The following is a 72089-nucleotide window of genomic DNA, read 5'->3' as shown; positions in this document are numbered from 1 at the left end:
TCTCGGTGGACAGCAGCGCATCTCGGTGGAGTTCATCGGTGGAGGGCAAAGGCCCATGGTGGTCTCGAGCCTCCACTAGTCCCCACGATGGAGGGCCGTCGCGGCAGCTCATCTCCTGGGCACCCTTCTCCTACCCCCATGACGACGATGACGACCTCTCCAGCTCGGACTCCTCCATCTCCTTCAACACCTCCTACCCCTACCCCTACCCCTACGGCAAGTCACCTGGCCCACCAAGCCTACCTCTTGTGGAGGCGCCCCGGGAAATCATCGGATCCTGGCGAGATCCAGCCATGGACTTCTTCTCGGGTGTGCAGTTTGGCCCCCGGTGGTGATGTAGTGCAGCTCCGGATCCGTCGGAGATCCATGGCGTCGCTCCGAGCACAGCTGAAGACCACCATGGAGGTTGGGGTAGCCACGGCCGTCACCCCACTGGATCCGGTCGGAGTGCACTTCAGTTGACGCCGCAGCTCTCTCTCATCACCCATGCAGTTTGCCAGCGACGCCCCCTCCACAACTCACGGTGTCCAAGCTAGGTCCACTAGCCGACGCCTCTCGCTCGCCTCTGCATCTTCATTCACGCGAGGGATCCTCCTTGATCCGTGTACGCGCCTCCATGGTTGTGCGTGTGCTTGCAGTACACTAACATGAGGAGGGCAACGACACGCATAGGTGATATGCAGTATGCCACCACACCGATTACTTGTAGTTTTCTCTCTGTATTAATCCCTAAACTAACATGCTTGAAGTTCAGTCCCTATTTTTTTGTGATTCAGCTTTGTTGTGGTTTTGGCAGGAGAGCATAAACACAGGGAAAAGGAGAAGGAAGAACTTCGTCAGTTTAGTTCTTTGCCCAGTGTAGTTTAGTTTTGTTGTTCGTTGATTTAGCTGGAGATTGTAAGCAGTTCTCTGCCCAGTGTCGTTCTGTTGGCTCATATATTTTGTTATGCACTTGATGGCGCATGGTTGTTTTTATTTTTGATATTTTTTCCACTAAGAAAGGGACTCCAATACATCACCCCTTGCGTGTGGTTAGATTTTTCATTGTGGAGTAAACTACTCGCTGCGCTGGAGGTTCCCACCACCTGATTGCTTTTTGTTTTTGTTTTTTGTGAGGGTTTTTCTGTACAAGGCAATTCCAGCTCCTGGATGTTTAACTGAGGGAAACTGCAGTGCGGCTACCGTAGTATTTTTGTTTGTTTGTTATTTCCTACAAAATGTTCAGTACATGATGCAACTCGCTGTAAAATGCTATGTGGTTCATTCTGTAAAGAACCCGATGAGCAGTTCACTTTTTCACGTGATAAACAAAGAAAACTAAAAAATGATTTTGAAAAATCAGTGCAGTCCGCTTCACCTCGTCTCATAAAAAAAGTCATGTACTTCAGTTCCCTCGATTGTGAATTACACACGTTTCCGATAGTTTCACGTGTTTTCAAAAAAATGTGTTACCAAAGAGGTTCACTACTCATCTTGAAGCAGCTCATAAGTTAGATTATGAAGCTCACTTTGTTCTGTGACGCATTTTGTTAGAAAAACAAAAATCAAAACATCTCAAATAAGCTCTCTTCTTATTAGATGTAGTTCACTCTCTCGGTCCCTACGGTCCACTCGCCCGGTCTACACACGTAAAAAGTAAGAAGTATGAAAAAAAGACAACAAAAGCTCATGAGGTTCACTTTTGGTAATGTTGCGGTTCACTTTGGGAACTGTTGCTGTCCACTCTCGTTCAAAAAAAGTTGGAAAAAGACAACAAAAACTTGTGCGAGAAAGCTACGTCCGACAAAAAAGAAATTATGAAGTTCACTTGACTGTCTGTTGCAGTGCGGTTTTTAGTCCGAAAGCAGAGCATTCTTCTATCCGATGCAGTACACACGACGATTTTGGTCTCGCGAAAAATAAAGTGTCCGCTTTTTGGTAAAATCAAAACTGCTCTTAAACCGTAAGGAATTAGAGAGAGTGTTCTACATGAAAAAGTTGCGTCTCATTGATATCTTTCCAATGGCGTATGGTTTGAATTATTCCGACCAGCGGTTCATAAAAAATTTGCGACAAAATGGCCACTGCCTCTCGTCGTCAGTCGCACGATTTTAAAAATTAACTAAAAACCGTAAGGAATCTCAGAAATATTTCAACATATGAAAGTTGCGCCTTGTCCGTAGCTTTCCAACGGCGTATCACATGACTCGTTTCGACAAACGTGTAGTGCATACTTGTTAGTTAAACCTATTGTTTAAATGTGACACTAAATATGACTAGTAAGTAGTACAATAGCAGTACTAGTATACGTCGGTCAAAATATTCATCATGTCCACACATTGAATTGACGTGACAACATGCTGCACGTGAGCTGAGACAAGTATCCCGGCGGCGTGTTCGGGTATTCTGGACTTCAGATTTGGAGTACCACTTATCTATCAAAATCTTTCATAATTCACTTAAAACAGTTGATTGATCATACATTGAGTACCATTTAACTGGAATTAACCGATGCAAGTCCAAGAAGGATTGGTCGGTGCTGCCGGCTGGCGTAAAGTTCGATCCCACGGATCAGGAGTTGATCGAGCACCTTGATGCCAAAGTGAGTGCTGACATCGCAAGATCTCACCCTCTCATCGATTTGTTCATACCAATCATCGACAGCGAGCACATCATATGCTACATCCATCCTGAGAAACTTACAGGTAAGACACCGATCGGCCATCTACTTACACAAACATATTCCTTTGTTCATAGCTCTATTTTTCTTTTTAGACGCGGACCTAGTGAAGTAATTACAATTTGACAATTAATAAAAAGTGAAACAAGTTATTGTAACATGCCAAAGATGTTATGAAAATGCCAACTACGTACACTAAAACCTGTATTCGATAATACTGCAGGTATCACACTGAGTGGCCTAAGCAAGCATTTCTTGCAGCGCAATTCCAGGGCGTTCAAAAGTGGCACGTGGACGCGTCGCAAGATATAGTCGGAGTGCGGCATGCACGCGATGTGGCACAAGACCGGCAATACCTTGCCGGTGATGGTCAACGGCCGGCAGACGGGCAGCAAAAAGGTACTGGTGCTGCACACCAACAAGAACTTTGACCAGCAGAGGACCAACTAGGTGATGCACCATTACCACCTCGGGGACCTGGAGGAAGAGAAGGAGTGGGAGTTGGTCCTCTGTAAGAGTTTCTACCAGACGAACACTAGGGCCAGGAGTAAAAAGATTATAAGTTAGTTTGGAATTGGTACTTGTACTACCTTGTCGTCCGCAAGTTAGTATTGTTGTTAACGATCTTTTGGTATGAACTTGGCATTTGCTTTCAACCATCATGCCGAGGGTCGACGTGGATATAAAGCTGAATCATTTGTTTCAAAATGAATTTTCAGGCACCTGATTTTTATTTCATGGGTAGCATAAGCACCTGTCGTTCGAATTCCCAGTTCTCCAAATTTTTTGAAACAAGTGCATGCACTTATTATCATGACGAAAAAACAGTATACATGTTGCATCCAAGTTATCAGTTTGTACTTGCAGAATTCTCTCGTTTATTGAGCGGGTATATTGTTTTTTCAGGTCGAGCAAGTTTCAACTGGGTTGTAGACTGCCCAGGCTTGGTTTTGTTTTTAACAGGCCCAGCCCATGACGACAACGGGGCATAAAGATCCAGCAGGTATCTACTGGCCTCTGGCCCGCCAGCGTTAATTATATTTCGTCTTACAACATCCGCAGGCAGTTTCTTTACTGGATCAGACACACCGCCCAGTTCTATTTTCCTCTTGAAATGCCATGTCCTACATCTGTTTTCTAATCTGTACCTATAGTTTTACTAGTTCATATACACGTATCATTATTATTGAAAATACATAAAGTTCCATTTTCATATTTACATCCTTATTATTGTTGTTGTTTTCCCTCCCAGTGCTGATTTTTTTACCACTAGTTTTCCCTTAAACCATCTCAATTGTCCCACGTATTATTTTCTTACAAAAACAAAACAATTTTTTTGGCAAATCAATAAGTTCTGAAAAAATGTTTATCATTTCGTGATTACAACAGTTCAGACTCCACCGAAATATGCAAAATAAGGTTGAACTTTTTCACCATGGTCCTAGGCAGAAAATGGGCTGTAATAAATTACTTAAGGATTAGCAAATGGGCTGCAAATTATTAAAATAATAGTAAATAGGCTCTATGTTGTCTGCCATAGATTTGGAGGCTGACTTGTGGGCCTACTAAGTTCATTTGTACACAAGGTTTCTCAATAAAAGAAACTTAGTCAACAATCGACTGTACCAGCGTCAGGTCGTTAGATGTCAATCTAACGACAATCGTGCTTCTTCAGTCTCTGATCTTCCTGCTCCTGCCGCACAAACCAGTGCCGGCGGAACCGCCTGCTCCTGCCTCCCGTGGCCGGCTGTGCTGCCGGGCAGGCCTCACGGCCCCACCATACTCGCATAACTGTCCTGTCTATCCCTCTACTCACCCACACCTCCTATTATTTTCCGGTGATGGCAGCCGAACTAGTCAACCGTCGTACTCCCCACCGCGTGGGCAGCCACTGTCGTGTCTTCCCCGGCTCCATGTCGTTCCCTTTGTATCCCTTGCCATTGTCCACCGCCCTAGTGCTCTCGGCGAGGTGTGGTCAACGAACGACATCCATCGGAAGTGGACTGTACGTGGAGAGGCTGACAGTTGGGTCCATGACCGCACACAAGAAAATGCCTCCTTATTACACGCAAAATAATGATTCCTCCACCTGACATCTAGGACCACCGGAAGGGCCTCTATATTTCGCGAAAAAAAGAACATTCCCCCGACTGACAGGTCGGACCCACCAGTTATATCTTCGCTCGCAAAGAAGTGCCTCCTTATTGCACACAAAAAAATGAATACCCCCCTGCCAGCTGGGACCCACCATAGTGGGAGGCTGAGGCCTACTAAGTTGAAGGGAACGGAGGGCTTTGTCAACTTAGTCAATATGAACGATTCTAGCTCCAGTGACCATACGATGTCCATCCAACGACCGTAGTGCTTCTTCAACCTCTGGTCTTTTTGCTCCAGCCGCCCAACCAGCGCCGGTCGTGCCGCGTGCTCCTGTTTCTCGTGGCCAGTTGTGATGCCGCGGAGGCCTCACCGCCCCCTACTACTCCCACCGCTGGCCAGGCCATCCCTCAACTCACCCACACCCCTACTATTTTGCGGCGACGACAGCCTCACACCACAGTCGAACTAGTGAACCCTCATACTCCTCTCCACGTGGGCTTCCACTGCCGTGTCTTCCCCGGCTCCGCGTCGTCACCTTCCTAGGCCTTGTCGTCGTCCACCGCCCTGGTGCTATCGGCATGGCGTGGTCAACGTGGTAAATGAACGACTTCCATCGGAAGAGTATTGTACGTGGAGAGGCTGACAGCTGGGTCCATGTTAGCCGCAAGGAAGTGCCTCCTTATTACGTGCAAAACAATTATTCCTCCACCTGACAGCAGGGACCCATGGATGGGCCACCGTATTTCGCAAAAAAAAGTTTCACCCCTGACTGCTGGGACCCACCATCTACATCTTTGCACGTAAGGAAGTGCATCCATATTACGGGCAAAAAACGATTCTCCCCCTGACTACTGGAACCCACCAGCTACATCTTCGCATGCAAGGAAGTGCCTGACAATCGGGACCCACCTGGTCGAAGCGTACGTAGCGTTGTTATTCTGGTCGCGAACGTGTACGTACATACTGGTCGACGTACAGGCGCACACGTGTCGTAGTAGAGGTGCGCACGTGTCCTTGTAGAGGCGCACACGTAGCATGTACACGTACGTACAACGGCCAGGGTGCAAGAAAGTAAATACAGCCACGAACGTACATGCGGGCGGGGTCTTGAATGCCTACTCGTGCATACGTACGGCCAGGGCTCGTGTACATGGCTGGGTCGGAACGGAGAAACTGTGTCATCGTCGTTCATTTGGAGGCAACAGAACGCGTCGTGTTCATGGGAAGGCAACATAATATGTCGTGTTCATCGGGAGCCAACCAGCTTGGATAGAACAACCGATGGAAACGAGGCCTGGCATATCGCAGAACGGAGGAAACGGCCTTGTGTTCGACTGGCCACGGTTGAAACGGGATCATGTTCATCAGGAGGGGTCTGGCGTACCGCAAAACGGAGGAAACAGACTTCTGTTGGACCTCCTACGGTCGAAACAGGGTCCTATTGATCGGGAGGGGTGTGGCATACCGCAAACGGAGGAAACGGACTTGTGTTAGAGTGCTACGGTCAAAATGGGGGTCTTGTTCATCGGGAGAGGTGTGGTGTACCGCAAAACGAGACTCCACGAGATACTGTTCATCACCACCGTCGATCTCCTCCAGCCTCCACGGGCTATTGTTCATCCATTGTCGACCTCCTCCAGCCTCCACCTGTGACTTTTCATCCACGGGCTCCTGTTCGTCTAGCCTCCACCGCTCCTCCACCGGCTACCGTTCAACCAGCCATCTCCATGGGGTCCTGTTCAACCACCCCTCCACGTGCTACTGTTCATCTAGCCCTCCACCGGCTACTGTTCATCCATCCCTCCATTGGCTACTATTCAACCTTCCCTCCACGGGCCCCTGTTCATCCAGCCCTCAACGGGGTCCTGTTCATCCACGCCCAACCGGCTCGATCGATAGGGGTCCTGTTCATCCAGCGGCAACACCACGGGGTCCTGTTTATCCAACCCCCCACAGGAAGCTGTTCATCCAAACCCGCCACCCCCCCAACAACGCTCACTGTTCATCAAGGGAAGAAGGCAACATGTTCAATCGACTTCAGTTAGCAGCAGTAGCGAATGAAGGAACCGCTCGAACGGGTTCAGTTAACAGCCATCGATCGATCACTCGGGTTCAGTAACGCGTAGCCTGCAGTGCAATCACTCGGGTTCAGTTAGGCGAATGCCTCGCTCTGGTTCAATTAGATCCCAATCCCTCGCACCCACGCGCATACGTGTACAAGAGAAACGCGCATCGCTCGGCCCCCGACCACCCACCATAACCGGGAACTCCTCGATATTTTCCTCGCCCTCGCTTCTACCATGGTTTTTTCTGTCATGGACGGCCAAAAGAATGTCATGCAGCTGCATCTCCGGCCCGCCTAGGATGAAAAGCCCATTTTCTGTCATGATTTTTTGTCATAGAAGTAGTAGCCCACCACATCTATGATGATACTGGGTTTTGTCACAATTATCGTCCCAGAAGTGACATAAGCATGACAAAAAAATTCGTTCGAACCTAAATATCACGGATGTGTCTTTTTTTGTATTGCTAGGCCTTTGTAGGATCGAAAGTATGTCTAGAGGGGGGTGATTAGACTACTTGACCAAATAAAAACTTATCCTTTTCCCAATTTTAGTCTTTGGCAGATTTTAGCTATCTTAGCACAAGTTAAGCAATCTTAACACAATTCAAGCAAGCATGCAAAGAGTATATGAGCAGCGGAAAGTAAAGCATGCAACTTGCAAGAATGTAAAGGGAATGGTTTGGAGAATTCAAACGCAATTTGGAGACACGGTGATTTTTGAGCCGTGGTTCGGATAGGTGGTGCTATCGTACATCCACGTTGATGGAGACTTCAACCCACGAAGGGTAACGGTTGCGCGAGTCCACGGAGGGCTCCACCCACGAAGGGTCCACGAAGAAGCAACCTTGTCTATCCCACCATGGCCGCCGCCCACAAAGGACTTGCCTCACTAGCGGTAGATCTTCACGAAGTAGGCGATCTCCTTGCCCTTACAAACTCATTGGTTCAACTCCACAATCTTGTCAGAGGCTCCCAAGTGACACCTAGCCAATCTAGGAGACGCCACTCTCCAAGAAGTAAGAAATGGTGTGTTGATCATGAACTCCTTGCTCTTGTGCTTCAAATGATAGTCTCCCCAACACTCAACTCTCTCTCACAGGATTTGGATTTGTTGGAAAGAAGATTTGAGTGGAAAGCAACTCGGGGAAGGCTAGAGATCAAGATTCATATGGTAGGAATGGAATATCTTGGCCTCAACACATGAGTAGGTGGTTCCTTCTCAGAAACAGCAAGTTGGAAGTGTAGGTTTGTTCTGGTGGCTCTCTCCACGAATGAAGAGGAGGTGGAGGGGTATATATAGCCTCAACACAAAATCTAACCGTTGCACACAACTCGTCAAACTCGGTGGGACCTAATTGGTAAACTCGGTTAGACCGATTCAGCAAATCTAGTGACCGTTAGGATTTTTGGTGGGACCGACATGCAACTCGGTGGGACTGATTCGCTCATTTCGGTGGGACCAAAATGTTACAAAAAGGAAACAGAGAGTTTACATTGCAATCTCGGTGGGACCGATCGCTCCTCTCGGTGGCGCCGAAACGTTACGAAGGGAAACAGAGAGATTACAACCCCATCTCGGTGAGACCGAGATCCCTATCGGTGAGGCCGATTTGCCTAGGGTTTGTGGCAGTGGCTATGACATCTGAACTCGGTGGCGTCGGGTAGAAAGAATCGTTGGGGCCGAGTTTGACTGTTGGTTTAGGTCATATGTGGATATGAGAAAGTAGTTGAGGTTTTTGGAGCATATCACTAAGCACTGTGGAGCAAGAAACTCATTAAGAAACACCTCATCCCTCCTTGATAGTATTGGCTTTTCCTATAGACTCAATGTGATCTTGGATCACTAAAATATAAGATGTAGAGTCTTGAGCTTTTGAGCTCGAGCCAATCCTTTTCTCCTTAGCATTTTGAGGGTTCCACTTTTCTCATCCATGCCATGCCATTCATTGAGCTTTTCCTGAAATATTCATCTAGGGATAGTTGCACTTTCAATCTCCCCCTTTTTGGTAATTGATGACAACATATAGATCAAAGCTTCGACAAATTATAATAAGAGTGAAAAACATTGTCGCTTTGAGAAGTATGTGATAAGAAAGAGCTCCCCCTAAATTTGTGCATAGTTTAATATTTGCTTTCGACTGCAAATGCACAAAGAGTTAGGCTCATGGGTTACTCTTCCATGTCACATACATCTTGGTGGAGTTCTCAAAATGATAATAATTGAATACATGCACTCATCACCAAGCAAAGTGAATGATCATATAGAGATAAACGAGATAATGTCATCCAACAAGCATAAATGTAGCATATGATCAAACACATGATCATCCAGGTATCATACAGACATAAAGTATCTCAAACAAGCAAATAAAGTTCAACCACCAAAGCAAGAGAGAACAAAAAGCAACACTCTCTCTCGAAGCCTATGATCTATACATTTTTCTCCCCCTTCGGCAACAAGTTACCAAAAAGTTCATAGAAAATGCATAGCACTAGATCGACTCTCATGCTTGATCTTCAGGTGGTGGTGTAGAGATGGCTCCTTGGACGAAGACTTCAATAGATGTGGATGGAGCTGGAGGTGTGGGTGCTGAAGCTGGTTGCACTGGAGCTATAGGAGCTATAGCTGGTGCAGATGAAGTGGCTCTGGTGTCTGTCACTGGCACTGCAGCTGATCTCTGAGCTCTAGGCACTCTGGCAAATGCATTAGTGGTTGTCTTGCCCTTCCTCTCCTCCATATCATCCTGAAGCTGCTCAACAACAGACTGGATCTCAGTTACCTTCACAATCAAGTTATAGAACTTCTGCTCCATGATCCTCTCCAGGCTCTCCTGGTTTTGAGTCAAGGTGGCCAGCCCTTTCTCAATCCTCAGAGTGGATGCAATCAAGTAGCCTAGTTGATCCTGTTTGCTCTTCAGAAAGTACTGAGATGCCTCTTCCATTGTTGGCATCTTGGTAGCCTTCTCTGTCCTTGCCTTCTCCTTCTTGGCTTGAGCATGCACAGAAGATGGGTCATCTTCATTCATAACCACTTGGTTATCCTCAAAGTCTGGATAGATAGCAAAATGTTCATTGTCCAGCAAGTATGTGCCTGTGCCCATCTTGGAGTTTATCAGCTCCTGGATCTGTGGGGCATACCCACAACTCCTTTTCTGGTCAGCTGTTGTCCTCTTGATAGTCTCAACAATGAGGCTCATGACCTCGAATTTATGTGGCACATCAAATAGGTGTAGCAAGTTTATTGCATGGCCTCTGATCATGTTATGGTCACCTGACTTGGGCAGGAGAATGTGCCTGAGGATCCAGTTGATGGTTGGCAGTCCTGACAGAAGATAGTGTACATATCCAAACTTATGTGTCTCAACTGCAGCATCTGGGATCTCTTTGTACATATGTGCCATAGTGTTGTGATCCATCTTCTTCTTGGCATAGACATCCAAGTCATATTCCTTCTCCTTAGGTGCATTGATCAGATTTGCCCATTCCTCAATAGTTGATTGGTACCTTGTACCTTCAGACATCCACACTATCCTGCCATCTGGATAGAAATGTGTTGTGGAGTAGAATTGCATAATGAGCTCATCATTCCACTTTGTGAGCTTCTGCCCAACAAAGTCTGCAACTCCACAAGCACTGAAACTGTCATACACTCCAGGATAGTGTTCCTCATTTTCCTTCATGTAGGTCCAGTCCACCCACCTCATGTCACAAACTATAGGCTTCTTGTCCAACAATAGTGTCTCATAGAAATCCTGTTGTTCCTTAGTATGGAACCTGTAGTCAACAGCAGTCCTTCTCCTGATAGCATAGGGATCAGACAACCTCCACTGTCTGAGTCCTGCATCCTTCCTCAGCTTCATGTTCTCAGCCACAGGATGAGCATCATTGTGGTCTGGAATCTTTGGCTTCAACTTTCTCAGAACATGCTCTTCATCTTCTTCTTCTTCAGCAGCAGTTTCAGGCACTGGGGCCTTGTTCTTCTAAGCAGCAGATATGTTTCTGGTATTCCTCTTTGGTGCAGTCTTTGGTTTGGAGGAAGCTTTGGGTGCTTCTTTGGGCTTTGATGATGCAGCCCCTGACCTAATAGCATCACCCATAAGCTTCTGAGCCTTGGGTGCTGGTGCAGCAACCTCTTCTTCCTCTTCCTCAGAGTCTCTCCTCATAGAGGGATTGCCAAGAACTTTGGCAGTAGTGGTTCTGACTCTCTACTTCTTTTTGTCTTGACCAGCAGCTTCATCTTGTGACTCAATAGTAGACTTCATGGTTTCTCCAGTGGCAACCTTCCTGGGTTTTGAAGTGGGTATCCTTCTTGCAGGTTCCTTTTTCTGCACTACTGGCTTAGTGGCTGCACCTGATCCATATTCTTTCTTGACCACCTTCTTCTTCGAAGTGGCCTCGTCCTCTACTGCCACATAGTCTTCATCCTCAGATTCTGAGGTTTTCTTCTTTCTGGTTCTGGTGGCAGCCTTAGGTAAGTTGCTTGGGGTGCTCCTGCTGCCCTCATCAGAGGTACTAGAGGGACTAGTGTGCTCACTCATCTGAATCTGCTCCTCTTCCCTGTTCTGGCTGTCACTTTGATCAGACATGTTGCAAACGCTGACTGCTGACCCTGTGAATAGATGTAGATTAGATAGAGTGGATGAGCATCACAAAATACAGAGGTTTTTGCAAAAGAATGATTCAAAAACTTAGTTTTAGTTTTCCACAGAAAGCATTTCGGATCAACCGATTTGCAAACTCGGTGATACCGAAGCAGCTTTTGGAACCTAAACTAGTGAACTCAGTCAGACCGAGTCACAGTTCGGTGGCACCGAGACTGCTAGGGTTTCACAAAGTCCTGAACTCGGTCACACCGATTTGCAATTCTCGGTCAGACCGAGAATCACTTGTGCAATGGCCTTAGCCGAATCGGTGGAACCGAGTTATGCAACTCGGTGGGTCCGAGATGGTTTCGGTGGAAACCTAACCCTAAATTTTCAACTCATTACTAAACTATGGATTGTTTTGACTGGATAGAGTAGTTTCAATCGTGGCAAGAATCATGATGAACACAATGTGCTAGGAATCAGACGGGGATAGCACTATGATCGAGTCCATACCCTAGCTTGACGATGAACTCGCTACGGCGGCAACGGCGGGGGTGAATTCCGTTGACGGCGGCGGAGACCAGCGACTGGAGGCGGCTGGCGACGAGGAGGACGATCCGGAGACCCTGGAGGCAGAGCGAGCTATGCGCGGGCGAAGGGGTTTGGAGAAAGTTTCCAAATTTTTGCCCGTGAGTATATATAGCCCGACCCTGTCGGTGTGACCGAGTGGAACAACTCGGTGGCACCGAGATGCATAACTGTATACAGTTACAGCAACTCGGTGTGACCGAAAAGTTCAAATCGGTTGCACCGAGATTGAAAACCTAGATCGACTTAGTGATCTCGGTATGACCGAAATGGAGGAATCGGTCAGACCGAAACGCACAAAGAAGTTTTGGAAGTTTAAGTCTATGACGAATCGGGGACTCCGAGTGCTCCTCACACAGAGTGGTTCGAATCTGACTTGATCAAATTTTGTGATGTAGCATGAATAGAGTTTGAGACGAGAAAAGCATAGATAGCTAGAGAAGGTTCTTAGGCATTCTTGTTCATCCACTTGGCAAAAGAAAAGGAAACCAATCAATCAAAGCAACAAGTGCATGTCCTCGAATGAGTAAAATATGCAACCAACATGCTCACACAATAAAATGGCAAATGAAATATGTGGCAAAGCATGCACAACCAATTCTAGCATCTATCAAACAATTGGCGATGACTAGATCATCTATATATGAGTATATTGACTTAGGAGTCAAATGAGAACATTTGATCATAGGTCATACTCACCGTTTAAGCTCAAGTGGGGTTACCACTTTTACATAATGCATTGATGTGTTCACACCGTTAGAGTTGCTTTGACTCAATTCTTAGAGTTAAGCTCCCCTAGATGTGAGATCCCCCCTTAGAGGGATAAACTAACCTTGGGTTTTGTCGATGATGACTTCATGTAGGTGTTGAAGATGTGGATGCTCAATGTTGATGTAGATCATTTGGAGCAATCCCTTGGAGTGAGTTGCACTTTCAATACCTACACGGGTTAGTCCCACAAGGAACAAACAAGGATACCCATAGACATAGAGTGATGCTCACACAAGATAATGTCTATAAGAGCATTAGGTTACCTTGTCCCTTGTCTTACCAACAAGAGGGTTTGTGACTCCTTGAACTAGTGCAAGATGTGGAAGTTGATTGCACTTGTAGTTGCCAAAATCATATGAGTGAAATATGTTGGCGGAGTCACCCTCAAGAACTCTCTAGTTCTTCTTCTTCGGCATCCACATCATCTTGATGGGAATCCTTGGAGTTGTAGTCGTACTTGATGAAGTAGAACTTGACATAGTCTTGGGAACCCACTTGACCAAGGCCTTAGGAGCTTCTTCAAATGCATCAACCTCCTCTTGAAGCTTGTCCTTGCCTTTTTGCTTATGGTCTTGTGGTGGAAGATCATCTTGAGCTTGTGTCCCCTTGAAGGAAGTGGGATCATACTTCTCTTGTTGAGGAACAAACTTCGTCTTGGGGTATTGATCTTCTTCCCACTCAACTCCATTGGCATTGAACTTTCATTCAAAACCAACACCTTGGTTCTTCCGGTGCCTTCCTTGCTTGTGTAAAATTTCCTCAAATTGCTTACTCCCGGCAAGGCTCTTGTACACACCTTTCTCTATAATTCCCTTCAATAAGCTATTTTCTTGCTCAAGTGTAACTTGGCTAAGAGAATCATTAGTGGAATCAAGAGAACTACTAGAAGCAACAACATTGGATTTAGCATGATTATTGTTACTACTAGAGGAAGAATCCTTCTTGTTCTTGTTAGTGGACTTGACTTGAGGCATGTAAGTAGATAAGAGTAAACGCTTGGCAATGTAAGAAGAACTTTTCTTACGGAGATCATCATTGATTGCCTTTAAGAACTCATGCTCTTGCTCAAGGTTGAGCTTTTCAAAGCGTAACTTCTCATGAGTCCTTAAAAGTTCTCGATGATCTTCTAAGATAGTTTCATGAGCTAACTTAAGAGTGTTTAGTTCTTTAGTTAGAAGCTCAATCTTCTCCTTATCATTGTCATTCGTTTTATCTTGATTAGCATGATTAATTGACGTTTCATCATAGTATTCATCACTAGAGTTGTCAACAAGTAAATCATCATCACCTAGCAAGTCATCTTCATCACTATTGAAATCAACATACTCGGGGTGTGTTACCTTTGGGCCTTTAGCCATGAAGCATCTTCCAAGTCCTTCATTTGGTGAGTCAAATATGTCGTAGGAGTTGGTTGACACAAGTGCTAGACCGGCAACACCTTCATCTTGAGTATATTCGGAGTCGGAGTGATAGCTTCTCTCGGAGTGATTGTCAGAGTCGGAGCCGGATACCCATTCACCAACATGAGCTTGATGTCTTCGTTTTGTGTAGCTCCTTGATGACTTGTCCTTCCTTTCCGAATCCTTGCTTCTCCGGGATGTTCTTCGTTCATAACGATCATCTCTACTCCTCCTCTCTCTTGGTGGTGATTCTTCTCTTCTACTTCTCCTCTTGGGTGATTCTTCTCTTCTTTTGTGGGGTGCCGTACACTCATTGGAATAGTGTCCGGGTCTCCCACAATTGTAGCAATTGCGTTCTCGACTAGAAGATCTTTTGTCATTGTAGGACCTTGACTTGGAGCTTCTTTCTTTGCTTCTACTCTTGTAGAACTTGTTGAAGTTCTTCACCATTAAGCTCAATTCTTCATTGAAGGTTTGTTTCTCACTTGATGATGTGGGGGCTTCACATGAGGCTTTGTAAGCACCACTTGACTTGTTGTGAAGTTCCTCCTTATCCTTGAGTGACATCTCATGAGCAACAATTCTTCCAATGACTTCCGTTGGCTTGAGATCTTTGTAATTGGCATCATTTGGATCAATGTGCACACGGTATCATATTTTCCGTCCAAAGCTCTTAGGATCTTCTTGATGATGAATTTGTCGGTCATCTCTTCACTTCCTAAGCCCGCAATCTCATTTGTGATAAGAGCAAGCCTAGAGTACATTTCAGCGACACCTTCACCATCCTTCATTTTGAACTTGTCAAGTTGACTTTGGAGCACATCCAACTTGGATTCCTTGACGGAGTCGGTACCTTCATGCATATCAATCAAAGTGTCCCAAATTTCCTTTGCATTCTCAAGACGGCTGATTTTGTTGAATTCTTCGGGGCACAATCCGTTGAAGAGGATATCACAAGCTTGAGCGTTGTATTGCAGCATCTTCAACTCTTCCGCACTAGCTTCACGGTTTGGTTCTCTCCCATCAAAGAATTCACCTTGCAAGCCAATACACACAATAGCCCAAACGGCGGGGTTATGTCCAAGAATATGCATTTTCATCTTATGCTTCCAACTAGCAAAATTAGTACCATCAAAGTAAGGACCTCTACGGTGATAATTTCCCTCGCTAGACGCCATACTCTCCTAGGTTGTGAAACCAAGGCTATGACCACCAAAAGCTATGGAAATCAAAGCAAATGGAGACCAAAGCTCTAATACCACTTGTAGGATCGAAAGTATGTCTAGAGGGGGGGTGATTAGACTACTTGACCAAATAAAAACTTATCCTTTTCCCAATTTTAGTCTTTGGCAGATTTTAGCTATCTTAGCACAAGTCAAGCAATCTTAACACAATTCAAGCAAGCATGCAAAGAGTATATGAGCAGCGGAAAGTAAAGCATGAAACTTGCAAGAATGTAAAGGAAAGGGTTTGGAGAATTCAAACGCAATTTGGAGACACCGTGATTTTTGAGCCGTGGTTCGGATAGGTGGTGCTATCGTACATCCACGTTGATGGAGACTTCAACCCACGAAGGGTAACGGTTGCGCGAGTCCACGAAGGGCTCCACCCACGAAGGGTCCACGAAGAAGCAACCTTGTCTATCCCACCATGGTCGTCGCCCACGAAGGACTTGCCTCACTAGCGGTAGATCTTCACGAAGTAGGCGATCTCCTTGCCCTTACAAACTCCTTGGTTCAACTCCACAATCTTGTCGGAGGCTCCCAAGTGACACCTAGCCAATCTAGGAGACACCACTCTCCAAGAAGTAACAAATGGTGTGTTGATGATGAACTCCTTGCTCTTGTGCTTCAAATGATAGTCTCCCCAACACTCAACTCTCTCTCACAGGATTTGGATTTGGTGGAAAGAAGATTTGAGTGGAAAGCAACTTGGGGAAGGCTAGAGATCAAGATTCATATGGTAGGAATGGAATATCTTGGCCTCAACACATGAGTAGGTGGTTCCTTCTCAGAAACAGCAAGTTGGAAGTGTAGGTTTGTTCTGATGGCTCTCTCCACGAATGAAGAGGAGGTGGAGGGGTATATATAGCCTCCACACAAAATCTAACCGTTACACACAACTTGCCAAACTCGGTGGGACCGAATTGGTAAACTCGGTCAGACCGATTCAGCAAATCTAGTGACCGTTAGGATTTTCGGTGGGACCGACATGCAACTCGGTAGGACCGATATGGTTAGGGTTAGGGCATAACGTAATCTCGGTGAGACCGATTACACAAACTCGGTGAGACCGATTTTGGTAATAAGCTAACCAGAGAGTTGGTCAGGTAAACTCGGTGGGACCGATTCGCTCATTTCGGTGGGACCGAAATGTTACGAAAAGGAAACAGGGAGTTTACATTGCAATCTCAGTGGGACCGATCGCTCCTCTTGGTGGTACCGAAACGTTACAAAGGGAAACAGAGAGATTACAACCCCATCTCGGTGAGACCGAGATCCCTATCGGTGAGGCCGATTTGCCTAGGGTTTGTGGCAGTGGCTATGACATCTGAACTCGGTGGCGCCGGGTAGAAAGAATCGTTGGGGCCGAGTTTGACTGTTGGTTTAGGTCATATGTGGATATGAGAAAGTAGTTGAGGGTTTTGGAGCATATCACTAAGCACTGTGGAGCAAGAAACTCATTAAGCAACACCTCATCCCTCCTTGATAGTATTGGCTTTTCCTATAGACTTAATGTGATCTTGGATCACTAAAATATAAAATGTAGAGTCTTGAGCTTTTGAGCTTGAGCCAATCCTTTTCTCCTTAATATTTTGAAGGATCCACTTTTCTCATCCATGTCATGCCATTCATTGAGCTTTTCCTGAAATATTCATCTTGGAATGATGTTAGCTCACTGAGCTATATGTTGTTAGGGATTACCAAAACCACCTAGGGATAGTTGCACTTTCAGCCTTGTTTCGAAGCCTTGCAATACCGTCTGTGCTCACTTTTATCATTAGCTACCTTGCTGTTTTTATATTTTCAGATTACAAAAACCTATATCTATCATCCATATTGCACTTCTATCACCATCTCTTCGCCGAACTAGTGCACTTATACAATTTACCATTGTAATCGGTGTGTTAGGGACACGATAGACTCTTTGTTATTTGGTTGCAGGGTTGTTTGAGAGAGACCATCTTCATCCTACACCTCCCACGGATTGATAAACCTTAGGTCATCCACTTGAGGGAAATTTGCTACTGTCCTACAAACCTCTGCACTTGGAGGCCCAACAACGTCTACAAGAAGAAGGTTGTGTAGTAGACATCACCCTCCAACCTATATATATGTGGGGAGGGGCTGCCTAAAACATAGAACAACAACTCTTAGCCGTGTGCGGCGCCCCCCTCCACAGTTTACACCCTCGGTCATATCTTCATAGTGCTTAGGCGAAGCTAGAGCCCTACGCGGATTACTTCATCATCACTGTCAGAACACCATCGTGCTGACGGAACTCATCTACTTCCTCAACACCTTGCTGGATCAAGAGGTCGAGGGACGTCAACACATTGAACATGTGCAGAACTCAGAGGTGACGTACGTTCGGTACTTGATCAGTCGGAGCTAGAAGAAGTTCGACTACATCAACCATGTTGTCAAATGCTTCCGCTTTCGATCTATGAGGGTACGTAGACACACTCTCCCACTCTTGTTGATATGCGTCTCCTAGAGAGATCTTGCATGAACATAGGAATTTTTGTGAAATTGCATGCTACATTCCCCAACAGGAAGCATATCAATATCATCACAAGAAAAGCAAATGCCAATAACCATGGGCTTGTCATCTCTTCCATATGTGCAAATTGGGTTTATTTTCATGGCATATGCATAGTCACTACTGGAAATATGATGTAAAGGTGATCTCATGCATAGGATATGTTAAGTCAAGCGGATTGTCAAACATGACATGACCGATAGAATTTTCACATGATATCCTATGGAGCATAGCATCACAACTAGGCAATTTGACATGCTTAGATGTTCCACCTATTTATGATGAATATGATGATGAGCATGTCGAATTGCCTAGTTTTTTACCCTCGCAAACAAAACTAGGCAATTCGACATGCTCATCATCATATTCATCATAAATAGGTGGAACATCTAAGCATGTAGACTACATAGTATGTGGTGAATCCATAAGGTGATCATCATCATGCAAGAAATTGATGTGAAGATATTCCACTAGTGGGACAAATAAAGCACCCTCATCTATGCTACCTTTGGAGCTCCACTCATGTGGTGTGGGTGAGATGTATAAGATCGATGCCTGGTCAACATTATTGTCTTGATGGAACCATGTGGGGGGGGGGTCATCATCGTCCACCATGGCCATCGTCATCTCCATGGGAGGTATGAACTCGCTGAGGATTAGCGCTTCGTCATGTAGGAGATCTAGCACCAAAGAAAACACACTCAGAGTAGAGTTTAGGTTGTTAGAAATCATAGTGGCCTCACGTGCCCTCCCAATTTGCTCACCCACTAAGTGTTGTGTTTCACTCATTCCCGCAAGGATACGCTCACTCATATGGTTGGTGGAGTCATTCAGATGGCTCTCAACCTCACATAGGATGTGTGGCATGCTCTCGTGTGTGGGGCTAGTGGTGAGCACACTCATCATCTCATAGGAAATGCACTCAATGTCATATATGGTGGAGGCACTAATCTCACTCATGGGGTGGTGGCTCTCCTCACATGGAAATTGTGGCATCTCGTCGTATGTGGGTGTCCGAGAGATGTAGGTGCAAATGTCTCCATGCTCAACTCATGTTTCTTCCTTGGTTGAAGGGATAGTCCCATTCTTAACCTCCTCATCCATAACGCCTCCAAAGATGAATGCCGTAGGATGTGGCATATTATCGCTCTCCTCCACGACCAAAGAGAAGGTCTCATGTGCGGTGATGTAGCTTGACTTGGAGTAATAGTCCCATTGGGGTGTCGTCTTCATGTCGTTCGAGAGGTTTGCATTTGTCGCAGTGGTCAAAGGGGAAGGCCCTTGCTCGACCATCTTGATGTCGTCTTTTAAGATGCCCATATGATGTGGCACCTCATAGCTCGTCTTCATGATCGAAGGGAATTTCCCATGCTCGGCCATCTTCCTTGAGGGGCTTGCAAAGATGGAAGTGTATCCCTCGCTTGTAGGTGGTCGCCTTGGACTTGATGCTGTTGATGTAGGCGTACTCGTGGGAAGTAGGCAAAGATGTCATCCGTCCAAAGGCGACGATGCCTTAATAACACCTGGCGAAGATGTCGAAGTGGTGGTGGTGGCCGTAGCTTCCTCTTGGTGCTGACGTTGCCGTGCTTGAACTTGTAGTTGATGGCGCTCTTCATTGTCATGCACATGTGGCTTTCCTGTTTCTTAGCAGTCGTCTCGAGGATGATGAAGGTGTCGTGTGGTACTTGCATCGTGTGGCCACTCAGAAGATTTGCGACTTCAGCATCTTTGCCTAGAAGATGATGAAGGGGAAGAAAACTTGTAGTTGGCCAACACGTGTCGGATATCATCCATGTGTGCGTCCAACTTGTCGTCAAGGTAGTCCCTTTTCCTTGCTTCGGAGTGTCGTATGTCGATGGCGAGTCAATCGATGCGGTCGAGGACCGAAGATGTTATGTGTTGCTTATCCATCATAAGACTTCAGTAGAGGTGAGCAGGAAATGAGATAAAGAATACCAAGTTATCTTTTTCCCGAAGTTGAGGATGTATCCCATGTCAATCAATGTGAAATGAAAGAATAGTGGAATTGGTACCGGACTTGTTCACTCACACCTACGAAGTAAAGCTTATCGAGTGGCTTGGTTCCGACAAGTGGCACAAATTCATGCAAATTGAAGTCCAAGATATTGTAAATGTTGAAATAAGTCCCAAAGGACTAAAAATTCAAAGCAAGTGATCACAAGTATAGTGGAGGGAAATAAAAAAGACACGCAGTGCGATAATGGGGCTTGTGCAACTATAGGGATGAGCAATACAAATTGCCTAACGAAGACTAAGCTCGTCTTGCACAAACACAAGGAGAGACGCTAGTTTGATTGCACTTTGGGCACGTTTCACCACTTGGCACCAACCTATATGCATGCAAGAAAAATGCTTCCTAATCCATATATCCACATGCACAAGTCTCTCTTTTCATGCTCCACTCTTTGCTTATAAGCTTTGGATCTTTCTTTCTTGCTTAGAAGCTTTTTTCTTGAATTTTTTTTGCTCTTCTCTTCCTTTCCACTAGGCTCATTGAGCGTCACCCACATACATGAAACAAGTATCACAAGATGTGCATGGGGCAAGCAATTGCACTGTATGATATATCAAATGATGCAACACTATGATATCGTATCACTAAGGTGCTCAAATTTTCGTGAAGCCGAGCAATACTCAGATAGCAGTCTCAATAGATATGGAGGTAATCGCAAAGATGGCGGGGCTCTCAAAGTGTAATGGCAAGAAAGGAAAAGTTTATGACCGAATGGATAGCTTCGTCACAATTAACCTTTCACGAAGTCGAGGGGGGGGGGTAACCGGCCTTGCTTCCGGTTGAAGATGGTCTCAACGGATGGATGATCGTCATCGGTTGTGGAAGCTCGTGGTGGATGTAGTCGATAGAACAATACAAGTTTCTGGTGGTGGATGAAGATGTAACCATCCCTAAGTAGCTGAAACCCCTTAGGAGACTCAAATCAGAACTCAAACAACGACAAATGCAATAAGAACTAAAATGGGTTAGATTGTGGAAGTTTTATGTAGTAGTGCGGAAGTTATGGCGGAGGGCCAATGTAAAGATGTCAAAATTCGAAAATTTTGATGATGGAAAATGATGGTGTTAGTATTTTTGTGGGGTGAAGGATGTCAATAGCTACAAAACGAGCTAAAGAACGCGAAAATCAGAATCTGGTTTAATTAGGTATGGCCAAAACGGTTTTTGGAATTGGGCTGAAACTAGGGGGTGCGGGCACCGGGGGGTAAGAGGGTGTGGGTGCCAGGGGTTGTCAGGGAGTTGAGCGAAAAAGTTACTCGGGAGTTCGGGTGCCCGGGGTAAGGGGTGCGGCACCAGGGATTGTCACGTGGTTTGGGCGAAAGTTGCCCGCGGGTCCGGGTATGCGGGGAAAAGGGGTCCGGGTGCCCGGGGGGTCAGAGACTTTGCCCGGAAATGTTCCGGGGGTCCGGAGCCCGGGGAAAGGGGTCCCGATACCAGGGGTAGGCTGAGGAGTCCCGATTTTGGGCAAAATTTTCATATTACGAGCTATGGGCGGAAGAACTTGATTCCAAGCTCCAAATTGGACGGGTAATAAGAGAAAATGGAGCTAGGCAATGCCAAGGGAGGAAGATCCACTTGCCAAACATTAGATCCACAGATCAAAATCAACAAAAACTCACATTTACCAACAAAATGCAAGAAACTTTTTGGGGCTCTTTTTGTGGGGAATTTTCGAATTAGGACAAAAACACACAAAATTAGGCTAGAAAACGGTGGGGGAGACTCCCAATTCATGATCAATGTGGCTCTAGATACCAAGATGTTGTAGGGTGGAGACCCTAAGTGGATATCTTTCACGAATTGGAGGGGGCCCCACAAATAACACGAAGAACACGAAGAACAAGAAGGGAAATCACACGAGGAACACTCAATAACAAGTCCAATCACACATCCACTAGACCAAGAAACACACAAGTTCACAAGGTACAAGAACAATCAAACGGACACAAGATACATGGTAAGGTTCATATCAAATCCAAAGGAGATGAGGTCTTGATATCTAGATAGATCTTTCCCTCATGGTGGTCTTGAATCCCTAAGGATCTTCTCCAATGGAGGTCATGATCTCCATGGGAGAGGGTAGATAGGAGCAAAGATGTCAAGATCATATCATGTACTTTGCAAACCCTAATTCTGAACTAGTGAATGTCTATTCATAGTAAAGGGAAGATTTTGGGGAGAAACAGGAGTAAATGGGTCCTTTGGCCCTTAATGCACACACGCATCATCGGACGGGGTCGGGCACCTGGTGTAAAGGGGTCCAGGCACCCGAGGGTTGCTGCGAAGAGGAGGCCGGGCACTCGGTGGTGAAATCCGGGCACCCGGGGTAGCTCCAGGTGGGGGGGGCACCCGGGGTAGAGGTGCGGGCACCCGGAGGTCGGGGTGCGGGCACCCGGGGGAGTGAAAAGCCCGGGCACCCAGGGTGGACAGAGGGGGCGCACCCTTTGGGGCTGAGGGTCCAGGCACCCAGGGCGTAGGAGGCCGGCACCCGGGGTGGTCCGAGGCCTCCGGTGCTTCGCGTCTTGGGGTCCCTCTTCCTCCTCCTTATCCCATCTTGGATGGTGTGGATGTTCTCTTGCGCTTGAACTCCTCCTCGTCGTTGATGAAGCTCCGGTAATACCTATGCATGCACACGAGAGGGATGTCAAGTAGTATACCATCCTCGAAGGGGTCAAGTGAACATGTGTAAAGGAGATGATTAATCTTTGTGTATGTGAAGTAGATGTCACACGTGTCACTTGCCGAACGGGCTCTTGACATGGTTTTTTTTTCATAGGATGCTCCGCATCGTCCCCTCGCCTTGGGAAATATCTGACCTTGGATCGAAAACCAAATCACCATGGGAAAGACATGGAGTCATTGTGTAGAAGTGAACGTTTACCAAGTACTCATGGTCTTCAAGCTCGAAGTGGGCGCACACCTATGACACACCGGCTTGTGATTCCTCCAAAACGATCAAGAACAACAAACACTTGGAAAAATAAATGTTGTTAGCGTTAGTGCAAAACCAAGCATTCAAGTGGTGATTCACCGAACAAGTGTTGTCATCATGCATATCATATGGTGTGACAAAATTGTGTCATGTCATGTAAGCACATGGATTGAGCACCATCAAGGGAATCATTGAAACAAGCATGTAATTGGGAGGTAGAGATCCTAATATGAGAAAAAGCATCTACCTCAAGTTCATAGCAAACATGGGTTAAGCGCTCAACAAATGGTCTATGGTATGCATATGAATCATTAACAATACCAACTAAAATGAAATGACTAAATACATGGATCAATGCAAGACAATCCAAGCATAACATGCATAGGGTGTAGTGAAGATAGTGTGGTACTCAACATAATATAAAGAACAATTGTTCATCATGTGTGAGGAAATCAAGTCAATTATGTGACAAGCATGGAAATGGATGCCATCAACCGCATGAAACGGGCAAGTTTGAAACATGGGTGACACAACATAGACAAGGATTGAAATCAAGTCATGCAAGCTAGTAGTGCAAAGATGCAACATACTAGAAGAAATCATGGCAATCATGTCATGTGAGAAAATAATAGGCATAGACGATGCACATGACATATCGCAAGCACGGACACAAGCAAGATCGATGTATCATCATAGGAATGGTTCATAAATGGAACATGGCAATAACAAGCAATATCTCCACCAAGCTTGCAAATACGCATACAAGTACTAGCATCAATCATTATGTGTAATGCAAAGCATGGCTCACAAATGCATGTCAAAGGTATAAAATGAGCATATCATGCAAAGTGAACATGGCAATATGGGCATAAAGTGAGAAGTGGTAGATAACCCATAACCATGTCAGGGCCATGTAGAAGAAATGTGCAAAGTCTTTGCACGAAGGGAGCGGTGATAAGGACAATCCATGAGATTCCAAATCATCATTGCTCCCTAGAGCTCATTCTGTCAACTCATGGGATTGTGAGGTTGACGAGGAAGGATGTGTGCCTACAAAACAAGTAGATAAACGAAACAAAGTGTGTGTGCGGTAAATGTACACATCATCCATCATGATGTGTATGTGCACATGAGAGTTGGCACAAGATAAGCAATGCTCAAGGAAATTTGAGGCATGGTAGAGAAATATATCATCCATCATGCATTGATAGTTATTGTGTTCAACATGATTGGGACACAAATTATAGCAAGTGTGTGGCACAACAAAAGCATTTTTATTCATGGGATGTATATGGTGCACACAATCATATGAATGGTGCAAAGTATAGGATGGATCAAAATATCCTAAAATGCACAAGGAAACTATGGGGGTCTCCTCATGAGCAATAACAGAAGCATAACATGGAGAAAATTGACAACATGGCAAACAACGCATGTTCGAAGCTAGGTGTTCATGGCATGGCATATGATAGAAATGATACAAGCACCGGTACGCGTCGGTGCTATACAAACGACTTTTAACCCCTTTCCGCGATGACATTTGGAACCGTCGCCAAGTGAGTGTGGGCGATAGGGGGGTCCTTCCCACATGAACCAGAAACCGTTGGGGGTAGGCCCTCCTGGCACACAAGCTAGAGCAAAATGAGCTCATGTGAGGCGTCGAAACCCAATTGTTTCTATTCGTATGTACATCCCACACGGTGAATCCGAGAAAAACATTTCCGTTTGTATGTATATCACACACAGTCAATCCAAGAAGAACATTTCCGTTCTCATGTACATCCCACACAGTGAATCCAGGGAAAACGTTTCTGTTCGTATGTACTTCCCACACAGTCAATCAAGGGAAAACATTTCCGTTCGTATGTACATCCCACACAGTAAATCCAGCGAAAACGTTTCTGTTCGTATGTACATCCCACACAGGTTTATGTATAGGCTCGTGTGTGATACGTGTAACTATCACACATGCTCTGCCTTGGTTAACCATTTACTTTTATCAACTACATCACACATGATTTGATGAAGAAAACTGTGTAGCATTGGGCTATCCATCACAAGCGCTTTTACTTCTAGAACCGTTTACAACGTTCCATGACCCATTTCGCAGGTTTATTAGTTTACAATTAATAATTCCAGTATTACGAAAATTCACATTTCATATCGAATAGTTGTTTGCCAATTTCATATCAGGCACATAGATATATTTTAACATCACATTACGATAGCTACCGGAAAACAGCACAGTACAACATATAGATAGTTCAACTTCATAAGAACAATATTAGAACAATATATTCATGTCCCTAATCGACATCATCCAGGCTCGCCTTATCCACCTCTGCTTTCAGTTCAGTAAGAACCTGTTTTGCACTGTCCACCTGGGAAAGTGCCTCCTCCTTTGCCAACACCATCTTAGCAAAGACTGATTTAAAAAATCTGAGCTCATTCTCCACCTTCCTCTTTTTATCCCGCATCTTCAAATATTCTTCAGCGTTGACAACACTTTCTCTAAGCCTACCTCTGTTCTCTTCCTGATACATGCTCCAGAACTTTGCTAGGCACATCTTCAAAGACTGTGGCCACTCTTGATCAACCCACTCCATGTAAGAACAATTCCGTTAATCCTATAATATTTAAAACTAGATCAGTAACAATTGTAGGGAAAATAGGTTTATAGCAACATAGAAAATCACCAATACTTATTTTGAAAAACTGAAGAAACGGGTTAATTATGACATATCTTCTCAAAAAGATCAATTTGCAAATGAATTAATTGCTACTGACACAACAACCGAATTCTGAAACATCAGAGGCAATAATTAATTACAACACTACAAGTTCTTACTGATGTACTATAAATAACAAATTGAACATTTTAAGAGGAAGGTAAATATAACTGCAATAGCATAGCGACAGTGTTTGGATGACAGCAAATTGATACTAATAGGTGTGTACATGCAAAAATTTAGTAACATAGAACTAATAGCACTAAGGCGTCCACTATGTATGCCAAAACCGGTGTAAAGACAATTGTTGCCACATCTCGCACCGGTGCCCTGCACTGGCGAGCCGTTGTAGCGGAAAAAAATCAGGCACCAAAACTTCAGAGCACCTAGTTGCTCCGACTCCCAGTTCCTTCGTGCCATAAATATTTAGTATTTTACTGCTTGGTTGCTCGGATGTGTGGACAAGTTGGCTCCACAAACTGCTGAGTCGGTGCCAAATAATTTTCTAATGGCACCGCTGATGAGATGGCAACATTTTTAGATACTAGGTACAAACTGTGACACTGCCTTGGGATGTGTTTGGTTGAAGGTGTGGTATGAATGGGTTGGGACAACGAAAGAGGGTCTAAATTTCTCTGCACATGCTAGAAACTTCCTCCCACTTTCCACAGATTCAAACGCAACTAGCTTCACGCATGGAGATTGATGGTGACAACGAGCAGACATATCTTCAGCCACCCTGCTCCATTCATTGCAACTGATGGTCCTAGGGAACTACAAGAGGAAGAAATGACTCAAATCGCCCGCCAGGTAATAATCCTTCATTCCAAGACATAGCCCGAGAGAGAGAAGAAAGGCATACCCACGTGGTGAAGGAGTCGTCGGAGGAGATGGAACCGTTGGAGAGGTCTTTGAAGAAGACCATGGCGATCCCGGCGATAGGATGCGAGACAGCTAGAGCGAGGAAGAAAGGGAGGAAGCGGCTATAGCTTAGGAAGGAAGGAAGGGGGAAATAGGGGAAATGTGACTTGTGGTCAGTGAGTAAAGGGGATGGGGAGGGGGGAGGGTAGATATTTCGGCGGTAGGCCAAAAATTTCAAAATGTGGAGGGAAACTTTGTGCTATCGGACACCATTCACTTTGAACGATAGTGTGCGTCGCAGACAATTCTTCTGCTTAACGCCCATGGGATGAGTTTGATAATTGAAATTTTGGTGGAAATTTTCCCATGTATGGCATTGCATAATTTAACATCGCTTGCTAATTTGGGCACACAAAAGAGCATACAGCACACAGACCATACTTACTGGATCGAGCAATTTTAGTAATTAAACAGAGACAGTTCACCTAAACATTGCTCTAACAAAAGACCAGCATTAAAAACAAAGCCTAAGTCCGAATAATTTTAACAAATCTACCGCCGTGCTGGCCTATGGATCACCGGTGTGAGATGAGACATCGATGACTTGTCCTGGCGACATGCCGCCGTTGGTGGACTCCGCGTCCCCCTTGCTGAAGTCGACCGCGTCCTCGTCCCCGTCCTCGTCCTCAGTGCTGCCCTCAAGGTTGTAGTACTCGTAGTAGTGGCTGCGACAGAGCTCTCGTTGGTACTCCACCGTCGATTCCTCGATGGACACTCTTATCTACCTCGACCTGGGCATGCGCAACTCCTCCTCCTGGCGCTCCTCGATCTCCCCGCACGACGACCTCATGAGGAAGCATGTGCTCCATGGCCACCGCCGCCTTTTCAGACGTGGGTTGCATGCTGGATTCCGAGGTGGTCTGGAATATCTTGGCATGGATGGCCTCGACTCGGGCCAGGACAACATCGACGACACGGACGGTAGCTCGAGCGCTCTTGGTGTTTGGAGCCACCATCACAGCAGCAGCTGTAGCTATCTCGGCTGCTGCAGCTGCCCTGTCGGCTGCCGTAGATGCCCTCTCGGTGGAAGCGGCCGCTCAATGCAGATGCGGCGGCACTCTCGGCATAGGCGGACGCGCTCTCGGCGCAGGCGGCGGCGCTCGGGGGGACGCGGCCATCGTACGGGCCTTCATGAAGCATTTCCACAGCGTCATCTTTGCAAGAAGGGGTGTGGGAATGGGGATCGGGATTTGTGGATTCGGGGGTTGCCGGCACAGGAGCAGACGAGCCGGCGAAGCTTAAGGAAGAAGACTTAAATAGACCCAGAAGTTTTCATCGCAAACGATTCCTACAAAACAACTGTGTGTGATGTTGTAGATATTTTTTATTAGCAGTGAAAGACGAATTTGGAGTAAAGTGGCAACGGATGGTGTTTTAAATGTACGAGAAAATTTGTAGTACTAATACAACTTTCATGTCAAATTATGGTAAATTTCACGGGTCATTTGACCTTTTAAGACATTTAAGTGATTTTCTAGCCTTTTAATGATAGTAATTGAAATTTGAACTACATGTACATGCAGCAGCTAACCAAAACGGTTTGAAAAGTCATATTTGCTGTACTTGTGTGTGATTTAATTCCACGTGCAGTAAATTGGAAGGAATTTTCAAACATATTGGTCTTACGGCTAAGACACAATTAAGCATGGAGTGCCCTGGGATTTAAATTCCAAAAAGTTAAAAACATGAAACCTTGCTTGATGTAATGTCATACCACCAAGATGATGTGGTACAAAAATTGGCATGTTTGACGAAAGTTTGGACACACACCCCCCACAAACCGGAGCAAGTCACTAGAAGGCTCGTGGTTCCGAGAGGGAACAATGCATGTTTGATGACGAACGGCAGATAGCTTCGTCTTACGGCCTTCAAAAAAATTCTACGTGTAATGTGCACTAATACTAACTGTCATGTGAAAATTTGGAAAATTTTAGGGGTCATTTGACGTTTTGAAGTCATTTAAGTGATTTTCTAGCCAGTTAATGACCATAGTTCAAAGTTGAATTAGATGTACATCCAACGGCTAACCATAACGGTTTGAAAAATCGTGCTTGTGTACTTATGTGCGAGTTAATTCCATGTGCTGTAAATTAGAAGGAATTTTCAAACATATTAGTCTCACGGCATGGCCACGTGCATGGAGTGCCATGGCATTTTATATCCAAAAAATTAAAAAATGATCAGGAAAACATGAAACTTTGCTTTATGTAATGTAATGCCACTAAGATGATGCGGTACAAAAATTGGCCTGTTTGATGAAAGTTTTGACACACACACCCCTCGCAAACCGGAGCAACTCACTAGAAGGCTCGTGGTTCCGAGAGGGAGCAATGCATGTTTGATGACAAACGGTAGATAGCTTCCTCTTACAGCCTTCAAAAAATTTATACTTGTAATGTGCACTGATACAAACTGTCATGCGAAAATTTGGAAAATTTCAGGGACCATTTGACCTTTTGAAGACATTTAAGTGATTTCCTAGCCATTTAATGACGGCAATTCAAATTTGAACTAGATGTACAGCAATGGCTAATCATAACGGTTTGAAAAATCATATTTGTGTACTTGTGTGCAAGTTAATTCCATGTGCAGTAAATTAGAAGGAATTTTCAAACATATTGATCTCACGGCATGGACACATGCATGGAGTGCCATGGCATTTTAATTCCAAAAACTTAAAAAATGATCAGGAAAACATGAAACCTTTCTTGGTGTAATGTCATGCCACCAAGATGATCTCGTAAAAAAATTGGCCTGTTTGACGAAAGTTTGGACACACACCCCTCACAAACCGGAGCACCTCACTAGAAGGCTATTGGTTCCGAGAGGGAAAACTGCATGACATGTTTGATGACGAACGGCAGATAGCTTCCTCTTACGGCCTTCAAAAAATTTTTACGTCTAATGTGCACTGATACAAACTATCATGTAAAAATTTGGAAAATTTCAGGGGTCATTTGACCTTTTGAAGACATTTAGGTGATTTGCTAGCCATTTAATGACCGTAATTCAAATTTGAACTAGATGTACATGCAACGGCTAACCGTAACGGTTTGAAAAATCATATTGTGTACTTGTGTGTGAGTTAATTCCATGTGCAGTAAATTAGAAGGAATTTTCAAACATATTGGTCTCATGGCATGGAGACATGTACATGCATGGAGTGTCATGGCATTTTTAGTCCAAAAAATTAAAAAATGATCAGAAAAACATGGAACCTTGCTTGATGTAATATCATGCCACCAAGATGATGTGGTACAAAAATTGGCTTGCTTGACGATAGTTTGGACACACACCCCTCACAAACCAGAGCAACTCACTAGAAGGCTCATGGTTCCGAGAGGGAACAATGCATGTTTGATGATGAACGGCAGATAGCTTCCTCTTACGGACTTCAAATTTTTTCTACTTGTAATGTGCACTGATACAAACTATCATGTGAAAATTTGGAAAATTTCAGGAGTCATTTGACCTTTTGAAGAAATTTAACTGATTTCCTAGCCATTTAATGACCGTAATTCAAATTTGAACTAGATGTACATGCAACGGCTAACCATAACGGTTTGAAAAATCATATTTGTGTACTTGTGTGCGAGTTAATTCCATGCGCAGTAAATTAGAAGGAATTTTCACACATATTGGTCTCACGGCATGGACACATGCATGAAGTGCCATGGCATTTTAATTCCCCAAAAAATGATCAGAAAAACATGAAACCTTGCTTGATGTAATGTCATGCCACCAAGATGATGTGGCAAAAAAATTGGCCTGTTTGACGAAAGTTTGGACACACTCCACTCAGAAACCTGAGCAACTCACTAGAAGGCTCGTGGTTCCGAGAAGGGAACAATGCATGTTTGATGACAAACGGCAGATAGCTTGCTCTTACGGCCTTCATTTTTTATACGTGTAACATGCACTAATACAATTGTCATGTGAAAATTTGGAAAATTTCAGGGGTTATTTGACCTTTTGAAGACATTTAAGTGATTTTCTAGCCATTTAATGACCGTAATTCAATTTTGAACTTCATCTACATGCAACGGCTAAACATAACGGTTTGAAAAATCATATTTGTGTACTTATGTGCGAGTTAAAAAATCATTATATGATGTAAATATCTGGTGTTCAAAAAAGAAAATGTAAAATCTGGCAAGACAACCAGCCCCACACGATTGGCACTCTATTTCGCGCCTCGAGGTTTGGAAGGTAAGTCGCGGGCTTTATTAATCTGAAATGGTTCTGCCTTGGGAACCATCGGCTATTATGTTCACACACGGATTTTGCTACGGGAGTCGTGTGTTATTCACACTACACTACTCATAAATTCCGGCGACCGACGTGTGTACTATTCCCGACGATCTAGATTTCGGCCGCCAATAAATACTACTTTGCTCACGTTGTCCCACCTGCATTTTCATCTAGATCCTCCCCTTGCTTGCCCTCTCTCACTCTTTCTCTCTCTCTCTCTCTCTCTCTCTAATCTCTTCCATGGCTCGCCGGTCTGCCCACGTGCCGACGAGGAGTCGCCATCCTCCAAGGACGCTCACTCGAAGAGCAGCGACAAGGACACCTACGCACCGTTGGACGAGGTTGCGCCGGATCCCCCAACTTTGGATTGGTTTTGGGGCCAGTATGATTTTTGTATTTGGAAGTCGCTGCCCCGTCTGAGAAAGCCAGGCAAGTGGCTTTCAATAAGGAGATGCCGAAGGAGGATGCCAGGTACCAGGCGGCCCGTGAAGCCCGTGATGCCTCCTGGAAAAAGGAGGCGGCGGAGCTTTGGGGGCGGGGGCGTCGTCGTGCGGAGGAGGTGTACGAAGATGAGTACTTAGCGAGGAAGGCCAGAGGCGCTAGGCGCCTCGTCGCTGCATGGAGCTGGGCCGATAAGCTCCAGTGTGCCACCGACGAGGAGCTCCGGTGGGCGCCCAACGAAATGGGAAGAACGTTCGTGCGCGTCTGCATCCAAGAGGTAGATCGGCACGTCAAGCGCTGCGAGGCGGAGGAGGCGGAGTACTGCCTCCGCTCTGGGAAGACACCACGCACCAGGGAGCTGCTGGCGAGGGGCTGCCAGAATACTGGCCCCAGGAGGGATTATTAGTTTTAGTATTGTTCATTTTCAATATTATGCATTGTACCTAGTAGTTAAGTATCATCACATATATGTGATGATATTATATATATTCTGTGATGAACTATTGAACAATTAATATTATATATATTATGAATTCCATTTTCTATCAGTTTTTGTATACTAATTTGAATATATCTGTTATCATCCACATATACAGAATGGAAAGCGTATAAACACACATTAAAATAGAACATATAAGAACGGAAAAAAAAGTACACACATTGAAATAGAGCAATAGTATGATTGTTGTGAATACATAGCTATCCACGTCGAAATGACTCAACAAAATAAAACGCGTCCATCAGACCATGACCAGCAGCCCTTGCCTACGATAGCTCTTTGCTCTGCTTGAACTCGTGTAGGCGCTCGTCCAAGGGGTCGACACTCTCACGGTACATCTGGAGCACGATCTCGAGCTCCAAGTTGGGTATTTCATCGGAGATAACCACCTCGAGGATGCGACGGCCATGTTCCTCCACTGCGCCTAGGTGGACACCTGGGCCAAGGAGGCGGTCGAGCCTACCGACTAGGGCGTTGGCATCGAGCGGGCCGCAGACAAGGTGAATGGTGCGACCCATGCGAACGGCATGGCAGGCGTCCGGTGCAAGTACGGCGCGTCCGGCCTCTGGTGCAAGTATGATGTAGAGGGCCCGTGCCCACTCCTCGCGAGGAATGGGGGTACTGACGAGATGTGTACCCAGTTGCGATGCCCTGTCGACCGCAGGCAAGCGCCGATGGATCCGTTCTTGCTGTGCGGCGCGCCGCGCCTCTCGCTCTGCTGCGCTCCAATGGTCTCGCCGTGCGGCGAGCTGCAGCCTATCGGCGCGAACGCGCCTAGCTTGCTCTGCGGCGCGCCATCGATCATGTTGTGCGGTGAGCTGCGGCCTCTCGGCGCTGACATGCCTATCTTGATCCACGGCGCTGAAGCGCCTTGCACCAAGGGTCTGCTCAATACTGGTGATGACGCGCATCACGGCATCGTCCATCACATTGCCGGGGAGTGCCATGGCCTCGATGGGCCGTGACGCCTTCTGGTTTTCCTCATCGACGAGGTTGATTGCAGGAGGCGGCGCTTTGCTGTGTTGGCATGCTTGGAAAAGGTGGATGTGCTACAGGCTATGCTTGTTGCCTCCATGCATCGCGCCGCGCCTAGGTTTATGTGCAATCTTGCTGGGTGGCGGGAAACAGGTGAGGAAATGGTGGGAAACGGCAGCGTGTTCATAGAGCGCCATCAATTAATGGAAACTTAGCATATAAGGAACATCGAGCTAGCACAAGAAGTAGATGATAATGAGATGAGCATGGACCACACTATGGAACCCATCGGTGATGAATTCATCAATCGCAAACGGTTGTACACTAGCAAGCATTTGCCCACAACACACACGGCTCACTCCATCACAAACAGGTCGGATGGATCAACTATATGCCACGTATACACATTGTCAAAAAGTAATACGGTAGAACTTTTTTAACATATGTTAAAAATAAAATTAAAATAAAAAACAAGGACCTCAAGGTTAAATTAGCTGAGGGAATCGGTCATTTTGGTCATTTGACCGAAATGACCCATCCTATCAGTTAATTTGACATCAACACAACTTCCCATCCAGTCACCCATCTGATGGTTGCTCCAGCTTGAGCACACTTAACTTGAGAGTTCTCTTAGATGAGCTACTAGTGGAACAGCTAGTCCTTGCTGATATAGGATGCCTCTTCGCATCCTTATGGTGTATCCAGATGACCGTCCATCCCCCAATGGCCAATACATGTTGTGTAGACAGAGCATAGCACATACGTCTCATTAGAAGCAATAGTCTGTGTTATTATCGGTCTTCACACACATTTCTGATTACAGACCTGTTTGCCGTGTATTACACACATCTTGTTATATTGAACCATTTCTATTCTCTTGTCTGAACGCAAACAGTTCATTCGAGTGAACCACATGCCATATATCGCATACACCTTGATTTGCCTGACCGTTTTTTTACTATATACTGCAAGGCAATAGCCTCACAGCTCTTTATTCATCAAAATAATAAAGTTCACTGTACAAAAGGAAACAAAACAAGAGAAAGTAAATTACAATACTTACAAAGAGAACTAGGGGAGAGAGTCTATCCAAGCTAACAGGCTATCCCTATGTTTACATTTGAGTATGTGTGCTAACAGAGAAAGGTCATGCACAAAATTCCTCCTCCAAGATCTAAAGCTAGGAGCCTCATTTCTGAAAATCTTCCCATTCCTCCGTGTCTAGATGTTCCAAGCTGCAGTAAAAACCACCTCAGAAAAGAAAGTTCTATTGAATTCTTTCTTAGAAGCTGAGGCCATCATGAAAGTGGACTGGTTGGGTAGGGTCTGCCAAGAAATCCAAAGATAATTCCAAACTCTTTGACTAAAATTGCAGGAGAAGAACAGGTGGACTCTATCTTCATGTAGGGAAGATTGGCGAAGAACACAAGTATCACCCTGGTTTTCCAATGTCTCCTTTTCATCATGTCACGTGTGTTAAGGCGATCCATCAATAAAAGCCACCCGAAAACCTTGATCTTGAGTGTACAGGAACATTTCCATATCCACTTAAAGACTGGATCAATCCCCAAATGAGAGAAGGTGAACTCATAGTAGAGCTTAGACTGATACTCCCCGGATTTAGACGGCCATTTCCAAATATCCTTCTCATTTGGATCCAATCTGATGGGTTGCAACAAAGCCTGAAGTTGAGATAGTTCCAGATATGCTTCCGAGGAGAAGGGAAGTTGGAAACCCTCAACCATTAATTGGTAATCAAAGAAGTCCTTGAGTGTTATCATATCATCAATGGAAAATGAATGAAGCCTAGGGAAACGATCCTTAAGGGCAATCACTCTATTGTCAATTTTCCAACGATCAAGCCAGAACACCACCGTGTCCCCTGCATGCACCTATGCAGTGGCTAACATACAAAATTTGTCGTCCAATTTCAGCACATCACGCCACCAAAATGAGCTACAAAGCTGAGTAACTTGTGGAGTTTATGAATGATAATATGAATCCCAAATAAAATTAACCCATGGAACACCTTTCTTGTTGAACAACTTAAACAAGTGCTTTATCAGAAGGGCTTCATTTTGAACTCCCTAATGAGTGACGCCTAGGACACCATACTGTTGGAAATATTCCCTAGAGGCAATAATAAAAGGATTATTATTATATTTCCTTGTTCATGATAATTGTCTTTTATTCATGCTATAATTTTATTATCCGGAAATCGTAATACACGTGTGAATACATAAACCACAATATGTCCCTAGTGAGCCTCTAGTTGACTAGCTCGTTGATCAACAGATAGTCATGGTTTCCTGACTATGGACATTGGATGTCATTGATAATGAGATCACATCATTAGGAGAATGATGTGATGGACAAGACCCAATCCTAAGCATAGCACAAGATCGTGTAGTTCGTTTGCTAGAGCTTTTCCAATGTCAAGTATCTTTTCCTTAGACCATGAGATCGTGTAACTCCCGGATACCGTAGAAGTGCTTTGGGTGTACCAAACGTCACAACGTAACTGGGTGACTATAGAGGTATACTACGGGTATCTCCGAAAGTGTCTGTTGAGTTGACACGGATCGAGAGTGGGATTTGTCACTCCGTATGACGGAGAGGTATCTCTGGGCCCACTCGGTAATGCATCATCATAATGAGCTCAAAGTGACCAAGTGTCTGGTCACGGGATCATGCATTACGGTACGAGTAAAGTGACTTGCCAGTAACAAGATTGAAAGATGTATTGGGATACCGACGATCGAATCTCGGGCAAGTAACATATCGATTGACAAAGGGAATTGTATACGGGGTTGCTTGAATCCTCGACATCGTGGTTCATCCGATGAGATCATCGAGGAGCATGTGGGAGCCAACATGGATATCCAGATCCCGCTGTTGGTTATTGACCGGAGAGCCGTCTCGGTCATGTCTACGTGTCTCCCGAACCCGTAGAGTCTACACACTTAAGGTTCGGTGACGCTAGGGTTGTAGAGATATTTGTATGCAGCAAACCGAAAGTTTTTCGGAGTCCCGGATGAGATCCCGGACGTCACGAGGAGTTCCGGAATGGTCTGGAGGTAAAGAATTATATATGGGAAGTCGAGTTTCGGGGGTCACCGGTATTGTACCGGGACCACCGAAAGGGTCCCGGGGGTCCACCGGAATGGTCGGGAAAGTTTCGGGGGTCACCGGTATTGTACCGGGACCACCAGAAGGGTCCCGGGGATCCACTGGGTGGGGCCACCTATCCCGGAGGGCCTCGTGGGCTGAAGTGGGAGGGTAACCAGCCCCTGGTGGGCTGGTGCGCCCCCCCCCTTGGGGCCCCCCTGCGCCTAGGGTTGGGAACCCTAGGGGAGGGGGCGCCTCCACTTGCCTTGGGGGGCAAGGCACCCCCTTGGCCGCCGTCCCCCTAGGAGATCCCATCTCCTAGGGCCGGCGCCCCCCCTAGGGACCCTATATATAGAGGGGGGAGGGAGGGCAGCCGCACCCTTGCACTTGGCTCCTCCCTTCCCCCTTGCTACACCTCTCCCTCCCGCAAACGCTTGGCGAAGCGCTGCCGGGATCCCTGCTGCATCCACCACCACGCCGTCGTGCTGCTGGATCTTCATCAACCTCTCCTTCCCCCTTGCTGGATCAAGAAGGAGGAGACGTCACGCTGACCGTACGTGTGTTGAACGCGGAGGTGCCGTCCGTTCGGCGCTAGGATCTCCGGTGATTTGGATCACGACGAGTATGACTCCCTCAACCCCATTCTCTTGAACGCTTCCGCTCGATCTACAAGGGTATGTAGATGCACTCCTCTCTCTCGTTGCTAGATGAACTCATAGATTGATCTTGGTGAAACCGTAGGAAAATTTTTGTTTTCTGCAATGTTCCCCAACACATACTTCTTCGGCTGACAAACCAAATCCCATGCAGCAAGAGATTGTCTAGGATTATCAATACTCCCTTTCCAAAGACACTGCCTTTCAATCTGTTCAATCTGCTCGAGGATACCCTGCGGTATGGATAAGGAGCATAGGAAATATATGGGCATGGATGTGAGGACTGGCTGAAGGAGTTGAAGCCTACTGCCCTGATTGAGAAGACAAGAAGATGCTGGTAATCTTCTCCCAATGCGATCAACAAGAGGCAATAGATCATAAATAGTTGGCCTAGAAGTGCCCATGGGTAAACCAAGATACGGAAAGGCATTGAGCCAACAGAGCATCCTAACACAGAAGCAATTCTGACTCCTTCCTCCTCAGACAAGGTCATTGGGATCAGGAAGAATTTACTGAAGTTAACACGCAAACCCGTGGATTCAGCAAAATTCTGCAGCATATCTTTGAGTGCAATTAATTGACTATCAACAGCAGGCAAAACAATCAGGGTGTCATCTATGTATTGGACAATGGGGTAATCATTGGACCTTGTTGGGATTGGCACGGTGAGGATATTACGGATGCACATGTCATTCACCACAGATTGCAGGAGATCCACTGCGATTACAAACAGCAGAGGCGATAAAGGATCACCTTGACGAACTCCACTTTTACATTTAAAGTGCTGACTTGGGACACCATTTAAAAGAACTTATGAAGAACCATATGAAAGTAAGCTACTGACCCAACCATTCCAACGATCATAAAAACCCTTGCACTAATGAATTCTAAGAATGGCTTCATGTTCGATCGTGTCAAAAGCTTTAGTGAAATCTAGCTTCAGTAAAACGATGGGCCTCTTTGAAGCTTTGCATTGGTGTATATATTCAAAACACCATGCTAGGCAATCCTGGATAGAACAACACTTGAGAAATCCATATTGGTTACGGTGGAATTGTATACGGGGTTGCTTGAATCCTCGACATCGTGGTTCATCCGATGAGATCATCGAGGAGCATGTGGGAGCCAACATGGGTATCTAGATCCCGCTGTTGGTTATTGACCGGAGAGCCTTCTCGTTCATGTCTACGTGTCTCCCGAACCCGTAGGGTCTACACACTTAAGGTTCGGTGACGCTAGGGTTGTAGAGATATTTGTATGCAGCAAAACGAAAGTTGTTCGGAGTCCCGGATGAGATCCCGGACTTCACGAGGAGTTTTGGAATGGTTCGGAGGTAAAGAATTATATATGGGGAGTCGAGTTTCGGCTATTGGGAAAGTTTTGGGGGTCACCGGTATTGTACCGGGACCACCGGAAGGGTCCCGGGGGTCCACCGGGTGGGGCCACCTATCCCGGAGGGCCCCATGGGCTGAAGTGGGAGGGGAACCAGCCCCTGGTGGGCTGGTGCGCCCCCCCCCTTGGGCCCCCCCTGCGCCTAGGGTTGGGAACCCTAGGGGAGGGGGCGTCTCCCGTTGCCTTGGGGGGGAAGGCACCCCCCTTGGCCGCCGCCCCCTAGGAGATCCCATCTCCTAGGGATGGCGCCCCCCCTGGGGACCCTATATATAGAGGGGGGTAGGGAGGGCAGCCGCACCCTTGCACTTGGCGCCTCCCTTCCCCCTTGCTACACCTCTCCCTCCCGCAAACGCTTGGCGAAGCCCTGCCGGGATCCCTGCTTAATCCACCACCATGCCGTCGTGCTGCTGGATCTTCATCAACCTCTCCTTCCCCCTTGCTGGATCAAGAAGGAGGAGACGTCACGCTGATCGTACATGTGTTGAACGCGGAGGTGCCGTCCGTTCGGCGCTAGGACCTCCGATGATTTGGATCACGACGAGTACGACTCCCTCAACCTCGTTCTCTTGAACGCTTCCGCTCGATCTACAAGGGTATGTAGATGCACTCCTCTCTCTCGTTGGCAGATGAACTCATAGATTGATCTTGGTGAAACCGTAGGAATTTTTTTGTTTTCTGCAACGTTCCCCAACAGTGGCATCATGAGCTAGGTCTATGCGTAGTTCTCTTTGCACGAGTAGAACACAAATCTGTTGTGGGCGTAGATGTTGTCAACTTTCTTGCCACTACTAGTCTTATTTTGCTTCAGCGGTATTGTGGGATGAAGCGGCCCGGACCAACCTTACACGTACGCTTACGTGAGATAGGTACCACCGACTGACATGCACTAGTTGCATAAGGTGGCTAGCGGGTGTCTGTCTCTCCCACTTTAGTTGGAGCGGATTCGATGAAAAGGGTCCTTATGAAGGGTAAAGAGAAGTTGACAAATCACGTTGTGGCTTTTTCATAGGTAAGAAAACGTTCTTGCTAGAACCCTATTGCAGCCACGTAAAAGATGCAACAACAATTAGAGGACGTCTAACTTGTTTTTGCAGCAATTGCTTTGTGATGTGATATGGCCAAAAGTTGTGATGAATGATGAATGATATATTGTGATGTATGAGATCATGTTCTTGTAATAGGAATCACGACTTGCATGTCGATGAGTATGACAACCGGCAGGAGCCATAGGAGTTGTCTTAATTATTGTATGACCTGCGTGTCAATGATTTAACGCCATGTAATTACTTTACTTTATTGCTAAACCGTTAGCTATAGTAGTATAAGTAATAGTTGGCGAGCAACTTCGTGGAGACACGATGATGGAGATCATGATGATGGAGATCATGGTGTCATGCCGCTGACGAAGATGATCATGGAGCCCCGAAGATGGAGATCAATGAAGCTATATGATATTGGCCATATCATGTCACTACTATTTGATTGCATGTGATGTTTATCATGTTTTTGCATCTTGTTTACTTAGAACGACAGTATTAAATAAGATGATCCCTCATAATAATTTCAAGAAAGTGTTCCCCCTAACTGTGCGTCGTTGCGACAGTTCATTGTTTCAAAGCACCACGTGATGATCGGGTGTGATAGATTCTAACGTTCACATACAATGGTTGTAAGACAGATTTACACATGCAAAACACTTATGTTAACTTGACGAGCCTAGCATGTACAGACATGGCCTCGGAACACAGAGACCGAAAGGTCGAACATGAGTCGTATGGAAGATACGATCAACATGGAGATGTTCACCGATGATGACTAGTCCGTCTCACGTGATGATTGGACACGGCCTAGTCGACTCGGATCATGTAACACTTAGATGACTAGAGGGATGTCTAATCTGAGTGGGAGTTCATTAAATAATTTGATTAGATGAACTTAATTATCATGAACTTAGTCTAAAATCTTTGCAAAAATGTCTTGTAGATCAAATGGCCAACGCTCATGTCAACATGGACTTCAACGCGTTCCTAGAGAAAACCAAGCTGAAAGATGATGGCAGCAACTATACGGACTGGGTCCGGAACCTGAGGATCATCCTCATAGCTGCCAAGAAAGCATATGTCCTAGAAGGACCGCTAGGTGAAGCACCCATCCCAGAGAACCAAGACGTTATGAACGCTTGGCAGTCACGTGCTGATGATTACTCCCTCGTTCAGTGCGGCATGCTTTACAGCTTAGAACCGGGGCTCCAAAAGCGTTTTGAGCAACACGGAGCATATGAGATGTTCGAGGAGCTGAAAATGGTTTTCCAAGCTCACGCCCGGGTCGAGAGATATGAAGTCTCCGACAAGTTCTATAGTTGTAAGATGGAGGAAAATAGTTCCGTCAGTGAGCACATACTCAAAATGTCTGGGTTGCACAAGCGCATGTCCCAGCTGGACATTAACCTCCCGGACGAGGCGGTCATTGATAGAATCCTTCAGTCGCTCCCACCGAGCTACAAGAGCTTTGTGATGAACTACAATATGCAGGGGATGGTGAAAACTATTCCTGAAGTATTTTCAATGCTGAAGTCAGCAGAGGTAGAAATCAAAAAGGAACATCAAGTGTTGATGGTCAATAAAACCACCAAGTTCAAGAAAGGCAAGGGTAAGAAGAACTTCAAGAAGGACAGCAAGGATGTTGCTGCGCCCGGTATGCCAGTTGCCGGGAAGAAGTCAAAGAATGGACCCAAGCCTGAAACTGAGTGCTTTTATTGCAAAGGGAAGGGTCACTGGAAGCGGAACTATCCCAAATACTTAGCGGACAAGAAGGCCGGCAACACTAAAGGTATATGTGATATACATGTAATTAGTGTGTACCTTACCAGTGCTCATAGTAGCTCCTGGGTATTTGATACCGGTGCCGTTGCTCATATTTGTAACTCAAAGCAGGAGCTGCGGAATAAGCGGAGACTGGCGAAGGACGAGGTGACGATGCGCGTCGGGAATGGTTCCAAGGTCGATGTGATCGCCGTCGGCACGCTACCTCTACATTTACCTACGGGATTAGTTTTAAACCTCAATAATTGTTATTTAGTGCCAAGTTTGAGCATGAACATTGTATCTGGATCTCGTTTAATACGAGATGGCTACTCATTTAAATCCGAGAATAATGGTTGTTCTATTTATATGAGAGATATGTTTTATGGTCATGCCCCGATGGTCAATGGTTTATTCTTAATGAATCTCGAACGTGATGTTACACATATTCATAGTGTGAATACCAAAAGATGTAAAGTTGATAACGATAGTCCCACATACTTGTGGCACTGCCGCCTCGGTCACATTGGTGTCAAGCGCATGAAGAAGCTCCATGCTGATGGACTTTTAGAGTCTCTCAATTATGAATCATTTGACACATGCGAACCATGCCTTATGGGCAAAATGACCAAGACTCTGTTCTCCGGAACTATGGAGCGAGCAACCAACTTATTGGAGATCATACATACTGATGTGTGCGGTCCAATGAGCGTTGAGGCTCGCGGAGGATATCGTTATGTTCTCACTCTCACTGATGACTTAAGTAGATATGGGTATGTCTACTTGATGAAACACAAGTCTGAGACCTTTGAAAAGTTCAAGGAATTTCAGAATGAGGTAGAGAATCAACGTGACCGAAAGATAAAGTTCTTATGATCAGATCGTGGAGGAGAATATTTAAGTCACGAATTAGGTACAGACTTAAGGAAATGTGGAATCGTTTCACAACTCACGCCGCCTGGAACACCTCAGCGTAACGGTGTGTCCGAACGTCGTAATCGCACTCTATTGGATATGGTGCGATCTATGATGTCTCTTACCGATTTACCGCTATCATTTTGGGGATACGCTCTAGAGACAGCTACATTCACTTTAATTAGGGCTCCGTCTAAATCCGTTGAGACAACACCGTATGAATTATGGTTTGGGAAGAAACCTAAGCTGTCGTTTCTAAAAGTTTGGGGATGCGATGCTTATGTCAAGAAACTTCAACCTGAAAAGCTCGAACCCAAGTCGGAAAAATGCGTCTTCATAGGATACCCTAAGGAAACCATTGGGTATACCTTCTACCTTAGATCCGAAGGCAAGATCTTTGTTGCCAAGAAGGGATCCTTTCTGGAAAAAGAGTTTCTCTCGAAAGGAGTAAGTGGGAGGAAAGTAGAACTCGATGAAGTACTACCTCTTGAACCAGAAAGTAGTGCAGCTCAGGAAAATGTTCCTGTGGTGCCTACACCGACTAGAGAGGAAATTAATGATGATTATCAAGGTACTTCGGATCAAGTACACATTCCACACCAGAGTGGTATGGCAACCCTGTCCTGGAAATCATGTTGTTAGACAACGGTGAACCTTCGAACTATGAAGAAGCGATGGCGGGCTCATATTCCAACAAATGGCTTGAAGCCATGCAATCTGAGATAGAATCCATGTATGAAAACAAAGTATGGACTTCGACAGACTTGCCCGATGATCGGCGAGCGATAGAAAATAAATGGATCTTTAAGAAGAAGACGGACGCGGATGGTAATGTTACCATCTATAAAGCTCGACTTGTCGCTAAGGGTTATCGGCAAGTTCAAGGGGTTGACTACGATGAGACTTTCTCTCCCGTAGCGAAGCTGAAGTCCGTCCGAATCATGTTAGCAATTGCCGCATACTATGATTATGAGATATGGCAGATGGACGTCAAAATGGCATTCCTTAACGGCTATCTTAAGGAAGAATTGTATATGATGCAGCCGGAAGGTTTTGTCGATCCTAAGAATGCTAACAAGGTGTGCAAGCTCCAGCGATCCATTTATGGGTTGGTGCAAGCATCTCGGAGTTTGAACATTCGCTTTGATGAGATGATCAAAGCGTTTGGGTTTATGCAGACTTATGGAGAAGCCTGTGTTTACAAGAAAGTGAGTGGGAGCTCTGTAGCATTTCTCATATTATATGTAGATGACATACTTTTGATGGGAAATGATATAGAACTTTTGGACAGCATTAAGGCCTACTTGAATAAGTGTTTTTCAATGAAGGACCTTGGAGAAGCTGCTTACATATTAGGCATCAAGATCTATAGGTATAGATCGAGACGCCTCATAGGTCTTTCACAAAGCACATACCTTGATAAGATATTGAAGAAGTTCAATATGGATCAGTCCAAGAAAGGGTTCTTGCCTGTATTGCAAGGTGTGAGATTGAGCTCGGCTCAATGCCCGACCATGGCAGAAGATAAAGAAGAGATGAGTGTCATCCCCTATGCCTCAGCCATAGGATCTATTATGTATTACATGCTGTGTACCAGACCTGATGTAAACCTTGCCGTAAGTTTGGTAGGAAGGTACAAAAGTAATCCCGGCAAGGAACACTGGACAACGGTCAAGAATATCCTGAAGTACCTGAAAAGGACAAAGGACATGTTTCTCGTTTATGGAGGTGACGAAGAGCTCATCGTAAAGGGTTACGTCGATGCTAGCTTCGACACAGATCTGGATGACTCTAAGTCACAAACCGGATACGTGTATATGTTGAATCGTGGAGCAGTAAGCTGGTGCAGTTGCAACCAGAGCGCCGTGGTGGGATCTACATGTGAAGCGGAGTACATGGCAGCCTCGGAGGCAGCGCATGAAGCAAGATGGATGAAGGAGTTCATCACCGACCTAGGAGTCATACCCAATGCGTCGGGGCCGATCACTCTCTTCTGTGACAACACTGGAGCTATTGCCCTTATCAAGGAGCCCAGGTTTCACAAGAAGACCAGGCACATCAAGCGTCATTTCAACTCCATACGTGAAAATGTTCAAGATGGAGACATAGATATTTGCAAAGTACATACGGATCTGAATGTCGCAGATCCGTTGACTAAACCTCTTCCACGAGCAAAACATGATCAACACCAGAACTCTATGGGTGTTCTATTCATCACAATGTAACTAGATTATTGACTCTAGTGCAAGTGGGAGACTGTTGGAAATATGCCCTAGAGGCAATAATAAAAGGATTACTATTATATTTCCTTGTTCATGATAATTGTCTTTTATTCATGCTATAATTGTATTATCCGGAAATCGTAATACACGTGTGAATACATAGACCACAATATGTCCCTAGTGAGCCTCTAGTTGATTATCTCGTTGATCAACAGATAGTCATGGTTTCCTGACTATGGACACTGGATGTCATTGATAACGAGATCACATCATTAGGAGAATGATGTGATGGACAAGACCCAATCCTAAGCATAGCACAAGATCGTGTAGTTCGTTTGCTAGAGCTTTTCCAATGTCAAGTATCTTTTCCTTAGATCATGAGATCGTGTAACTCCCGGATACCGTAGGAGTGCTTTGGGTGTACCAAACGTCACAACGTAACTGGGTGTAAAGTTATACTATGGGTATCTCCGAAAGTGTCTGTTGAGTTGACACGGATCGAGACTGGGATTTGTCACTCCGTATGACGGAGAGGTATCTCTGGGCCCACTCGGTAATGCATCATCATAATGAGCTCAAAGTGACCAAGTGTCTGGTCACGGGATCATGCATTACAGTACGACTAAAGTGACTTGCCGGTAACGAGATTGAACGAGGTATTGGGATACTGACGATCGAATCTCGGGCAAGTAACATACCGATTGACAAAGGGAATTGTATACGGGGTTGCTTGAATCCTCGACATCGTGGTTCATCCGATGAGATCATCGAGGAGCATGTGGGAGCCAACATGGATATCCAGATCCCGCTGTTGGTTATTGACCGGAGAGCCGTCTCGGTCATGTCTACGTGTCTCCCGAACCCGTAGAGTCTACACACTTAAGGTTCGGTGACGCTAGGGTTGTAGAGATATTTGTATGCAGCAAACAGAAAGTTTTTCGGAGTCCCGGATGAGATCCCGGACGTCACGAGGAGTTCCGGAATGGTCTGGAGGTAAAGAATTATATATGGGAAGTCGAGTTTCGGGGGTCACCGGTATTGTACCGGGACCACCGAAAGGGTCCCGGGGGTCCACTGGAATGGTCGGGAAAGTTTCGGGGGTCACCGGTATTGTACCGGGACCACCAGAAGGGTCCCGGGGGTCCACTGGGTGGGGCCACCTATCCCGGAGGGCCTCGTGGGCTGAAGTGGGAGGGTAACCAGCCCCTGGTGGGCTGGTGCGCCCCCCCCTTGGGGCCCCCCTGCGCCTAGGGTTGGGAACCCTAGGGGAGGGGGCGCCTCCACTTGCCTTGGGGGGCAAGGCACCCCCTTGGCCGCCGTCCCCCTAGGAGATCCCATCTCCTAGGGCCGGCGCCCCCCCTAGGGACCCTATATATAGAGGGGGGAGGGAGGGCAGCCGCACCCTTGCACTTGGCTCCTCCCTTCCCCCTTGCTACACCTCTCCCTCCCGCAAACGCTTGGCGAAGCGCTGCCGGGATCCCTGCTGCATCCACCACCACGCCGTCGTGCTGCTGGATCTTCATCAACCTCTCCTTCCCCCTTGCTGGATCAAGAAGGAGGAGACGTCACGCTGACCGTACGTGTGTTGAACGCGGAGGTGCCGTCCGTTCGGCGCTAGGATCTCCGGTGATTTGGATCACGACGAGTACGACTCCCTCAACCCCATTCTCTTGAACGCTTCCGCTCGATCTACAAGGGTATGTAGATGCACTCCTCTCTCTCGTTGCTAGATGAACTCATAGATTGATCTTGGTGAAACCGTAGGAAAATTTTTGTTTTCTGCAATGTTCCCCAACACATACTTCTTCGGCTGACAAACCAAATCCCATGCAGCAAGAGATTGTCTAGGATTATCAATACTCCCTTTCCAAAGACACTGCCTTTCAATCTGTTCAATCTTCTCGAGGATACCCTGCGGTATGGATAAGGAGCATAGGAAATATATGGGCATGGATGTGAGGACTGGCTGAAGGAGTTGAAGCCTACTGCCCTGATTGAGAAGACAAGAAGATGTTGGTAATCTTCTCCCAATGCGATCAACAAGAGGCAATAGATCATAAATAGTTGGCATAGAAGTGCCCATGGGTAAACCAAGATACGGAAAGGCATTGAGCCAACAGAGCATCCTAACACAGAAGCAATTCTGACTCCTTCCTCCTCAGACAAGGTCATTGGGATCAGGAAGAATTTACTGAAGTTAACACGCAAACCCGTGGATTCAGCAAAATTCTGCAGCATATCTTTGAGTGCAATTAATTGACTATCAACAGCAGGCAAAACAATCAGGGTGTCATCTATGTATTGGACAATGGGGTAATCATTGGACCTTGTTGGGATTGGCACGGTGAGGATATTACGGATGCACATGTCATTCACCACAGATTGCAGGAGATCCACTGCGATTACAAACAGCAGAGGCGATAAAGGATCACCTTGACGAACTCCACTTTTACATTTAAAGTGCTGACCTGGGACACCATTTAAAAGAACTTATGAAGAACCATATGAAAGTAAGCTACTGACCCAACCATTCCAACGATCATAAAAACCCTTGCACTAATGAATTCTAAGAATGGCTTCATGTTCGATCGTGTCAAAAGCTTTAGTGAAATCTAGCTTCAGTAAAACGATGGGCCTCTTTGAAGCTTTGCATTGGTGTATATATTCAAAACACCATGCTAGGCAATCCTGGATAGAACAACACTTGAGAAATCCATATTGGTTACGGTGGATGCATTGAAGGATTACTTTCTGCAGACGATTCGCCAATAGCTTGGTTAAGAATTTTAATCATGTATTTGTTAATGAAATTGGCCTAAAGTCACCAAAAAATTCAGGGCTTAACTTCTTAGGTACGAGGGAAATGACAGAGCTGTTAAGACACTCCAAATTGTTTCCCTCATAAAATTCTGTAACCAAATTCATAAAATCCTTCTTAAGAACACTCCAACATCTCTTCATAAAGAGGCCAGTAAATCCATCCGGTCCAGGGGCCCGATCTGTGGGCTTATGCTTAATTACTTCATCCACTCCTTATTTTGTGGAAGGCCTAGATAGAGCCTCCGACCCATCAACTCTTGTCAGGAGGCTGTCAAGATCAAACTTCATGCGAATGCCCTTGGATTGCCCTATACGCAGCTTAAAATCAGCCCAAAACATGGAGGCAAGTTGTTGATGATCAGTCACCACATCGCCTGCAGCATTTTTAATGGAGGAGATGGTGTTTCTGCGGTAACGTTCAGTAGCCATGCCATGGAAAAATTTGGTATTTTCCTCACCCACTTTGATGGATCTGATAGTACATCGCTGCTTCCAATAAATAAATTGCAAACGAAGGATTTCCTCAAGATGAAGTTTGACAATCTTTCGAAAATTCATCTCCGGCCAAGTAAGCGGTCGGAGTTCTTCCAAAAACCATCAAAGTATAGAAACACTTTGTTACAATCTGCAATCAGGTTTTTAACCTTGGAAAGGCTCATATGCCACTTCTTAAGAGCATAACATAGAGCTTTAAACTTAGCCGAAATTGCACCAGCAGCAGAAAACTTCCTAACAGGCATATTCCATACCTCAAAAACACATTCACAAAAACCTGGCAGATTTACCCAATAGTTTTCAAAGCAGAAGACTTTGGCCTTTGGAATAGTAGTGGCAACAGAAACCACACATGGCACATGATCCGCATGATGTCCGTGCAAGAGGCATGACCATAGTATTGGGATGATCCAAAGTCCAAGATACCATGGTGAAAAACCAATCAATTTGCTCAAGAAGAGGATTTGTTTGCATATTGGACCAAGCATATTGTCTTCCTTTTATTGGTAGTTCCACCAATTCTAGATGACCAATGATTTCATTGAAAAGGAAGATGTCATTTACATTGCCCCCAGGCAAATTAAGATTCTCCAAAGAACGCACAAAATTAAAATCACCAAGAAGTAGCCATTTCTCATCATATTGTATGTTGAGATTATATAACCCCTGAGCAAAATCGTCGCGGGCAGGACTCTGGCACGGACCATAAACTGGAACCAATGTCCAAACTTCAGAAGTGTGTGTGGAAGTGAATTCCACAATGATGCCATAAGAGTAAGCTTCGATAAATTTACCAGAGAAGAAAGCAGAGTTCCAAATAATCACAATACCACCAAAGGCACCAGGCGATGGCATATACACAAAATTATCAAAGCGCCAAGGACAAAACTTCCTAAGAAAACGCTGATCGATATGCATGCATTTAGATTCTTGCAAATAGACAATAGAGCACCCACTTTCCTCTATCTTCTGTTTAACTGCAAGTTGCCTCGCTTTAGAATTAAGGCCACGCACATTCCAACACAAGATCTTCTAGTCTCTAAAGATTGTCTGATTCATTACAAACCAAAGGAGGTAAAAGCAAAAGCAGGTCACGCAATGACCTACAACATCCACCTAGTAGGAGCATAGAGTTCAACATAGAAAAACAAAAGCAAAGATAAGTGGTGATTAAACATGTTCGTCAGCGAACCAAACTGCAGCAGGCTTCACTCATCATCAGAACCCTTGCTAGAGTTGGCACCAGAAGGATCAGCAACAAGCTTCTCCGCCATTATCTTCTCAGGGGAAATACGCAGTCGTACTCCAATGCGCTGAAGCTGACCGTTTCTTTTGTGTTGCCTAATCACAAATAGTTCATCCGAGTGAATTGTATGCTGTATATCACACACACCTTTATCTGGCTGGCCGTTTCTTTTGTTCCTCCTCATCGTAAATAGTTAATTGAACTGAACTGTATGCCCTGCATCGCACAAGGAACCAAAATCTGAATCGTGTTTGATGCATCCGTCAACGCAAACGTTTTGCACCTTTTTTGACGGGTTTTTTACACCACCGTTTGCGATTATTGCATCGCCCACAGTTTGGTCGACGGGTCTCTGATAGTAGTGTCGCGTTAGCAACATCCTGCAGTAGTGAAGGGAAACATATTAATATCATCACAAGAAAAGCAAATCCCAATAACCATGGGCTTGTCATCTATTCCATATGTGCAAATTGGGTTTATTTTCATGGAATATGCATATTCACTACGATGAGATTGCAAATATGACGTATGGGTGATCTCATGCACAACATATGACAAGTGAAGTGGATTCTCAAACATGACATGACCGATAGAATTTTCACATGATATCCTATGGAGCATAGCATCACAACTAGGCAATTCGACATGCTTAGATGTTCCACCTATTTATTATGAATATGATGATGAGCATGTCGAATTGCCTAGTTTTTTTACCCCCGCAAAGAAAACTAGGCAATTCAACATGCTCATCATCATATTCATCATATATAGGTGGAACATCAGAATACATAGTATGTGGTGAATCCATAAGGTGATCATCATCATGCAAGAAATTGATGTGAAGATATTCCACTAGTGGGAAAAATGAAGCACCCTCATCTATGTTACCTTTGGAGCTCCACTCATGTGGTGTAGGTGAGGTGTTTAAGATCGAAGCTTGGTCAACATTGTTGTCTTGATGGAACCATGTGGGGGGTTCATCATCGTCCACCATGGCCATAGTCATCTCCATGGGAGGTATGAACTCAATGAGGATTGACGCTTCGTCATGTAGGAGATCTAGCACCAAAGAAAACACACTCGGAGTAGAGGTTAAGTTGTTAGAAATCATAGTGGTCTCGCGTGCCCTCTCAACTAGCTCACTCACTAAGTGTTGTGTTTCACTCACTCCCGCTAGGATGCCCTCACTCATATGGTTGGTGGAGTCACTCAAATGGCTCTCAACCACACATAGGATGTGTGGCATGCTCTCGTGTGTGGGGCTAGTAGTGAACACACTCATCCTCTCATAGGAAATGCACTCAATGTCATATATGGTGGAAGCACTCATCTCACTCATGGGGTGGTGGCTCTCCTCACATGGCAATTGGGGCGTCTCGTCATATGTGGGCGTCAGAGAGATGTAGGTGCAAATGTCTCCATGCTCAACTCCTGTCGCCTCTTTGCTTGAAGGGATAGTCACATTCTCAACCTCCTCATCCATAACGCCTCCAAAGATGAATGCCATAGGATGTGGCATATCATCCTTTGGGACCATCTTGAACAGGAAGCAAGGCCGGTTACCCCCCGACTTTGTGAAAGATTAATTGTGAAGAAGGTATCCATTCCGTCATAAACTTTTCCTTCCTTGCCATTACACTTTGATAGCCCCACCATCTTTGTGATTACCTCCATACCTATTGAGACTAGCTATCCGAGTATTGTCGGGCTTCACGAAAATTTGAGCACCTTAGTGATACGATATCATAGTGTTGCATCATTTGATATATCATATAGTGCAATTTCTTGCCCCCGTGCATATCTTGTGATGCTTGTTTCATGTATATGGGTGAGGCTCAATAATCCTAGTGGAAAGGAAGAGAAGAGCATTTTTTTTCAAAAAAAGCTTCTAAGCAAGAAACAAAGGTCCAAAGCTTATAAGCAAAGAGTGGAGCATGAAAAGAGATACTTATGTATGTGGATATATGGAATAGGAAGCAGTTTTCTTGCATGAATATAGGTTGGTGCCAGGTGGTGAATCATGCCCAAACGTGCAATCAAGCTAGCGTCTCTCCTTGTGTTTGTGCAACATGAGCTTAGTCTTCGTTAGGCAATTTGTATTGCTCGTCCCTATAGTTGCACAAGCCCCATTATCCCATCGTGTGTATTTTTTATTTCCTTCCACTATATTTGTGATCACTTGCTTTGCATTTTGAGTCCTTTAGGATTTATTTCAACATTTACAATATCTTGGACTTCAATTTGGATGAATTTGTGCGACTTGTCCTAACCAAGCCACTCCACAAGCTTTAACTTGTAGGTGTGAGTGAACAAGACCGGTACCAATTCCACTATTCTTTCATTTCACATTGAGTGATATGGGATACATCCGCAACTTTGGGAAAAAGGTAGCTTGGTATTCTTTATCTCATTTCCTACTCACCTCTACTCAAGTCTTGTGATTGATAGCCAACACACAACATCTTTGGTCCTCGACTGCATCGATCGGCTCGGCATCGACATACGACACTCCGAAGCAAGGAAAAGGGACCAGCTCGACGACAAGTTGGATGCACGCATGGATGATATCCGACACGTGTTGGCCAACTACAACTCTTCTTCCCCTTCGTCATCTTCAAGGCAGAGACGCTCAAGTCGCAAATCTTCGAAGCGGCCACACAATGCAAGTACCACACGACACCGTCATCATCTTCGGGACGACCGCCAAGAAATAGGCAAGCCATCTGTGCATGAATACGAAGAGTGCCATCAACTACAAGTTCAAGCACGACAAAATCACCATCAAGGGGAAGCTATGGACACCACCACCACTTCGGCATCTTCGCTAGTTGTTATTAAGGCATCTGCGCCTTTGGACGTATGACATCTTTGCCTACTTCCCACGAGTACGCCTACATCGACAGCATCAAGTCCAAGGCGACCACCTACAATCCAGGGTGACACTTCCATATTTGCATGCCCCTCAAGGAAGATGGCCGAGCATGGGAAATTCCCTTCAATCATGGAGAGGAGCTACGAGGTGCCACATCATAAGGGCCTCATAAAAGACGACAGCAAGATGGTCGAGCAAGGGCCATCCCCTTTGACCACAGCGACGAGCGCAAACCTCTCGAACGACATGAAGACGGCGCCCCAATGGGACTATTACTCCAAGTCAAGCTACGACACCACACATGAGACCTTATCTTTGGTCGCGGAGGAGAGCGATGGATGATCGTCGTCGGTTGTGGAAGCTTGTGGCGGATGTAGTCGATGGAACGATACAAGTATCTTGTGGTGGATGAAGATGTAACCGTCCCTAAGTAGTCGAACCCCCTTAGGAGACTCAGATCACAACTCAAACAACGATAAATGCAATAAGAACAAAAATGGGTTAGGTTGTGGAAGTTTTATGTAGTGGTGCAGAAGTTATGACAGAGGGCCTATGCAAAGATGTCAAAATTCGGAAAATTTGATGATGGAAAATGATGGGGTTAGTATTTTTGTGGGATGAAGGATGTCAATAGCTACAAAACAAGCTAAAAACGCGAAAATCGGACTCCAGGTGAATTAGGTATGGCCAAAACGGATATTGGAATTCGGCTGAAACTGGGGGGGTGCAGGCACCCGGGGGTAAGAGAGTGCGGTTGCCGGGGGTGGTCAGGGAGTTGAGCGTAAAAGTAGCCCTGGGGTCCGTGTGCCCAAGGGTAACGGGTGCGGGCGCCCGGGATTGTCACGGGGTTTGGGTGAAAGTTGCCCGGGGATCCCAGTATGCGAGGAAAAGGGGTCCGGGTGCCCTGGGGGTCATAGACTTTGCCCAGAAATGTTCCGGGGGTCTAGATGCCCAGGGAAAAGGGGTCCGGGTACCAGGGGTTGGCCGAGAAGTCTTGATTTTGGGCAAAATTTTAAGATCACGAGCTATGGGCGGAAGAACTTGATTCCAAGTTCCAAATTGGATGGGTAATAAGAAAAAATGGATCTAGGGAACGCCAAGGGAGGTAGATCCACTTGTCAAACACTAGATCCACGGATCAAAATCAACAAAACCTCACATTTACCAACAAAATGCAAGAAATTTTTTGGGGCTCTTTTTGTGGGGAATTTTCGAATAGGGACAAAAACACACAAAATTAGGCTAGAAAACGGTGGGGTGACTCCCAATTCGTGATCAACGTGGCTCTAGATACCAAGATGTTGTAGGGTGGAGACCCTAAGTGGATATCTTTCACGAATTGTAATGGGGTCCACGAAGATCACGAAGAACACGAAGAACAAGAAGGGAAATCACACGAGGAACACTCAAGAACAAATACAATCACACATCCACTAGAGCAACAAACACACAAGATTCACAAGGTACAAGAACAATCAAAGGGAACAAGATACATGGTAAAGTTCAACTAAAATCCAAAGAAGATGAGGTCCTGATGATCTAGATAGATCCTTCCCACATGGGGGCCTTGAATCCCTAAGGATCTTCTCCAATGGAGGTCATGATCTCCATGGGAGAGGGTAGATAGGAGCAAAGCTCTCAAGAGCATATCATGTACTTTGATAACCCTAATTCTGAGCTAGTGAATGGGCACCTAGGGTGGACAGAGGGGCCGCGCCCTTTGGGGACAGGGGTCCAGGCACCTAGGGTGGTCTGAGGCCTCCGGTGCTTCGCGTATTGGGTTCCCTCTTCCTCCTCCTTCTCCCTTCTTGGATGGTGTGTGTATTCTCTTGCGCCTGAACTCTTCCTCATCATTGATGAAGCTCCGGTAATACCTATGCATGCACAAGGGAGGGGTGTCAAGTAGTATACCATCCTCGAAGGGGTCAAGTGAACACGTGTAAAGGAGATGCTTAACCTTTATGTATGTGAAGTAGATGTCACACGTTTCACTTGCCGAATGAACTCTTGACATGGTGATGTCCATAGGATGCTCCACATCATCCCGACCCCGTGGAAAATATCCGACCTTGGATCGAAAACCAAATCACCATGGGAAATACATGGCGTCGCTGTGTAGAAGTGAACGTTTACCAAGTACTCATAGTCTTCAAGCTTGAAGTGGGCATGCTCAAATTTCACACCGGTTTGTGATTCCTTCAAAAGGAGCAAGAACAACAAACACTTGGGAAAACAAATGTGGTTAGCGTTAGTGCAAAACCAAGCATTCAAGTGTCCATTCACCGAACAAGTGTTGTCGTCATGCATATCATATGGTGTGACAAATATTGTGTCATGTCATGTAAGCATATGGATTGAGCACAATCAAAGGCATCATTGAAACAAGCATGTAATTGGCAGGTAGAGATCCTAATATGTCTGACAAGAGAATAATCATCTAACTCAACTTCATAGCAAACATGGGTTAAGCGCTCAACAAATGCTCTATGGTATGCATATGAATCATCCACAATACTAAATAAAATTAAATGTCTAAACACATGGATCAATTGCAAGACAATAGAAGCGTAACATGCGTAGGGTGTAGTGAAGATAGTGTGGCACTCAACATAATAGAAAGAACAATTGTTGATCGTGTGTGAGGCAATCAAGTCAATCATGTGACAAGCATGGAAATGGATGCCATCAACCGCATGAAACGAGCAAGTATGAAACATGGGTTATGCAACATAGACAAGCATAGAGATCAAGTCGTGCAAGCTAGTACTGCGAAGATGCAACATACTAGAAGAAATCATGGCAATCATGTCATGTGAGCACATAATAGGCATCGACTATGCCCATGACATATCGCAAGCACGGACACAAAGTACGACCAATGTATCATCATAGGAATGGTTCATAAATGGAACATGGCAATAACAAGCAATATCTCCACCAAGCTTGCAAATACACATACAAGTACTAGAACCAGTCATCATGTGTAATGGAAAGCATGGGTCACAAATGCATGTCAAAGGTATAGAAATGAGCATATCATGCAAAGTGAACATGGCAATATGGGCATAAAGTGAGAAGTGGTATTTAACCCATAACCATGTGAGGGCCATGTAGAAGAAATGTGCAAAGTCATTACATGAAGGGAGCAGTGGTAAGGACAATACATGTGATCCCAAATCATCATTGCTCCCTAGAGCTCGTCCGTCAACTCATGGGATTGTGAGTTTGACGAGGAAGGATGTGTGCCTACACAACAAGTAGATAAACGAACAAAAGTGTGTGTGGGGGGGGGGGGTAAACATACACATCATCCATCATGATGTGTATGTGCACGTGAGAGTTGGCACAAGATAAGAAATGCTCAAAGAAATTTGAGGCATGGTAGAGAAATATGTCATCCATCATGCGTTGATAGTTATTGTGTTCAACATGATTGGGACGCAAATTATAGCATGTGTGTGGCGCAACAAAAGAATTTTTATTCATGGGATGTATATGGTGCACACAATCATGGGAATCATGAAAAGTATAGGATGGATCAAAATCTCCTAAAATTCACAAGAAAACTATGGGGGTCTCCTCGTGAGCAATAACGAAAGCATAATATGGAGAAAACTGACAACATGGCAAACAATGCATGTTTGAAGCTAGGTGTTCATGGCATGGCATATGACAGAAATGATACAAGGGAAGCATATCAATATCATCACAAGAAAACCAAAGGCCAATAATCATGGGCTTGTCATCTATTCCATATGTGCAAATTGGGTTTATTTTCATGGCATATGCATAGTCACTACGATGATATTGCAAATATGACATACGGGTGATCTCATGCATAGCATATAACAAGTGAAGTGGATTGTCAAACATGACGTGACTGATAGAATTTTCACATGATATTCTATGGAGCATAGCATCACAACTAGGCATTTCGACATTCCCATCATCATATTCATCATAAATAGGTGGAACATCTAAGCATGCAGAATACATAGTATGTGGTGAACCCATAATGTGATCGTCATCATGCAAGCAATCGATGTGAAGATATTCCACTAGTGGGACAAATGAAGCACCCTCATCTATGCTACCTTTGGATATCCACTCATGTGGTGTAGGTGAGGTGTCGAAGATGGATTCTTGGTCAACATTGTTGTCTTGATGGAACTATGTGGGGGATTCATTATCATCCACCATGGCCATCGTCATGTCCATTTGAGGTATGAACTCGCTGAGGATTGGTGCTTCGTCATGTTGGAGATCTGGCACCAAAGAAATCACACTCGGAGTAGAGGTTAAGTTGTTAGAAATCATAGTAGCCTCACGTGTCCTCTCAACTATGTCACTCACTAGGTGTTGTGTTTCACTCACTCCCGCTAGGATGTGCTCAGTCATATGGTTGGTGGAATCACTCAAATGGCTCTCAACCTCACATAGGGTGTTTGGCATGCTCTTGTGTGTGGGGCTAGTGGTGAACACACTCAATGTCATATATGGTGGAGGCACTCATCTCACTCATGGGGTGGTGGTTCTCCTCACATGGCAATTGGGGCATCTCGTCATATGTGGGTGTCGGAGAGATGTAGTTGCAAATGTCTCCATGCTCAACTCCTATCGCATCCTTGGTTAAAGGGATAGTCCCATGATCAACCCCTTCATCCATAATGCCTCCATAGATGAATGCCGTAGGATGTGGAAAATCATCGCTCTCCTCCGAGACCAAAGATAACGTCTGATGTGTGGTGGCGTAGCTTGACTCGGAGTAATAGTCCCATTGGGGCTCCGTCTTCATGTTGTTCGAGAGGTTTGCGCTAGTCACCATGGTCGAAGGGGATGGTCCTTGCTCGACCATCTTGTCGTCATCTTTTATGAGTCCCATATGATGTGGCACATCATAGCTCGTCTCCATGATCGAAGGGAATTTCCCATGCTCAGCCATCTTCCTTGAGGGGCTTCCAAAGATGGAAGTGCCTCCCTCGCTTGTAGGTAGTCGCTTTGGACTTGTTGATTTTGATGTAGGCGCACACATGGGAAGTAGGTGAAGATGCCGTACGTCCAAAGGCGAAGATACCTTACTAAAACCTGAAGAAGATGCCGAAGTAGTGGTGGTGGTCGTAGCTTCCTCTTGGTGGTGATGTTGTCATGCTTGAACTTGTAGTCGATTGTGCTCTTCGTCATCATGCACATGTGGCTTGCCTGTTTGTTGACGGCCGCCCCAAAGATGATGACGGTACAGTGTGGTACTTGCATCGTGTGGCTGCTCCGAAGATTTGCGACTTGAGTGTTTCTTCCTTGAAGATGATGAAGGGACTTGTAGTTGGCTAACACATGTCGGATGTCATCTATGTGTGCGTCCAACTTGTCTTCGAGGGAGTCCCTTTTCCTTGCTTCGGAGTGTCGTATGTCGATGGCGAGTCGATCGATGCAGTCGAGGACCGAAGATGTTGTGCGTTGCCTATCCATCAGAAGACTGGAGTAGAGGTGAGTAGGACATCAAATAAACAATACCAAGCTACCTTTTCCCAAAGTTGAGGATGTATCCCATGGCACTCAATGTGAAATGAAAGAATAGTGGAATTTGTATCGGACTTGTTCACTCACACATACAAAGTAAAGCTTATCGAGTGGCTTGGTTAGGACAAGTGGCAAAAATTCATGCAAATTGAAGTCCAAGATATTGTAAATGTTGAAATAAATCCAAAACAATTCAAAATTCAAAGCAAGTGATCACAAATATGGAGGATGGAAATAAAGAAACACACGCGATGGGATAATAGGGCTTGTGCAACTACAGGGATGAGCAATACAAATTGCCTAACAAAGACTAAGTTCGTGTTGCACAAACATAAGGAGAGGCGCTAGCTTGATTGCACATTTGGGCACGATTCACCACTTGGCACCAACCTATATGCATGCAAGCAAAATGCTTCCTATTCCACATATCCACATGCACAAGTATATCTTTTCATGCTCCATTCTTTGCTTATAATCTTTGGATCTTTCTTTCTTGGTTAGAAGTTTTTTTGTTCTTCTCTTCATTTCCACTATGCTTATTAAGCCTTACCCACATACATGAAACAAGTATCACAAGATATGCACAGGGGAAAGCAATTGCACTATATGATATATCAAATGATGCAACACTATGATATCATATCACTAAGGTGCTCAAATTTTCCCGAAGCCCGACAATACTCGGATAGCTAGTCTCAATAGGTATGGAGGTAATCGCAAAGATGGTGGGGCCATCAAAGTGTAATGGCAAGGAAGGAAAGGTTTATGACGGAATGGATACCTTCATCACACTTAACCTTTCACGAAGTCGGGGGGTAACTGGCCTTGCTTTCGGTTGAAGATGGTCTCAAAGGATGGAAGATCGCTGTCGGTTGGGGAAGCTCGTGGCGGATGTAGTCGATGGAATGATACAAGTGTCCAGTGGTGGATGAAAATGTAACTATTCCTAAGTTGCTAAAACCCCTTAGGAGACTCAAATCACAACTCAAACAACAACAAATGCAATAAGAACTAAAATGGGTCAGGTTGTGGAAGTTTTATGTAGTGGTGCGGAAGTTATGTCCAAGGGCCTATGCAAAGATGTCAAAATTCGAAAAATTTGATGATCGCAAATGATGTTGTTAGTATTTTTGTAGGATGGTGGATGTCAATAGATACAAAACGAGCTAAAGAACGCGAAAATCGGACTCCGAGTGAATTAATTATGGCCAAAACGGTTTTCGGAATTGGGCTCAAACTGAGGGGTGCGGGCACCAGGGGTAAGAGGGTGCGGGTGCCCGGGGTGGCCAGGGAGTTGGGCAGAAAAGTAGCCCGAGGTTAAGGGATGCGGGCGCCCGGGATTGTCAGGGGGTTGGGAAAAAGTTTCCCAGGGGTTCGGATGCCCGGGGAAATGGGGTCCGGGTGCCCGGGGGGTCAGCGACTTTGCCCGAAAATGTTCTAGGGTCCGGGTACCTGGGGTAGGCCGAGAAGTCTTGATTTTGTGCAAAATTTTCAGATCTTGACCTAGGGGTAGAAGAACTTGAATCGAAGTTCCAAATTGGACAGGTAAAAAGAAAAAATGGAGCTAGGGAACGCCAACGGAGGTAGATCCACTTGTCAAACACTAGATCCACGGATAAAAATCAACAAAAACTCACATGTACCAACAAAATGGAAGAAATTTTTAAGGCTCTTTTTGTGGGCAATTTTTGAATTGGGACAAAAACACACAAAATTAGGCTAGAAAATGGTGGGGGACTCCAAATTCGTGATCGACATGGCTCTAGATAACCAAGATGTTATAGGGTGGAGACCCTAAATGGATATCTTTCACAAATTGGAGGGTGTAGCATCCCAATTTTCAATTTGGATGTTATATATAGATCATCATATGCATATCATATTTAATCGTGCATTTTGGTTGAGATCCTAGAAATCTTAAGCAACTAAAGGACCCAAGGAGAGAGTTGGAGGTTTCACAAAATTCACATTTGAATTTTTTATTCAAATTTGAAGAAAATGATCAATTTGATCTTATTATTTTCTCTTAAATTCTTTCCAATTAAAAATAAATAAGAGAAGATAATATGACTTCTTCAAATTAATAGAAATATTGGAGAAAGAATTTTAAAATCAAATCATGATCTGGTATTTCATTTGCAATTTTATTTGAATTAGAAAAATGTGCATTTTTGAATATTGCATTTTAGGCCAAAAAAATGTTCACTTTGTTCTAAATATTCTATTTAGACGGTGAAAATTGTTTTTGGTTTTTTCGGATTTTTTTAATTTCATTAGGATTTTCTCCTCGGGCGAATTTAAAAAAGGTTTCGCCCGACTGGGCCAAGGGCCCAGCCGAGCCGGCCCGCGCTGTCGCCACCCACATCACCGGCGTGGCCGAGCCGGAGTCTCCTCCGACTCCGACCCGGCTACCCCTCGCCCAAGCCACAATCGCCCCCCTCTCCCACTTTAAAAGCCGACCCGGGGCCCCCTCGGAGCCCCAAGCCGCCTCCGCCGCCCCCCGCCACCACAGTCGCGCCGCCCGCCGCCGCCGTTGCCGCTTGCCCGAGTCACCGCCGCTGCCCGCGCCGATGTCGTTGCCTTGCCACACTGCCACCTCGTCGTTCACCGCCGACGCTGCCGCCTCGCCATTGACCCCGCCGCCGCCGGTTTCTTTTCCCGAACCGGTATGAACTGGAACACCGGTTTTTTTGTTTTACGGTTTATTGTTTTAGATCGGTTTTCGTTCGGGTTTTATTATTTAGCGGACGTTCGTCCATTCATTCGTTTTAACGAACGTTATTCTCCAGTTAGGTTCAGACAGCGAACGTTCTTCGTTAGTCTTTTCTTTTTATTTTATTTTCGGCCAGGGACTTATCCACGATTATTTTTATCGCGATTCAGCCCCTGATCTTTAAACTAGTATAAATTTTTACTCGTCTATCCAAATTAGATGAAACCAGCGCCGAAACTTCTTCTCGAAGCCCGCTTTCCAGTTAATCAACTTGAACATGATTTTGTACTGTAAAATTTGACTCTAGTCCAGATTAGCAAACAATCTTGTTTCGTTCGTATTTTGAGTTTCGTTGCTCCGTTTGAGTTGAATCTTTTTGCAAATCGTAGCTAATCACATGTACCTACTGTTAAGATCTAATTTACATGTTAATATTGCTGTTAGGTTTTGACTCTTGTTAGTTTAAGTCGTTTGCTTGTTTCATGTTTGATTTGGATCTTTTCTCTGTTTTCTCGTGTTTCGTTTGAGTGATTGCTTATGTATGCTATTGTTTTGTCTATGCTAGATTACCCGAAGTGCGAAGCTTGTTACTACGAGTCTCTAGAGTTTGCAGATCGTCAGCATGGCAAGTTAAACTTTGATCATACTTTTTACCCAGTTTTTACTATGCATTAGTTCTGCCCCACAAATATTTGCATTGGTAGGATTGGGAACATGTGGTTTTGGTTGTAGTGCTTGAGGTAGGAACCTAATACCTTTTGATCACCCCGGAATATACTTATGCTTATAGCTTAGCCATGCTCGTAGACGGGGATTGGATCGTGATTCACACATGGAAGTTTGAGAGTTATTTTAATCATGGATAACATTAAGGTGGCAACTTTAATATACATCTGGGTGGATTGGTTGAGGCACCTGGAGTACCCAGTGTTGTCTGTTTTGGAAATCCCAGAGTACCTGTGTGATTATCCTATGGAATGCCACCCAGGCTCAAAGGGATCATAAGATTATTCATGCTAGAAACTTCCGTGTGCAACCACAAGCCATTATGGGATCTGGCATAGTTGAGTAAGTTGTGTGAGCTCTTGAAGAGGTAGACTAGCAGATGTAGAGGGATGTAGGTGGTACTATCTACCCGGAGTAGGGAGTTAATGCTTCAGAAAGGCTATGTCTCGATCATCCGATCATGGATGCGGTAGAGTCTTGTGGGGAAAAGTGCACAAACCTCTGCAGAGTGCATAAACTAATCATGGTTAGCCATGTCACCGGTTATGGACATCTTGAGTATCTAGTACTTGAAACTATTGATGTGATCTCATCATGTTATTCTAAATAATTATGATGTTGGACTAATGATGATACTTATAATTGGGATTTGAGTTGGGGTTACCTTCTCAAATAATGGGCAACATGAGAGTAGTTAAATAAATTTATTCCTTTGTTGTAGGGAAAAACTAGCTTTATGCAAAACCATGAACTTACAGCCTCCACCAGCCAAATATTGCATGTAGTTATAGTTCTTGCATTATCATTGCTTTACAGTGTAACTATGCCAGCATATTCCATGTGCTGACCCGTTTTGGGCTGCAATGTCTTATGTTGCAGACTACTTAGACGATGAATAAGGTGCGATAGGTCATTTATGTGCACTCAGCTATGCCATTGGAGTTGATGGACTCATTTACCTTTGAAGCCTCTGCAGTTATCTAGTTTAGATGGCCTTCAACCATGATTTATTTTTGTAATCATACTCTTTATGAGGACTCAATGTAATAAGTGTGTGATTGAAACTCTGTTATAATTCCTCAAGTACTACGCGTGTCAGCATTACCGATCCAGGGATGACACTGATGCACAGAGACTTGACCGTTTGAGGTCTGGTCGCTACAAGATGGTATCAGAGCACTTGCTGACTGTAGGACGCGACCACTAGAATGAGCCACAAGATTTCTCTTCTCTACTCATTTCTAATTCTCCTCTCTTTCTACTCTATAGATGGCAGATCCCAGGAACAATTTCAGTCAGCCGGATGACGACACCCCTTTCGGAAAGCACTTGAAGGAAATCAGAAAGTATATGGGCATCGGATTACCAAGCTTCACGGGGACTTTCTCTACATCTGTACCGGAAGAGGAGCGCTGGAAGATCAAAGTCTGAATACCTGGGACTGGGAGGACCCTTGCGCCAACAACTGAGCCTATTGATTTCTACTTGGATGCACCAAGTTGGATTATTGGAAAGAGCATGGCCGCACATATCACCTTTGGACGCATATGTGAGGTGTATCACAAGGAGCTGGAGAATACCATTTATGAGATATGTGGCCGCCGAGATGATAAATGGGAGATGGTTCGTACCAAGAGGGATGGATCAATTGCAGCTTACATTCAAGAGATGGGAGATCATATTCGTCGACAGGAGAATCAACAAATTATCCACATGAAGAAGATCAAGAAACTGGTGAGGAGAAACAACAAGCTGGAGGAGGAGATCAAGTCTACACGCGATGGATATGAGGAAGAGATTGCTATACTACTGGAGAAGAATGAAGACCTGACGAAGAAGCTAGGAGTATTCATGGGAGACCCCGCGCCAAAGAAGGACAACCAACCAGGAGACTCCATCATCCTCGACGACACCGACACCAACCCTGATAGCGACGATGATTACGTTGATGAAGCTGGAGCAGATATCATGGAGTCGTCTTCTGATGAAAATTTCTAGACGACCACCATTGTAAATAGTAGTATTTCCCTCCAAGTAGTTGAAATGATCGAGTTTGTAATCATAGGTTAGACTGTTTTGTGTGATCTTGTGTGCTATTGATTGAAGTGAAATTGATTGTGTTTGTCTCATGAGCATTATGGGTAGTGAATATCTCTTAGACCCCAATTCTATTCTGTTTTCTCACCCGTTCTAACCCATCAGATGCCTCTGAGACGTGACAATGGATTTTCCTTCCCACAGGAGCTCACTCAGTTGATCCAGCAACAGAATACTTTGATGCAGTTACTAGTCCAGAATCAGAACCAAGGCAACAACAACAACAACCCACCACCACCAGCCCCTGTTGATCACCTAGCCCGTTTCTTAAGGTTGAATCCGCCGGTGTTCTCTAGTAGCACCGAGCCGATTGTTGCGGATGATTGGCTCCGTAAGATTGGAAGAGAGCTGACCACTGCAGGATGCACAGATGCGGAGAGAGTGCGCTTCATCACACATTGATGGACCCGCAGCATCATAGTGGGAGAATTTCACTGCCACTTACCCCATTGACACTGTTACATGGGATCAGTTTCAGCAGGATTTCCGCACTGCCCATGTTTCAGTGGGAGCTATGAGCATGAAGAAGCGTGAGTTTCACAACTTGCACCAAGGAGGACGTACAGTGGGCCAGTATGTGGATGAGTTTAGTAAGTTAGCACGCTATGCCCCTGATGACGTAGCTACAGATGCCACTAAGTAGGAGAAGTTTCTGGAAGGACTGAATGATGAGTTGAGCATGCAGTTGATGGTGGCAACATTCAACAACTACCGGGAGTTGGTAGACAGGGCTCTTATGATTGAAGGCAAGCAGCAACAGATTGATAATCGCAAAACGAAGTATGGACAAGGGAGGTACACTTCAGGAGCTCAGTAGAAGCCCCGCTATTCCCCATACTCGGGAGGACATAACCAAAACCATGGAGGACACACGCACAATGGAGCAAGTTCGCACAACCATAGTGGACCCAAGCATGGCAATGGGAATGGAGGAAGCAGCAGCCAGAAACGTTCCAACCCTTCAACACCAGCCAAGAGGGATCTGAGCCACATTATCTATTTCAAGTGCCAGAAGACCGGACATTATGCTACTGAATGTCCTGAAGCGAAGAATGGAAATGGCAATGGAGGTTCTTCCAAGAAGCCGAACCCCTTCACCAAAGGTCAGGTGAACCACATCAGCGTGGAGGAGATTGAGGATCAACCCGACGCAGTTGTCGGTAAGTTTTTGGTTAATGCATTTACCGCACTTGTTCTTTTTGATACTGGTGCATCGCATTCATACATATCAAGCGGATTTGTGGATAAGTATAACCTGCCAACCCAAGCCCTTAGGTCACCCATGTTAGTAAGCTTACCAGGAGTAGAGTATATGTCCAGCCGATGGTGTGATCGATTACCCTTAAGCATTCGTAGCCATGTGTTTCCCGCTGACCTAATAATTTTGGAGTCGCAAGGATTGGATATAATATTAGGCATGGATTGGTTATCGAAGTATGGAGGGAACATTGATTGTGCTAGTAAGTCGATATTCCTCACCACCCCAGAAGGAAGAAGGATCAAGTATGTATCCCGGCATGTGCCGAAGATGACTCAAGTGAATTCCTTATCAGGAGTTGTACAGGAGGAAGTACCAGTGGTGAAATATTACCCCGACGTATTTTCGGAGGAGTTACCAGGCATGCCACCGGATCGAGAAATTGAGTTTTTTGATTGAGCTATTGCCAGGCACCGGGCCAATATCAAAGAGACTGCATGGGATGCCCGCACAGGATTTGGAGGAAATTAAGAAGCAGATTAAGGAGTTACTAGATAGGAGTTACATTCGACCAAGTTCGTCACCTTGGGGAGCCCCAGTGCTTCTAGTGGAAAAGTAGGATGGATCCTTAAGGATGGTTGTTGATTATCGTGCGTTGAATGAAGTGACAATCAAGAACAAATACCCACTACCGATGATCAATGATTTGTTTGACCGGTTGCAAGGAGCTAAAGTTTTCTGTAAGATAGATCTTTGATCAGGTTATCACCAGTTGAAGATCCGAGAGCAGGATATACCTAAGACGGCTTTTACCACAAGGTACGGGCTATATGAGTATACCGTTATGTCATTTGGTCCGACTAACGCGCCTGCGTATTTCAAGAACAAGATGAAAAAAGTGTTTATGGAGTTTTCTCATAAGTTCGTCGTGTTGTTCATTGATGATATATTGGTCTACTTGAAGAACGAAGAGGAGCATAAGGAGCATTTGCATTTGGTTCTTGAGAAGCTCAGAGAACATCAGTTGTATGCCAAGTTCAGCAAATGTGAGTTTTGGTTAAAGGAAGTTGGATTTCTCAGACATGTTATATCCGGAGAAGGAATAGCAGTAGACCCTACCAAGGTTGCTTTTGTGACAAAATGGGTGGCACCCACATCAGTTCGAGAGATCAAGAGTTTTCTTGGACACGCAGGATATTATCGAAGGTTCATTGAGAATTTCCCCAGGATTGCAAAGCCCATGACGGAGTTATTTAAGAAGGACACCAAGTTTAAATGTACTAAGGAGTGTGAAGCTAGTTTTTAGGAGTTGAAGAAACGTTTGGTTACAGCCCCAGTGCTGATTCTCCCAGATACACTGAAGGATTATCAAGTATATTCCGACGCTTCACGTCGAGGACTTGGAGCAGTGCTTATGCAGGAAGGAAGAGTTGTTTCATATGCCTCATCACAACTTAAACCTCATGGTTGAATTATGCTACGCATGATCTGGAGTTAGCAGCCGTAGTGCATGCGCTGAAGACATGGAGACATTTTCTCATCGGAAACCATTGTGAGGTATACACGGATCATAAGAGGTTGAAATATATCTTCACGCAGAAGGAGTTGAACCTCGGGCAAAGGAGATGGTTGGAGCTCATCAAGGATTATGATATGAAGTTACACTATCATTTCGGAAAGGCCAATGTAGTAGCAGATACGTTGAGCCGCAAGAGTTATGTTAATACGCTCATGACCAGAGGATTTCCTAAGGAGTTAGCAGATGATATCCGAGAGTTATGTTTGGACATAGTTCCGAGAGGTTATGTTGCAGCATTGGAAATTCAGTCCACTTTGATGGGTAAGATCAGAGAAGCCCAAAAGACTAACAGGGAGATTATTGAGATAAAGGAAAGATGGGCAAAGGAAAGGCTAAAGGATTTCGTGAGGATGAGCATGACACTTTATGGTTTGAGGATCGCGTATATGTGCCTAATGACCCCGAGATCAGGAAGTTGATTCTACAGGAGGCCCATGATTCGCCATATTCAATTCAACCAGGAAACACTAAGATGTATCTGGATTTGAAGGAAAGTTTCTGGTGGACAGGAATGAAGAAGGAAATTGTCGAGTATGTAGTAGTATGTGATATATGTCAGAGAGTTAAGGCAGAGCATCAGAAGCCAGCTGGATTGCTTCAGCCATTGCCTATACCCTAATGGAAGTGGGATAAACTTGGCACGGATTTTATCACTGGATTGCCCATGACTCATTCAGGCTATGACTCTACCTGGGTTGTAGTCGATCGTTTGATGAAACTAGCTCATTTCATCCCGGTGAAGACCACCTATATGTGTGCTAAGTTGGTGAAGATATACATGACCAGGATCGTATGTCTGCAAGGAGTTCCGAGGACCATTGTATCAGATAGAGGAACCCAATTTACTTCAAAGTTTTTAATCAATTGCATGAAACTTTGGGTACCAGGCTAGAGTTTAGTACATCATTTCATCCACAGACAGATGGACAGACTGAGAGAGTCAATCAGATTCTGGAGGACATGTTGAGAGCTTGTGCACTAGATTATGGGTCTAGTTCGGATGACAATTTTCCATATGCAAAGTTCTCTTATAACAACAGTTATCAAGCCAGTTTGAAGATGGCCCCTTTCGACGCTCTGTACGGAAGGAGATGCAGGACACCGTTATTGTGGGATGAAGTTGGAGATCGACAGTTGTCCGGACCGGACTTAATGAAAGACTCTGAAGAGAAAGTTAAGTTGATTCATGACAGACTCAAGGTAGCCCAGTCCAGGCGGAAGAGATATGTGGATTCTAACGCAAGGAGACAATTACGAAGTCGGAGACAGCGTATATCTTTGGGTGTCCCCACTTCAAGGAGTTAAGCGTTTTGGAGTTAAGGGAAAGCTAGCACCACATTTTGTGGGACCATACAGAGTTTTGGAACGTATGGAAGAAGTTGCTTACTAGCTGGAATTGCCAGAAGGATTGTCAGGAGTTCACGATGTGTTTCACATTTCCCAGTTGAAGAAGTGCCACGCAGAGATGGCCGATATTCCTCTAAGAGATACAGTGCCACTAGAAGCGATTCGGTTAGACAGTGATTTGACCTATGAAGAGAAGCCAGTCAAGATTCTCGAGTTTTCTAGTCGAGTTACTCGCGGCAAGGCTATCAAGTTTTGCAAAGTTCAGTGGAGCCACCATACCGAGGAGAAAGCCACCTAGGAGCGAGAAGAAGACCTTCGTAGAGACCACCCAAACCTTTTTGCTGACCAACCCGAATCTCGAGGGCGAGATTCATCTTAAGGGGGGTAGGTTTGTAACATCCCAATTTTCAATTTGGATGTTATACATAGATCATCATATGCATATCATATTTATTCGTGCATTTTGGTTGAGATCCTAGAAACCTTAAGCAACTCAAGGACCCAGGGAGAGAGTTGGAGGTTTCGCAAAATTCATATTTGACTTTTTTATTCAAATTTGAAGAAAAGGATCAATTTGATCTTATTATTTTCTCTTCAATTGTTTCCAATACTAAAAATAAATGAGAGAAGATAATATGACTTCTTCAAATTAAGGGAAATATTGGAGAAAGAATTTTAAAATCAAATTATGATTTTTCTGGTATTTTATCTGCTATTTTATTTGAATTAGAAAAATGTGCATTTTTGAAAATTGCATTTTAGGCTAGAAAAATGTTCACTTTGTTCTAAATATTCTATTTAGACAGTGAAAATTGTTTTTGGTTTTTTAGGGTTTCTTTTATATTTTATTAGGATTTTCTCTTCGGGCGAATTTCTTTTAAAAAACGTTTCGCCTGACTCGGCCAAGGGCCCAGCCAAGCCGGCCCGCGCCGCCGCCACCGACATCACCGGCTTGGCCGAGCCGAAGTCTCCTCTGACTCTGACCCGGCTACCCCTGACCCAAGCCGTCGTCGCCCCCCTCTCCCCTTTTAAAAGCCGACCCGGGGCCCCCCTCGGAGCCCCAGGCCGCCTCCGCCGCCGCCCGCCACCATAGCCGCGCCGCCCGCCGCCACCGTTGCCGCACGCCGCTGCTGCCGCTTTCCCACGCCACCACCTCGCCTGCTCGCCCGCGCCGCCGCCGCCTCCCTATTGGCCCCGCCACCGCCGCGGGTTTCTATTCCCGAACCAGTACAAACCGGAACACCATTTTTTTTACAGTTTATTGTTTTAGATCGGTTATCGTTCGGGTTTTATTATTTAGCGGACGTTCGTCCATTCGTTCGTTTTAACGAATATTATTCGCTGGTTAGGTTCAGGCAACGAACGTTCGTTCGTTAGTCTTTTCTTTTTATTTTATTTTCGGCCAAGGACTTATGCGTGATTATTTTTATCGTGATTCAGCCCCTGATGTTTAAACTAGTATAACTTTTTACTCGTTTATCCAAATTAGATGAAACCAGCGCCGAAATCTTCGTCTCGAAGCCCGCTTTCCAGTTAATCAACTTGAACATGATTTTGGTACTATAAATTTTGACTTTGGTCCAGATTAGTAAACAATCTTGTTTCGTTCGTATTTTGAGTTTCGTTGCTCCGTTTGAGTTGAATCTTTTTGCAAATCGTAGCTAATCACATGTACCTACTGTTAAGATCTAATTCACATGTTAATATTGCTGTTAGGTTTTGAATCTTGTTAGTTTAATCTGTTTGCTTGTTTAGTGTTTGATTTGGATCTTTTCTCGATTTTCTCGTGTTTTGTTTGAGTGATTGCTTATGTATGCTATTGTTTGTCTATGCTAGATTACCTGGAGTGCGAAGCTTGTTACTATGAGTCTATAGAGTTTGCAGATCGTCGGCAAGGCAAGTTACACTTTGATCATACTCTTATATACCCAATTTTTACTATGCATTAGTTCTGCCCCACAAATATTTGCATTGGTAGGATTGGGAACATGTGGTTTTGGTTTTAGTGCTTGAGGTAGGAACCTAATACCTTTTGATCACCCCGGGAATATACGTTATGCTTATTGCCTAGCCATGCTTGTAGACAGGGATTGGATCGGGATTCACACATGGAAGTTTGAGAGTTATTTTAATCATGGATAACATTAAGGTGGCAACTTTAATATACATCTGGGTGGATTGATTGAGGCACCTGGAGTACCCAGTGTTGTCTATTTTGGAAATCCCGGAGTATCCATGTGATTATCCTATGGAATTCCAACCAGGCTCAAAGGGATCATAAGATTATTTATTCTAGTACAAACTCTAGGATAGATCGAACGGAAAAAATAGCTTTGTGTTATTTTAGTATGAACTCTTGAATAGATCGAACGGAAAGAATAGCTTTGAGGTGGTTTCGTGACCTACAAGCAATTCCTATCTTTTGTCCTCCACTAATAGGAACTCGGGAGTGATTCTTTATTGCACTTTGAGGGATAATCATATGATCCAACTATGTTAGCATTGTTGAGAGGTTGCACTAGCGAAAGTACGGACCCTAGACCTCATTTTTAAGCATTCCAACACCGTTTTTGTGCCCGTTTACTATTTTCTACCTTGCTGTTTTTATTTATTCAGATTATAAAAATATATTTATACCATCCATATTACACTTTTATCACCATCTCTTCGCCGAACTAGTGCACCTATACAATTTGCCATTGTATTGGGTGTGTTGGGACACAAGAGATTTCTTGTATTTGGTTGCAGGATCATTTGAGAGAGACCATCTTCATCCTACACCTCTCACGGATTGATAAACGTTAGGCCATCCACTTGAGGGAAAATTGCTACTATCCTACAAAACTCTGTGCTTGGAGGCCCAACACGTGTCTACAAGAATAAAGTTGCATCGTAGACATCAATGATATGCTTGATGAGCTTAGCGGAGCCACCATCTTCTGTAAGATTGATGTTAAGAGCGGCTACTATCAAATACACATCCAAGAAGGCGATTAATGGAAAACCGCATTTAAGACCAAATTTGGCTTATATGAATGGCTAGTTATGCCAATGGGTTTATCCGAAGCACCAGGTACTTTCATGTGAGTCATGCATTTTGTTCTTTGACCTTATATTGGTGTATTTGTTGTGGTCTACTTTGACGATATTCTTGTCTTTAGCAAATCCCTCAAAGATCATGTCACCCATCTTAGAACCGTGTTACAAACCCTTAGGAAAGAGCGCCTTTATGCTAATATGGAGAAATACCTTTTTGGTGTCGATAAGCTTGTTTTCTTGGGTTTCATTGTGTCTTCTAAGGGTGTTCATGTAGATGAATCTAAGATGAATGCTATTAAAACTTGGACCCAACCAACCAACTTGCAACAAGTGCGTAGTTTTCTTGGTTTAGCCGGTTTCTATCATAGATTTGTGTAGGATTTTAGCACCATTGCTTCACCTTTGCATTCTTTGAGTAAGAAAAATGCGCCATTTGTTTGGGGACCATCCCAAGATACCGCATTTAATGAGCTTAAGAATTTTCTTACTCATGCTCCCATGCTTGCATTACCCAACTTTGACAAACCTTTTGAAATTCATTGCGATGCTAGTGGTAATGTCATAGGAGGTATGTTAACGCAACAGAAGCGCCCCATAACATACTTTAGCGAGAAACTTTCCGGAGTGCAACTCAATTATCCCATCTATGACAAAGAGCTATATGCTTTAGTGCATGTTTTGCGTGAATGGGAACATTATTTTTGCCCTCATAAATTTATCGCCATACAGATCATGAAACGCTCAAGTACCTAAAGGTCAAACTAAGTTGAATAAGCGTCATTCTAAGTGGAGTGAATTCATTGATTCATTTCCTTATGTCATCAAGTACATCAAAGGTAAGGAAATTGTTGTGGCGGATGCTCTTTCCCGCATATGCATGCTTGTCTCTAAACTTGAATTGAGTGTCATTGGCTTTGAGCACATAAAAGACTTGTATGCGCATGATCCTACTTTTGCTATTCCTTATGCCAAGTGTTTGATGCATACATCTTGGAAACGCTATTACATCAAGGATGATTACCTTATGAGAGCTAACAAACTTTGAATTCCCGAGTCTTCTCTTTGTTTGCTCCTTTTGCAAGAGGCTCATGGAGACAGACTAATGGGACACTTTGGACACGACAAGACATTCGCTACGCTCTCCGAGAACTATTTTTGGCCCAAGATGTTCCGCGACGTCTCACGCTTCACCAACCGATGCTCTACATGTAGCAAAGCTAAGTCAAGAGCTCAATCCCATGGTCTTTACATGCCCCTTCCTATTCCTTATCAACCTTGGGAAGACATTAGCATGGACTTTGTAGTTGGTTTGCCTAGAACTCAAAATGGAAAGGATTCCGTGTTTGTTGTTGTAGACCGATTCTCTAAGATGGATCGTTTTATCCCATGCAACAAGATAGATGATGCTTCACATATTGCAAATCTTTTTTGTAGGGAAATCTTGCGCCCCCATGGAGTGCCAAAGACGATTGTCTTGGACCGCGATGTCAAGTTCTTGAGTTACTTTTGGAAGACTCTATGCGCCAAGCTCGGAATCAATCTCTTGTTCTCTTCGACATACCATCCTCAAACCGACGGCCAAACGGAGGTGACGAACTGAACACTCTCCACCCTACTACGCGTGTTGATCAAGAGGAACATTAAGGAGTGGGAGGATTGCCTGCCCATCGCTGAGTATGCCTACAACCGTGCAAGCCACTCTACAATCGGCCAGTCCCCCTTCGAGGTGGTCTATGATTTCAACCCGTTGTCCCCATTGGACATTATTCCTCTTCCACTACAAGAGTGCACCAACATGGACGCGAGTGCACAAGCAAGCTACCTCAAGAAGATGCATGAAGATACAAGGCACACCATCGAGCGCCAAGTACAACAACTCGCGACCAAGCTCAACATCAACAAGCAACCTATGATATTCAACATCGGAGATCTTGTGTGGCTACACCTTCGCAAGGAACGCTTCCCCAATGAACGAAAGTCCAAACTTCGACCCCGAGACGATGGACCCTTCAAGGTGCTAGCACGCTACAACAACAATGCTTACAAGATCGACCTCCCAAGTGACAAGTACAATGTGAGCGACATCTTCAATGTCAAACACCTCTTGCCATACCATGGTGATGAAGCTTTCGATCTAAGGCCGGATCTTTCCCAAGGGGGGGAGATGATGGGGAACATCCCACGGTCATCCCCATGGACGTATCTACATCTCCCACGACACCACTTGGACCAATGACAAGAGCTCGAGCGAAGGCTATCGAAGATAAGGTGAACTCGCTCCTCTCCGAACTCCCACTCTCTACACATGAGACATGGCTACTACCTCAAGCGGAAACACTATGTGTGATTAGCTACTTGGAGGAAGGCCACGGAATAGCTACATCCAATGGACAAGATGGCGAGGACACTGAGTACAAAGGATAAGAAGAAGAGCTACTCAAGAAGCTCCAGCCAGCGGATGTCCGACCAGGATCGGACGTCCAGCGCCTAATGCTCCAGCCAGTGGACGTCCGACCAGGACCGGACATCCGGCGCGTGAAAGCCCAGCCGACCCAAGTCCCAGCCGACGAGGGCTATAGCGAGCGGATGTCCGCCCTGGACCGGACGTTCCGCAGAACTTCCCGGCGAGCAAACG

This window comes from Triticum aestivum, chromosome 3B (genome assembly GCF_018294505.1).
Source record: "Triticum aestivum cultivar Chinese Spring chromosome 3B, IWGSC CS RefSeq v2.1, whole genome shotgun sequence".
NCBI classification, from domain to species: Eukaryota; Viridiplantae; Streptophyta; class Magnoliopsida; order Poales; family Poaceae; genus Triticum; species Triticum aestivum.
This window is presented reverse-complemented; position numbering follows the sequence as displayed.